The sequence below is a fragment of the Melanaphis sacchari genome, unplaced genomic scaffold, assembly GCF_002803265.2.
Source record: "Melanaphis sacchari strain LSU unplaced genomic scaffold, SCAv2.0 Contig76_pilon_pilon, whole genome shotgun sequence".
Classification (NCBI taxonomy): domain Eukaryota; kingdom Metazoa; phylum Arthropoda; class Insecta; order Hemiptera; family Aphididae; genus Melanaphis; species Melanaphis sacchari.
Window position 1 is genome coordinate 913,602 of NW_020271544.1, and position 60,713 is coordinate 974,314.

The window sequence follows — 60,713 nt, forward strand, 5'->3', positions numbered from 1 at the left end:
AAAAGTTATATGGTTACCACTTACTTATATTATTGTTAAAGTTAAAAAGACACTATACACTGCAGTTTTCAACAGTGCAATTCGTCTGTGTATGAAAATTAATAATAATTAAATATCAGAACATTAAAATTAATCAACAAGATGTATTAATTTGGTTTAGTTATTACTTTTGTTGTAATTTATATTGTATACCTACGTTATATATATTTAATTGTAATGTTTGTCATGTTGTGAATTTTTAAGATCATTACAAGTTATAACTTACTAAAAATAAACCAAGATGACTTATAAAGTAATAATTTATTATAATATAAATTATAATTATTTTATTCTGTAAATAACGGTACTGTCGATTATATATTGTTCTTTTATACCTGGCGGTATAGGTGGGTAAAACACGATTGCGTAGGTATACGTTCGTTGTCGGTCATCCTTTTTAAGGTACACGCGCGATTGCAAACGATTTTACCTGATTTATTACATTATTGTGTACAAAATATTAAGCTTTATTAATAATTTATTGATGATTTTTATATTTAATAATTATTTTACTATTATTTAGTTATATTCTCATTATACTCATTAAGTATATTTTGTAATTTTATAATGACTGTTATAGAAGTGTACATATTTTACTAGATATTTATTAAATGTATGGTAAAATTAATAAATTTGACAAAATTTGACATCTCATCCATAAACATACGCAATCGTGTTTTACCTATATATAATAGGTATACTGTGAATTTTAAACAATTTATTATTGTTACATATACCTAGGTCCTAGGTATATACCATATAGGAAATAACAAAAGTTGGAACATTCTACTTTTAACCTACTTTTAAGTCTCAAAGTAGTGAGTACTATTACATTTTAGGCTCAATTTGCTAAATATATAACTACACATACCGCAGGCACAAATATTAAAGATTAATTATTGCATTTATTCTGCTACCCTATAATAATATTATCATATAATTATTATTATAACATATTGTAAAATCAATATATAATCTACCTATATATATATATAGGTATATTAATTTCCTAGGTCCGCAGAATTTAATATTATATATAGATATAAATAACGTACAATATTAATTTTATCATTATAAAGTAACCCAACCTAATATTATATATCTATATGTAACATAATTTATAAATATATAAGTTTCCACTGGTAAATAATAATATGTACTTTAAGTATATAAAGTATATTCAGGTATTTCATTATGACATATGTAATAACATCAATTTTCATGTTGAATTTGTATTTAAGTGTGATGTCCCTCATGCATTGCAGGCATAGTTAGAATTTTTGAATGGGGGAAGGGGGGTTAATGTTTAGGTATGTACTAGGGATGGGCAACTAAAAATTACAGGGTCAAAAAGTGCACTTTTTAGAAAATTAAGATCTAGCGGGCCAGAACATAAAAAGCAAAAAAAAAAAGTTATTCAAAATATGTATATTTTAATTAGAATTATTTTGTTTAGGTATAATGAAAAAGTATTTGAACTTCATTACATTAACCATAGTCTCCTTGATGTGATCATTAATTTACTGAATAATTAAAAATATTAAAATAATTAAATAAAAACTTAAATTTGTAAACGCGTGAGGTTTTATTTTTTTATTACCTATTCCATTGAAAACTCTAAATTCAACACTTTACAATTATTATCCTTAACTTATTTGTATATATACTTATATCAATATAAACAAGAACAATTAAAAAATATTATACAGAAAATATAGTTAATACACCTCTCTGCTATAAATTAGATATCAAGTTTCAAGTGGGTCATTGTAATGGATAATGCAGTTATTGAAGTAATTTATGGTATGACGATAAAATTTGAAAGTAGATATTAATGAATTATGTATAAATGTATAATGTATTTATTTTACACATATATGATGGCATGCGTGTGAATGTGTAATTAATTATAATTTTATATTCGAAGACAATTTTTCTAGTCCCTACTTATAGAAAAAAAAGTATTATTAACAAGTGTGAGCAATATAATAGCTATTAATATTATACAAGATAAAATAATAATAAATAGATTATGAACTATAATATATATATATTATTAGTTTCAGGTTTAGCATCTCAATATCCTAAATAATTTGTCATTAATTATTTTTAATTTTCCATTCTATTTTTTATCATACAAATGTGTAATTATGGGCTATATGGCCCTCATTAATTAACATGATTTTTTTTTTTTTTTTTTTATTGATCTAAAACACATCGACAGCTAGGCCATTAGTACAAGAATTTTTTTGATTACATTGTTGGTATTTTAAGTATTTACATTTTTACATTAAATTAAATTATACAATTCAGTTTTTTTTAAAAATAAAATTAAGTTTTTAATGTCCTGTGGGTTTGGTCCAAGTGCTTGACAGATTTGTTCGGAGATGTGGAATTGGTTTCGATATTGGTTGTATTTGTGACATTCGGTGATGATGTGGTTGACGGTTAAAGGAACGCTGCATGAGTCGCATAGTGGAGGATCATCTTTACTCATCAAGTAGCTGTGTGTTAAGTGTGTGTGTCCAATTCGGAGGCGGTTTATTATGGTTTCTTCTTTTCTATTGAGGCCGGGATTTTTCCATAGGTTTATATTATTTTTTATTTTGTTGAGTTTTGTGTTAAGTTTTCGCCAGTGAGAGTACCATTTTAACATGATTTAATATGAATTATATACATACATATAAATTGTATAATATATAGTTTAATTCGCTCGCCATAATATTAATTATAGATACTTAATAACTTTGAAACTATTTATTTCAATATGAAAATTATTTAAATGACATTAATTAATCAATAAAATTTATAAAATACCTACATCAAAGAAGAACATTTTCAATAGAATAATAGATATATATATAGGTATAGTAAATGGAAATGTAAAACATTTTATACACAATATATATATATAACTTCCTTTTTAATTATTTTCTCAAAACTTAATAACTTATAACTATTATATATTATTATATAGGTGTATACTTGATGCAATATATGAAATAAAACACCATTATTTCTTCTCAACTATTATTAAAATTACCGATAATAACACACACATATTTATACCTATGTATATAATTTGTAAAACAATTATATTTTACCATTTTATATAATATCGTATTTTATAATAAATATTCTTGAAGAAATAGATTTAATATAAGAATATATATATATTATTATATATAATAAAGATTGTTCACTTATAGCCTATACCTATATAGGTCTCCGCTTATAACACGCGCTATTATTGTTTAATCCTATAAAAAAAATTGTTAGATTTTATATTTGTAAAACAGTATAATTCTGAATTAACTATATATATATACCTAATTAACCGCATACTATATTCATTTAAAATATTGGTACATGCTATATTTATTCTTTGTATTTATACATATACATATATGTATATATATATTCTCAGATTTCTGATATTTTTGTATCAGATAAGAAATTATTAGATTTAAATGATTTTTAACTAGAGGCTCAGTATTAATTTCATCATTATAATATGTTATAAAACAACATAACTATCTATATAGGTTTATTAATAAATATGATTAAATGTATATGAATATAATTTTACATGATTATAGGTACTTTTTAAAAATTGTTGTTACATTTATTTAAATAATAAGTTTAATGAGCCCAACCGGTTCATTATTTGTTTTCAAGTTTTATGTGCTTACCAATTAACTAAATTTCATGTAAATTTACGTATATATTATGTAAATTAAAGCGGATAAATTATTAATAAATTCATTGATAATTTATACATAATATAGTCAGCTAATATTTTGTTAAATATATACTATAAACATATATTTTTATGCTTTTTTCCATCATCACGCGTATATATATTATTATTATTATTTGTATCTATTAGTACAATCTTTGAAAATATTTAAATTAAGTTTGAAATTATTACCTATTTATACAATGAATCTATATATATATACACATGTCTCACACCGTTATATTTACGAATATATATAAATTAAATTTAAATAAATAATAATATATTATACATTAATATATGTTACCTATTATTGTTTTAACGCTATCACGTATAAAATGTATAATACTTTAAAAATTAGTTCAATAAACCGTGTATAAACCTATTAACAGCAATTGCGCTAATAGAAAAATAAATTGGGTATTATAATATAATATATTATATATAGGTAGTAAGACTTACTATATATAGTTACTACTTAGTAGTAACGTACTAAAATAAATATTGTGTAAAATATTCTTATAAGAAATAGATATTATATAGCTGGCCCACCGTCTCCATTCAAAATTGTTTATCGTTTAATTTATTATTATTATATTATTAAATATATACTACAATGATTATTAACAATATTAACATTTAATTCAAACTATAATAAATATAATATAATATTATATCATCTGTATTAGTGACCTAAACTCTGCAATGATATTATGATGGATGCGGGTTCTCTTGAAACCATATATATTGTACATTATTTTTATGATAATCATATGAGCACATACGGATAGTTATAAGAGTTATATACAGATTACAGGTGTAAATTAGGTATAAAAGATCATATTCTGGACTATACAGATCGTTAAAGATTAATATATATATTTATTATTTATCGATATATTAAACTGCTGCAGTTATCAAGAAATGCATAGCATCATACGTTATTATAATTTATTGTAGGAACTAGATATGTATATAAAATAATTTATATATATAATTTAATTTTTAAACCTATAAGTATTTGTATTTTATATTTGATAAAAAAAAATTTATTAACCTATTTATATATATATTGTAGTAGTCGCTTAAATTATAAATAAATATAATAGATAATTATAACTATTTTTATATTTACATTGCGTAATATTTTTTTTTTTTTTTAATTATTTTAGTAAATCATTTTTTGACTGTATAAACTTTGCTAAAAAGCTATAAAATTATACCTAACTTACCTAGGTATATCTTAATTAATATTAGTACCCTGCAAACCCTGTACCAATAATACATATTTATACACTCATATAATGGACAATGGTTCATATATTTACCTATATATATTATATAATAATGAAATTAAATATATTTATGAAATAATAATAGCAGTTATATTATAATTTTAGGCATTAATTGATATTGCAGTTGACTATAATTTACACGTAAATTTACTTGATCTTATATGATTTAAAATAAGTTGTATAATTACCTAGTTATATACGAAATACAAATAAAAATTATGTATATAACGCATAAACTATATATATATATATATATATTTTACAGAGAATAATAATTGCATAGCTTCGTTACCTGCACTACACATATGATTTATAAAAAAATTATCTCACTGTAACTAAAAAAATAGATAATAATATTTATCGTATTGCTTTCACAAAAAATAGTAACACAGTTACATAATAATATTAGGTATAGGTATATATAAACATAGGTACATAAATCCAATGCCATGGCTATGGCATTTAAATATGGCGATGTGCCAAGTATTCCTAAAAACCGTAGGTATCATCCAGGTCTTTCAGTGAATCTCTCTTCACCAAGTTAACTGCACCTGCGCCAATGCGCCATAATACATCTCAAACTTCTCATTAAACAAAGACCTAAAAATTTAAATAGTCTCTATTACAGCTTATAATTAATTTAAAAAAATACACACCTAATCAACTATAGTTATAACCTATAGGTTAGACCTATACTTACATAAATTCACTGCAGTAGTAGGTATCTAACTTAACAGATGATTTCATCCCAGATAAACCCGCCCACGTCAATTAAAAAAATCCTGCGATAATTGAGATCTCTATTAAATCCCGATTCGTATTGATTAACTAAAAAATACTTCTCATCTTCCCAAGTTAGAGGGTTTCCATACTGCAGGTGAGCCTCCCTCCTCAGTCCTCGCGTTATTCATATTGTTGATTTATTTTGTAACCAAATTTACTTATTGCATATATATATATATATATTTTACAAATTATAAATAGGTATTATTTTGTTTAAATAAAATTAAAAAAAGAAGGTCAAAAAATTGAACATTTAATACAAGGAATATTCCTGACAAGTTGTTAAATTGTGCATAATATAATGTATACATTAGTTATAAAATATACATAGTATTAAAGCTTACCTTTAAGTTTGATTATAATTTATAGGTCAATTCAATTTAATATATTGAAGCTAACAGCACAATTGCTAAAATTCGATTTTACTGAACACAAATTTGTAAATGTTAATGTTATGAATAGAAAACTATTAACTAATAACTTTATCAATGGTTTTTTGTTCTGTGTATATAGCCATATAGGTACACCTATCTGACTACGGTAATCAAATCTGATGAATGAACTCTGGACATCGAATCTTAAGAGAAGTTTTAAATAACATTAAAGTTTCTCTGAACTATTTATAGCCATATTCCTATACCTATAGGTTATACTTATAGGTAAGTGCACATTTGAGATCGTACTAAGTATTTTCAATTTTGCTCAAGCTTCAATTTATCATTAATGTTGAAGATATATTTAACCATATACCACAATAGGGTTGTCGACCTTGGTATAAGAATAAAAAGTTTTGCTAATTTTGTCCTTAATTATTGGCACTAACATATGATCTGAGCGATAAACTGATAAACGAATATAATAAGAACCACAGACACTCGCACTAGTGTCTAGACTCTAATTAGGTACGGATATTTTATTATTCTGTATTTTTTTAGTTGTAACTTATCATTAATGTTGTCCGATAATAAAAACATTAGCTAAATCATAAATCGTAGATGTAGGTGTCATGATCGAACGATGTTAAATATCTTAAATATATAGGTATACACTGTACAGCCATATGCTCATATAGGTAAATAGCATAAATAATATAATATTAAACCGTGTTATTATGTTACCATCATTATCACGACCGTGCCTAGCTCATATTGTCATACTACTTACACAGCTGTTGTTGTTTATATAATGTTATCTAAACTATTTGCGTTAAGAGCGGCCGAAGTGGTATAGATAACGCGATAATAAGTAATAAGTGATAATGCACCTAACTCAACAAAATAATATAATACTATATACAGTAGAGTAAAAAGTTGTACTAGACTATTTAATAGTTCTACCAAATTACAAAATGTAAATAGGTATTGAACAATCACCAAAATTAGTCCCACGGAATAGAAGACGTCGTAATATAAAATTCTGTTCTATGGTCCATTAAAACCGTTTCGTTTCCAATGGCAAACGATACGGAAATTCTTCACTATTTATGGAATGGAAAGTTACCTGTATGTTTTCAACTAGATGAACAAGAAATTCATGGTATACAAAATCCAGAGCCATTTTACTTGATGGTACCTCGAATGAGTTACTTTCCGTTGGTCTGTGATAAAGTAAGTTAGCAAAAAATATCAATATGATTTATAAGAATCAATTGATTACTATTGTCATGATAGTCAGTCAATGGTGTATTATTTTTGAGATGACCGTGGTAATGTTATAGTTTAATAACCAATAAAGTAATATACCTAGCTATCATACTTGTAGGGTGGTTAATTTTTTTGGGGAGCTCTAGCCCTCCTAGAGATAGACATGTACTAACTCATGAAGGGCTTTGTCTGCATTATGGGAGGGTTATTTTCCAATTGAAAGAGGAACTAAGCCCCCCAAGTCTCCTTAATTACGTCTATGCTAGTTATATAATTGATTTAAAACCATTCAGTGATTATTCTGAAAAATAATATTATTGATTTCTCGTGGTAGTTTTAAAATATAGTTTATACCACTTATTGACTGTTTCTGGGTTTAGATTTCTGTTCAAAATCTTAACTTATTTTCATTTCGTTAGTTGAAAATTGCTTGAAATGAGGTAAAAACAACCAACTTACTACCTATGTAATTTTGTAAATTATTATTAGAAATACATTTAAGGTTAATATAAATATAAATTTAAGTTTCTGTTAAATTTACTTATACTTGATCTGAACAAGTTTAATATTTTAAGGTAGGATAGCGAGAAAATAAATAGAACCTTATCTTATTAATCATCTTGGTTTAAGACAATAGCTTAGTAGCTTTTTCATTTAAAAACAAAGCTAGTTTTTTTTATACGGGTCTAGAGATATTAAATTAGCACTATTTTACTAGCCTAGCATTAAATACTAGCCTTAGGTAATAGACTTTATACAAGAAAACTATTAACTAATATAATAAATGTATTTTATTAATATCTAAACTATATTTCCTAAGGCAAAAAAACATTTTGTGAAGCATGTGGATCCTGAAAAACAAGAAATGGAAATGTGGTTAGAATTTAAGAATATTCCATTAAAATGGTAAGTTATTGTGTTAATACTAATTTAAATAGTTATTTCAATTTCCTTACTAATGATTATACTTCATCATCATTAAGATTCAAATTAACTTGAGTTAGAACATTAGATATGCCTGTCTTACCCCAAAACCAGCTAACCAAGTGAAATTAATTAAAACTTTTTTTATAAACAATGTTATTATTGTAAAATATAATAACTTGTGAGTAATTATTCAAATTTTTTGAACCAAATCATTTTAACAATTAAAATGTTCAAATTTTACACTGTGGCATTATATCTTGATTGTTTAAATTGATCCATTATACTTTTAGTATTATTATTTAACATTTTACTAAATTATTTTGTTTTATTACTATTATAGTGGTGATTAAAATATTGAATGACAATTTATAACCCATCAAGGATAAACAGTTGTTTTATCTTAGTCTTATTTCACCTATTAGATACTTAATGTAATTTTTTTTCTCGTGTTGGAAATGTTACTGACCTAATTCAAATATTTTTATTTTTTACAACAGGTTATCTATAATATGAATCAATTACCATTATAATTTCATATAAAAAATTAACATTTGTATAAGATTTAGTTTATAATTAAATAATAAATATTGAAATCAATAGAAAATATATTGTAATAGTTTTTCATTTATACAGGAATATACCAATTGGTGTTCTTTATGATCTCTTTACAATTGATGATAAACAAGTTGATTTACCATGGCAAATAACTGTTCACTTTGATAATTTTCCTGAAGATCAAATACTGCGATGCTCATGCCGGTAAAAAACTATTAATCAATTTATTCTAAGAATAAAAAATAATTTATGTTTTTTGTAGAGAAACTGTAGAATCTAATTTTATGTCAGCAATGAAAGAAGCCGATATGCTAAAGCACAGAAGTCAAGTATTTTCAACTATGCAGCGACATCAACATAATCAATTATGGACTGGACTACTTAATGGTGAATAGATTTTTTCTTAAATATTTTTTGTAAAATAATAAAATATTATGTTTCCAGATAAATTTGATCAGTTTTGGTCAGAGAATAAAAAACTAATGGAACCATCTGATGGCAGTTATTTTAAACACATACCTGTACATTTTTATCGATCGGGATCATCAGTTATGACACAAACACTAGTTAAGCCAGTTTCAGAAGATGGAAATCATATGACATTAGGAGAATTAATAAAACTTAATTATCCATCAGTGGATAATCGTATGTTTGTCTATAAAATTTTCATGTTTGTTTTAATATTAAAAAAATATTATTTGTTTTCAGCTAAAATTTTTACTCATGGCATATGCATACCTCTTGAAACACCAGTTCAATGGATGAGTGAACACATGAGTTACCTGGATAATTTTTTACATTTAGTTGTTATCTAATACATATGTATAACAATTAATATATATTTATTACATATTTGTGTATAAAAAAAAAAACTTGTGAAATATTATTGATAATTTTATAATTTCTAATAAGATCGCCAATTTTTTTATACTTATAAACATTTTTTATTAATTTATGCCGGGTACAAACCGGCCTTTTTTTATAGCTTTCTTTTTTATTTTTTCCTTTTTTTCTTGTTTCTTTTTCAATAAATTATTTGTACGTTTATCTTGCTTTTCTTTCTTGGTCTTTTCTAGAGTATTTTTCCTTTCTTCCCATTTTGTTGCACTAACCTTTTTTTGTCTTTCTTTCCTAGCAATGGTTTTTTTTAATAAATCCACATTGTCTTTAACTTTTACCCCTTCAGCTTTAGCCAAGACATTATTCCAAGCATCCCGTTGTTTCAATTCTTTAGCTTTATCGCTTTCACCAGACTTTTCCAGTTCATTATACATTTGTTGCTTAGTTTTAATTTCATCTAAAGCCACCTTTGCATTTGTACTTGTTGGAGGTGCAGTGATTTCGGTTTGTTCTCCTAAGAAATTTATTCTATTGAATACTAATTTAGCCTTGCTATTAGTACCATTTACTTTAGAAGATTTTTCATTTGTTTTTTCAACAGTATCATTAGGTTTCTTTTCACCTTTAGTTTTTTCATGTATCTTTTTTTTTCTTTTAATCTTATTTTGAAGTTTGTTTTTAATTATTTTTCCTCGGTATGTATATTTCTTTTCTAAATAAAAATGAAAAAAGAGTTTATTTAATAATTATAATACTATGTATTTGACATATTATTTGTAATATAATAAAATAATTGGATTTAAGTCGTAACAGTAGTGTTAGTCAAAACTAGTTATTTTACTTATCACTGGCTATTACTAAACATTAAATATTATAATATATGACCCTGACAAATAATATATATATTTAAAAAGTTATTTTAAACAGTAAATACATTTGTAGATACTACTATAGAAAATATTTCACCATCAGAACCATTCTAAAATAGCCACAATTTTAACTTTACTTATATGGTCTGATGATACTGTATATTTGAATCAAAATGCCATTATTATAAGTAACTCAAATAACATTCTAGAAGAATATTTTCATTGATGAAAAAGCAAGTTTAATTGTTGGGGTTGCATATTTTTTACAGTTAGAGGCCAGGAAATAACACACAGAATGTATTGTACTAACTTACATTTTAAATCAAAATAATCGTTTTTTAAAATACAAAGATATATTTTTCTAGCATATTAAATAAAGTTCTAGGGTTAAAAATAATATTCATTACCTCTTATTGCAGCAAGTCTTGTGTGTAGTTCATCTAAACTTTGGGCTCTATTTATTTCGTCGCTTGCAAGTATTGGTTCTAAACAAAATCAAACTGTCAAAAATATAGTTAAAATATGCAAGTAAAATAACAAATTAAAGCTTACTTCTGACTTTTTTATCACTATCGCTTTCTTCTGAATCTGAAAGAGTATACAAAGAAATAAATTATACATCATGTGATTTACAAAAATGACATTCAAACTTATTAACTATTACATTGGTTTAAATAGCTTATAGTGTGTATAAACACAAAACATACACTAAAAAAAAATTATAATTAACTTATAATATAATATAATTTCACACAAAAAAGTAGATTTTACTTATGACTAATGTCACTCGACATTTGAAACTAATAAGTCTTCAATAATTATTTTGTGTATAAGTATAGCAATATTTTTTTGAAATGAAAATGCACATGTTTATACAATTTACCTGAGTCTTCTACGCGCTCCGGAAATTTCACCTGATTTAGAACGGCACTAACGAAATCAAATTCTTTATTGAAGAGGTTCTTCACACTGTCTTGGTTTAACGGCAACATTATTAGTAATTTTGATTTTGTCTTAAATTATAAAGTTTAATTATATTGTCAGTAATTGTTAAACTTAGTTATTTCAAAAGAATAACACATTTTTTAATGGACTAAATCCTATTATCATTTGTTTTTATCACCACTGTCGACAACGTTAATTTATCAAGTATTTAATATAATACCATTTTCGCTTAGTAGACAGAAACACTGTTCACTTTAACAACTCACGCGGCCGCTACATAATATAAACACAGAATATGGGTATATTTATATTAGCCAATGCCCATTAGGTACATTACCTACTATTTTCTAATATAATTTTCAATTTAATAAATTTAAGGATTTCGCTTTTACTCCAGGTTTCAGGAAGTGACTATATAATGTTCTCATCACGAATCTGAATAATATTTGAGATTCTGAGGGAGCGATAATTGAAAATGATAATTGATAATGATTACACATAATATTTGGGAAACATTTTTAAATGTTTATTATTTTTTTTTTTTTAATACAACCAAATATTCAAAATTGTTTGAAGAGAAATAGTTGTACACTTTTATAAGTATTATATATTAGATATATTAATTTGGCTTTTAAGCAGAATTTGTATTATATATGTTGAAAAATTTGAGAAGAACATTATATAATAATATATAATATACATATATATAAAAACTTAGGTCCCAAAAATAAGAATTTTAATGAATTTTTAACTGTGAAATAATTTGTACATTTTTGAGATTTTGACAAAATTGTAAATTTAGAAGCTTATAAAAAAATATTGAAAAAGATTTATGAAATTTTTAATCGAAAATTAAACAACTTATGAGGAGCTTAGTATTAATTTTTTTAGGAGTCCTACCAAATGAATTTTATACACAGAATAATTTTTTATCGACATTTGTAGAAAAAAATTTAAAAAAATTCGAAAATTTCACATGTATATAAATAATTTAAAAAGAATCAAAATATTTTTAAAATAACACTATATAAAAAAATGAAAATGTTACATTTGGTTCATTTTTTAAGTTTTTAAGGTTATTTGTTCTTGATGAGTTTCACCAAAAAACTAAATTAATTTTGATAATTGTATTTACGTACAAATTCCTATATTTTCATTATTTTTTTTTTTCATTTTTCTTTGATTATAAAAAGAAGTACTGAGAATTTTCACCTTTTTTAAGTACAAACTGGATCCAATTTGCTATCAAAACCCATTCTTAGAATTAAAAAATAAAGAATTTTAGAATAACTTATAACCCCTCTTTAGTTCATCTATCTATTAGTTACCTACAGTAGGTATAGTTACATATAAATTTATGATTATGTTAATTTAATGAACAATGTACATAATATTAGTACATTAAACTAAAATTGTAAAATTATATCATTAATATAAATATTTTAATAGTATTATAAAACAGTTCTACTAGTAAATTCATACTAGCCAATACTAAAGATATTAAAATAACAGGAAGAAGACATACACACATTTTTTGGACACTCCTTGTTCAATGTATATTAGTTATCAGAAATAAATTTAAATTCATAAAAACAATAGAAAATCCAGACAAAATTTATTTTACACACAAAACCACAAACAATTAAATTTTTTTAGCAGAGTAAATTATTATTTACAAAACAATAATTTAAACTAGGTAAATTAGTGGAAAAAAAAAATCAGTCATATATTAATAAATACATGTTAAGTACAAGGAAAACTTAAAAATTTACTCTGACTCACAGCCTTTGTTTTTTTTTTATTTTTTTTTTAATGTACAATAATAAAAATATGTAATAAGTTTAATAATTGTAATTGTATCTTATAGTAATTTAGTATAACACTTTAACGTTTAGCTTGCCACAGGCATAGATAATTTATCATAATGAATAATGATATAATATCAACAACAATTGTTAATGTAGCATGAATAAATACCAACACTACAAATTTAGTATCATAATTAAAATAAACTAGATGATAATAAACTAAAGCAATCAAGATTCAATAGTTAAATATGTAATCTAAGTAGCTATGATCAATTCAATCCAACTATGAAAAAATGATGGCTCAAAGTTTAAACATACTTCTAAAATCAATATTGGAATGAATTGAACTCAGCATTAAATTCTGAAATTGAAGTTAGTTACATTTATAAAAAACATAAAATTACAATAAATTAGTATAATTAATACTCATAGAAAAAAAAAAAAAACATAAATATTACTCAATGATTAATAATTAAGTGATGAATTTGCAAGCAAAAAATACAAACGTTTAAATAATCAGGAACTCACTATTTTTTTTTTTTAATAATATTTAATTTTTATAAAGTCAAATCAACATAATATACAATTTAGATTAGGATTAGAAATATATAAGTACTTAATAAATGACTTATACTTGGAGTGTATAATTAAATGCTAATAAATAATGAGTAACAATAGTAAACAATACAAAAGCCTTACAGATTTCAACTATTAATATTTAATGACTAGCAAAAGTTTAATAAGCCTTCTTATGATTGTACTTTACAACTTACATAAATTATAATAGTTTATGATTTTTCTATTGCATTGACACAATACTGACCAACAAAACAAATGAACTTTAATAACAAGTGTTATGTATAATGCTAGTATATTCAGTATTTAAAAATTATCATATAACAAGTGTATAGGTTGATCAGCTATATTCTAATACACATCACACAGAATTAATTTCAGATGTTATATTGCACGCACCAATTAATTAACATTAAGTTATGATTTAAAATATACACTTAATTAATTTACTAAATAGGATTTGGTAAACAGACTAGAGAAAAACAGTACTAAGCTAAGTCATAATTATTAATAATATTTAAATTATAGCACATTTCAAGTCTTATGGGTATAATATTAGCTGCAATTTTTTAAAATTATAGACATTTAACAATAATAACATTAAAATAAAACAATATTTTAGATATTAAAATATTATTATAAAAAGAATCAATTTACAATAAAGAATAATAAATGATGATCAGTCCGAAAATATCTAGCATTATCATCACAATCAATTAAGTTAAAATAATTGTTTCAATTATGTAAAAACATAAAAGATTTTGACAAATACTTATAAAATAAAACAGTTTTAGATAGATTTTCATTGATATCCAAACTTTTTTTTCATACTGTAAATAATTTATGTTATTATTTATTTTACATTATTTTAACTGTCATTAATACTGATATAAATTAATACCATTCAACAAATGTAGCTACAATATATACAAATAAATGTAAAATATTATAAAAATGCCAATTAATATATTAAAATAAATAATACATTTTGTACTTCATATGAGTTCAGTATGGAAAGCACCTTGTTCTTGGTCAAATTGAACAACTGAATGAGAAACTCGAAAATGTGGCTGTCGTGGGTTACGTAAAAAACGGGATCTAGAATTTGAGCAAGGTTTTGGTGAATTGCGTATTCGTGCTCGTTCCCATTCCATTAATAACGCATGTGTACGATGAATTTTTTCCAAACGTTGTTCTTCAATAGTTTGCGTATAATCTGCGCCCTAAAGTAAAATTTATATTGTATTAATAGAAAATAATAATGATAATTATTTTTTTCAAAATGAGAATATAGTAGATTGATCATCACTTACCATTTCTATTTTTTCATCTAACATTCTAAAGAAATTGAGTTGACTAGAAGATAATTGTCTATACATAGAATTATGTATAAGTACTCTATTATAATTATTAATGATGAATAAAGAAATAGTTGCTTACGGATTGACAAATAACGAAGTGGAAGACTGTGGACTTGACATACGTTGATGTAGTGGACTTGAATCATCCATTTCAGACATGTCACATAAATTGTTTACAGACGGTGTACTTGTCAGCTGTATTGGTTCCTCAACATGATTTTCATAAACACTGCCTTCACTTTTTTCATCATCTAAAAAAACAATTGGTTATTAATAAGACATTTTGATTGTTGTATAATAGTAAATAAATTTGAACATTGATTAAAATAAATTATTTTAATTTTATAGTACTATATATTCTTGATTCTTGAATATCATAGTATTTTTATATATTTACTCTACTGGGTATACTAAAGCCATTTTATCTGAAAAAATAATTAAGTTGAACTACTTTATCTATAATATACTGAATTGTGTGAAAAAAATTATCCAGTACAAAAATATCTAATGAATTTAAAGTAAATAATTTTATCGACATTGTACAGTGTGCCTATAATAATAAATATTAAAGGGTCAACTAGAAAATGCATAGAACATATTAACCCTTTTAAAAAATAATTTATACTCTTGGAAATTCAATTCTGTATTTTAGTCCAATGTTGAAATTAAAATAAAGCAAACTCCTTAATATATGTTTATATAAATAAATTAAATAAATATATCCCCTAACTTAAGATTACTCACATGTATATAGTATTACATGTATAGTAAAGTAAAACATCAACAAGTTTTCAGAATTCAAATTGCACACTACCCTATAGAAATATAATGATTAAATACATGTACGTGTTTGTTTAAGGACTGTAAAATGTGAAATACAGAACACTATAAGATAAATATTAGTATATAATATATATTACCAGATTCTTTGTGCTTGTTTTTTTTCTTCTTGGTCTTTCTGGAATATGAGATTCCAAAATGACTAGGACCACAGCCCATATTAAGAAAAAAAAAACAGCAATATCGTATCTCCCACTTCACGGTCTATACTGGTTAGTTTTACCATCCAACGAAGGCATGTTGTGTAACTGTTTGTTAAAAATATGGCTATATATTATATAAAAAAGCATCTTGCCAGTTGTGATGAAGTAGCTACAGTCACTGTAGTTACATTTGAGGTTTGTTAAAAACTATAATTATAATACATTTAGAATGGTTAACGGCGGTGGTAATTTAATACAATTTACTTTAACATTTTTTTATTGTATACAAATTAGATGATCGAACAGTTGAATAGAATACTTTGATCAGGTAATTAAGGAACAAGATGACGAGAATACAGTGAGTAAATAATAGTTATATTATATTATTTAATATTTACATCATATATTCGGTAGACATTAGCAAATAGTAATTTTATACAGTATTGTTAAATATTAGTATTAGAATTTTTAATATCTCAAATCTCAATCGTGTTATGGTGATTGTATTGATAATTTGATTTTGATAGCAAAAACTACATATCTGGAAACAGTAAAACAATATTAGACGACAAAGTATCGTTATCGTAAACGGTCACACTGTGTAAATCGTGAGATTTCAACTTTCAAGTGACTATAGGTATCTAAAAATGTTAACTAAAAATATTAGAATATATCATAGATATATATCATGTTAAATCGTAAGTAGGTACTGCACTACTGCGTACTGACTACTGGCTAGTAATTCGAAGACAATAAAGTCAATAAACAATAAAAAATATTAAATATATTGCATATTATAAATATACAGTAGAATCACTAGAATCTCGGTAATCCGACACATATCATAACCTAACGCTACTGCCGGATTAACAAAAATGCCGGACTAGTGGGGAGTTAAAAAAAAAGACGCATTTTTACTTATTGAATTTTACATTTTTACAATTCTATTCGTATTAAAAAATGATTTAAAAATATTTTAGGTTGAGAGCAGTTTTCTTTTTGTTTATTAGGATTTAATCTGTTATTACTTAGTTTTATTTAAGTAACGGTTTATTGTTTACGATGGTAAATTTATATAAATACATATTGGTACATAAAGGTTAATACTGCCGGATTACTGGACGTATCGGATTATCGAACGGCCGGATTACCGAGATTCTACTGTAATTAGTGTAATTAATAATAAAATTATACTTATATACCTATTCTACGATCTTGCACAATTGTATAAATCTCTAAGAAAAAAATTGGAAAGTCACTTTGTTGTACGTAGGTTCCTAGCGTATCTCATAAATCATAATTGAGTACCTACTTGAGTCACCATAATGGACGTGCACGTATTAAATCTGGAATTTTGAATTCAGCGATAAATTATTGCACATGAAAAACGATTAGATCAAACAGTCTATATTAAGAATTAAGCCATAACATTTTTTTATATACTATACCGTAATTGTTAATTAGTAAACACCTAATTTATTATTCTCTTGGTATAGAAAACCTCATCTATCAGACACCTCTAAATAAAGGCTGTTTTTGTGAATACATAACCCTTAGAATGGTATGTCCCTTCAAATAGCTGAAAACATTTTAACAAACGATGAATGTCAAGTATTTAGAGGTTTTACTGTTACATCGATATGGTAGGTTGAAATGTTGAATATTTTTTTTTAAAACGCAAGACATTTATCTCATTAATTTTTATTAAATTTTGAGGAAAAGTCAAATTGTAAACAGTTTGCTAACAGGTTTATGGTTTAAATAGATAGGTATAAAATTAATTAAATTAATATTATTATAAAAATTTAATAGGTAAAATATGACTTACTTAATATTTTTGAATTTCAACAAAATAACTAAGTAATATTTTTTATTTTTGTTAAGTACCAAATGTTATAAAATTTGAATGTAATATGTACCTATTTTTGATATTTTTAGATTTTTTCAAGAAACGGTTTATGAGTATAATATAGTTTAATTCAGTGGTTCCCAACCTTATTTATTCAACGCCCCCGTTGTAGATTTTCAAAAATCTTGCTCCCCCCCCCCCCCACCTATAAATTGAAAAAATTATAATTTTTTTGTTTACTTTAGATTTTACAAATAAACTATATAATATTCGGAAAGACTACTTTTTTATTGATGATAGTAATTATAAAATATAAATAATTGTAAATAATATAGTATTATATTGGAATTTTAAATATAATAAAATTTGATAAATAAAAATTTTACTTTGTGATGACTGCTTGTGCCTCTCCAGCGATGTGTATACGCCTCCCAGGTTGGGAACCACTGGTTTAATTAAATGTTCATGAGTTTAAGACTTAGTAAAAAATTTTTTTAAGTTAAATCAATTTTTAAACGCAAAATGATTTAAAAATATCAAATATTTATAATTTTAAAAACATAGAAAAATAACTGTACTTACGTATTTTTGAAAAATTTTAATTTTTTTTTATAAAAACATATGCGAGATCTTTTATTAATTGTTTTATGATTGACTATACATATTTTAATTAACATAAATCAAAAAAAAAAAAAAACTTAAAACACTTAAAAATCTTGTACATTACTTAAAAATTTGTCAAAATATTTTGAAAATTTAACTGAGAATAGGAGGTAAATAATTATTATTTGATTAATACATAGTGTAATGCTTCAAATTTTTGTTAAGTATTTACCAAAGAATTAGAAACTGCATAAATGATAAATCATTATTTATTTTATTCTCTTATGTATTAGATGTATATTATTACATTAAATACTTAAGAATTTGATTTTAAAATGGCCATAAAAATTAAGTATGGGTTATGGCTAAATATTTTTTTTTAAATGTATAAAGAAAAACTTAATATTTTTGAGGTACAATATAAAAATTGATAAAATTTTTAACAAAATTGTCATATATAAATAATTGAAAAAAAAAAATTTAAAAGTGAAAATTTTCATTCTATAATCTATATCTATAAATATAAAAAAGAGATATAGTATTTTGAAAACTATATCATGTCTAGAAAATGCTAGTATAAGATTTTGATAAAAATTCGAGTCTGCAGATAATTCTTGAATTTCAAAAAAAAAAAAATAAAAAAAATATTCTAGTCAAAAGCTGGGTTTGTGTATAAATTACCATTTAACTAGATCTAATTTGCAATCAAAAATTACTTTTTTAACTAAGAACATGTCATAAACTAATGCATTAATCTTTTTGCTAAAGAAGTAATTTTAAATATGGTAGTTGGGTCTAGTTTTTGGATTAACATTTTTTCTAATTGAAATCTCAAATATCTAGCATATAATAATTACTTTGAGAATTTAACAAATAATAACCAACATTTTATTTAAATGTTTTCTTGGTTTGGTGCATTTGATTTACATAAATAATTATTGTAATAATTATAATTGCACACGTAGAAATCAACTTAAGCTAAGAAATAATTCAAATTCTACAATAATAAAAACATTATTTTATTTTTTATTATAAGATTTTATGTTATAGTACTTATATTTGATTAAAAAATAACATTACAATTATCAGTATAATATAAAACTTTTGTTAACTGCAGAGTACATAAGTTATTAATACAAATTACGAATAGAAAATCATTTATAAAAACAGTTAATACTAATGTATAATATAATTATATTATATTGCACTATTTTAGTAAAAGATATTATCTACTTGAATAATGTTGATGTAAACTCAAAACTCTTGTTAGGTACATTTAGAATATAAATAATTTTTTTTGTATTAGTAGTTAGAAAATATTGAACTATATATTTAATGCAGTATTTCTAGTAGTATGTACTTAAAAAACTATATTATCATAAGTAATAAATTATACAAGTAAAAAAAATAAAAAATAGTTAAAACAAACAAGTTAATATAAAAAAATATTAACCAAATTAATTTAATACTTAAAACAACGATGTATTTTAATTTTAAAAAATAGCAACTTTAAAAATCTCCTCTAATAAAGGAATTAATTAGATTACCTACGTTTTTATCAAAGCCAATAATAAATAACGTATTTTCTCGACCTAAGTTTATTTGTTCATGATGCTTTCCATTTAGACAAAATATAATAACTCTGAAAAAATAAAAATTGTTTTTAAATTAATTTATAATTATAATAAGTACAATTAAATTGTAAAAAGGTTATAAATTGGTTTGTGAATAACCAAACAAAACTTTGATTTTTTTTTATATTTGCCAACACAGAATTTGTTACTAATTACTATTAAAATATATCTTTGAAAAGAATTGAAAAAATTGTTCACCACAAACCTAAAAAAATTAAATTAAGTGTGTAAAATCTAAACCAAAATATCAAACTTAAAAAAATTTATAAAAAGTATTCTTTATTTAAATCCTTTACTTTGATATTTTTTAAAACTGAATAATCTTTTTACTATAATGAGACCAAAAAAGTTAAAATAATATTTTACAGTAAAAGTTTTATTCTTTAAATTATAGTGACAATTCAGTTTTAAAATGTATTAATTTCATAACCATGTGCTTTTATTTTTGTGTCTGAAGAAATCTTCTAAAAAAATAAATGTTTTGATCATCAAATTTAAGTGAGGTTTTTGTTAAAAAATTGAACTTAGTAGGTATTTTTGAGAAATCAAAACTGAAAATTTTCATACTTTTCAAATTAATTGATTACTTATAAGTTAAATTATTTTCACTATGTTTTTTATTTTATACAATGATTTATTTATGTATACAAATTTAAAACATTCAATGATGTAGTATAATGGACACCTGTTGTACAGCTAAAAAGATACCCACTCAATGACTTAAAACATCTATGATTTAGACCACATCAGTTTTTTTTCCACAAAAATTTGTTTTTTAATTTTTTTTTGTATAATTTTGTAATTATTGATGGTATTGATGTAAGATTATTTATAAATTATTTTGTGTAATTAAACACATTTAAAATTTAAAATTATTTTAAAATTGACTGTATCAAACCACTTAAATAAAAGTGTGGCATAATTTTGATAAACAAATTAAATAAATATTAATTAATAAAATCATGCTTCAAAATTATAGTAATACATACTTTACTGGGTTTTTAAAAAATTCTTGATATCCTTTTATAATTTTTTTAAGAGGTCTTAAATTCATATTGTTAGTTCCCATAAATACAAAAACATCAAATTTTTTATTATTTTCTCTAGCCCACTTTAATGCTAAATGAGGATGAACTTGAGAAATCATTTTATGATCAGAACCTACCAAATTTGAACGATTCTCAGGTCTCTAGAAAAATCATTTAAAATTAATAAAGCAGGATTAATTTTAAAATAAACGTTTAACTTAAAAAAATTACCTTAAACAATATGGATTCTAAATAGGCAAAAGTCAAAGGTTGGTTATAATCAATTTCAATCTCTTTAGATGTAGATGAATTTGAATTTAAACCATATACAGTTGGTTTATTTTCTAATTTTTCAGGGTAAATTAAAGACAATGTAATTAATGTAATAGCTTCATGTACACTGAGCATTTGTAAACACGCACACATTTTTTGCTTCATACACAATCGATTGTCATATACTATCATTATACGAACACCGAAAGGATTTAAGATCTAAAAAAATAACATTATAATTAAATATTTTTAATTTCTAAAACTGAAATATTTATAAATAAATACTTCGCAAGTTTTTCTTAAAAGATCTTCAGTTAGAAATTTGTTTAACTTGTCTACTATTTTTGGAAGTGGTTTTATTAAGAAAAAAGTATTAAATTGATTTTGGTTGACATCATTATCTTTTGACTGATTCACATCCTCTATTGTTTCTTCAGTTGATCCAGCATTATTTTGTTGACTGTTGAAATTTAAAATTGATAAGTGATGGGTAATGTCAGCTGATTGGTTTTGTTTTTCTTTCTGATTTTCTTTACATGATGTTTCAGCTAATGGTTTTTGATTTTTTGTGTTTTCTGAACTTGAACTACATTTTTGATCATTCTGGTTTTGATTTTGTGTTTTTTCACTAAATGATTCACTTTCATTGTCTACAGTTGATTGAATAATTATTTCTTCTTTATCTGGTGTTTTTTGTAACTTAACTAATACTTTTAACTTATCATCAATTAATTCAGTTACAGAATTTTCTTTCTTTTTCATAATATTATTTTGCAATTTCAAGATATTCCTGAAATTATTTTGTTTTAAATATATCTTAATTTATATAATAAAAGAAAATTGTTACTTACAAGGCTGTTCTAGAATATTTTGCATATTCTATGTATGGTTCAATTGGATGTATTTTTGATTTTTTTAATAAATTTGTATTGTTAAAACGTAAAATATATTCCCAAAGTCCTACATCGGATGATGAATTGCAAAATAATCTGTTTTTAGCAAAAAAGAATGTGTTATCCAAAATGGTTTTCAAGGGCAAATGCATAATAAGTGAAGTTAAAATCTGAAAAAAATATTAATTTAAATTAAGATAAAACTCATTACATAATTTTAAACTAGGGTTATTTAAGTTACAGTTGGATTTCTTAGCATTTCTCGTGGTATAACTTCAGGTTCATGGCCCCATCTATTTAATTCGATTTCATAGCGTAATGAACAATCATCCATTTGTTTTATATTTTCTACTTGATTTAAAAAATTGTAAATAAATTTCATTTGCTTATTTTCGAATATTTCATCACTATCTTCAATACAGACGTCTTTCATTTTAGATCCAAATAATCTTTCAACTTTTTCAATACCACTCAAAGTGTAAACGATATACATAATACGGCCTAAAATTTATTTGAATCAATAATAATTAAAATACTTACACATAATAATTAATTTAAAATTGAATTACATGGTTCATCAGTTTTAAGATGAATTAGTTTCATCACATCTCTGTGAGTCCAACCACAATAACGTTTATTCCTTACTATATGTTCTATAGTTAGTAATGGATCTCTATTTAAATACCATCTAGTCATAGCTTTGATGAAACCACGGCCATGACTATTAGACTTACTAGTTAAAAAACCTAAACAAAAAAAATGTAAAGTATTACACTCATGGGTTTAACATTTTCAAAAATATTTACCTTGATCAAAAAGGATATTATTAGCTACTGAGCAGAATTTAACAAACATCAATAGTTTTAATCCATCCGTGCATATTGTTGAGACTGCTGCATAAGCATCAGTAACCATTTTTATGCATTGTTTTAAATTAAATTTAGCACAAACAGCTAATGTAAAAATCAGAAGTCGATCATCAAGAAGTTTATCTTCTTTTTTAATCTATAGTTAATAATAGTAAATAGTAATAACAACAATTATTTAAAAATATAACTCTATACTTGATGTTAACTAACCTTTAAAATGATTGGAACTATTGAATTAATCTCTTCAGTTTTATTTTTTTTAACAATTTTTCCAATTATCCGTACACCAGTAACATCATCATGATGTTTTGGATTCCAAAATGAAGTTCGAATTGCAGGAGGGACATATATACAATAGTCATGTCCCAAGTAAAAGTATCGTCGTAATTTAAGCTCAATTAAAGAATACGCAGGCATTTTGACAAGTTTTTTAAAAACTATTTTAGCTAAAATAATAAATAAAACGTCTAATGTAAATATGTATATGTATATAATTTTATAGTTATATATTGTATTTATAATTTCAAAATAACAACAGTGAGTAGTATAATAATTATTTATAAAGCATTAAGACTAAAGCCACAACTAGATGAGGGAAAATTTGTCGCTAACATTTAATTACATTATTAATTATGATAAGAAAGGTATCAGAAACATTGTCTATATAACATTATATGTATTAAATTAGACAAACTGGACTAAGAGAGTAGATCAAATTTTTTCATCTTCAACTTAGAATATATAGGTCGTTTAGTATAGAATAAACAATAATTCATAATAATACAATGATTGTAAACAAACAGTCGTGCAATCATATACATGCGAGGCGAAGAAGACAAATACAGTTTATTCAGGTACCTATAGAGTTCTTAGACAACAAATCAATTAAGGCAGAGTAATGTGGACTTACTTTTGAAATTTACAATCGAATTTAATAAACTTCAGTGTTCATAGAGATAAAAAAAACATTTCCAAATACATTTAACTATAGGTACAATGAATAATAAATTATTTAAAATAATAATATAATTCATAAATTCATAATCACTAGAAAGTAAAAAAAAAATATTTTTACTAGTTGATGGATACTATAGACACATAAAAAATATAGAGTATAGACATATACCTCATAATATAATTTACTCGTGTTGAATATTTAATACTAAATTGTGAATTATGATTTGTGATACACTGATAGTTTAAAGTTAAAACCTTAGAATTTAGATCATATTATGATCCAAGATGAGACTGATACACACCGTATGACCAATTATTAATCAAAATCATAAATTTTCCAAAATACTTTACGCACGTTCTGGCAACACTGGACTATAGTCATAAGTATTATATTATATACATCCGTGCTTAAATTACTATAGTTAGGTCTACAGAGTATTGACATAATAATATTATGTAGTTTCGATTATAATATATTTTTATAAATGTTTAAAGCACGAATTTGGATATTATTTAGGTATATAAGTGGCTTAGGGAAAAAATTTTGAAGAAATCATCAAGATCACGAAAATTTGGAAATTATTTTGAATTTAAACATTCTTACAATTTTATATATTCATAACTTAGGTTTGAAAACTTAATACAAAGGTTAGACATCATACATATTGTCATGAGCGTCTGAATTTTAAATATTGATAAATAAGGATGGATAAGTAGTATTTTTGTTATAGAGAAATGTTTTTCAGGACCAACCTGCTAACTAAAAAACAAGTGCTCTCTTCGCTGGCAATAATTTAAACAGAACGTTTCATTACACAGTTAATATAAAACTACTTCTATAATTAGTTCAAAATAAAATATCATAATTATTAAAATAATAAAAATCATAATTATTAAAATAATAAAAATCATATTTGTTTAATAATTTACTCTTAGAATGGAGTCAATTTTGATCAGTAGATATTCAACCCTTTTTCGATAGATACGAGCATAAAACTTTCTAAAAGACTTTGTGACAAAGTACTCCTCAAGTAGGTATAATAAATATTCTTTTTTTGAAACGGATTTATATTTATATTTGCGTTTGTTATTCATTAATTTAGGGCATACGATTTATAACTCTCAAAAGTCATCAAGTATACACTTTGATATCCAAAATATGCGTTTTAAAACAAATATTTTTAATTTTTTTTATATTATTGTAATATATTTATTTTATTTAGTTATAACTTACAATTTTACAGCGGCCGAGCTCCGAATATTGATTATAATTTGTGTAGTAATTTATCTATATAAAAAATTAATAAACAGGAGATTAATGTGATTGGCGCTAAAATTCCTGAATTTTTACATATTTCATGTTTTTTCCGATTATTTAAAAACAAATAATACTGAGAATTCACAATTTTAATCTCTCTAAAATACCAACTAGATAAAATGTATTATCAGAAACTAACCTCAATGAATTGAAAATCAAATCATTTTTCTTTAAAATTTATTCATACAAACAAAAAAATAAAAGACGGACAAGTGGGTACCGTTCTGTATACATTAAGTGTTAACTGTTAAGTGAGCCATTGTAATGGATGTATTAAATTTTAACTCAATGATATATTATCGTATACGAAAAATAATTTTGAACAAACACGGTCTGTTAGTCTATACCAGTGGTTTTCAATCGGTGTGTCGTGGCACACTGGTTTGCCGCGAGTACCTTTGAAGTGTGCAGCGATAAATCTATTGATGGAGTTAATTTTGTATATATATATATATATAACATATGCTTCACGTATTATATGAATTGGTGTGCCGCAAAAATTTTGTAGAAGTGTGCTACATTGTTAAAAAGGTTGAAAACCACTGTCCACTGGTCTATACAGAGTGTTTCACGGTGAACTGACAATTGCAATAAATTTTGTTCTATTGAACATTTTCAACATTTTTTTTTTTTTTTAACTATCAATTTTCATCTGCGTTACATTTAAATTAATTTTTCGATTTTTTTTTTTTAAATTTTGTATGTAAAATTAAGAAATTAAAAAATTTTCTATTTGACATTTAAAAAATCAAAATTGCCATTTAGTTGATATGATTTTTAAAACATTCGAAAAAAAATAAAAAATGTCCAGCTGTTTATTTTCTACGATTTTTTGAAGTTTGTTCAATTTTATATTATTTCAAATAGATTTTTTGGATAATTCATAATCGCTGTAACACTGATAAACAAAAAATAATTTTGAATTTAAGCAGACTTTAAAAATTAACTAAAAAATTAATGACTCAACTTTAGTAAAAGCTTTTAACACCAACATTTTTCTAAAAATCGGATTTGCAAAATGGCTATCTTGATTTTTTTAAATATCAAATAGAAATTTTTTAATTTTTTAATTTTGCATACAAAATGTTAAAAAAAAATTAATTGTAGCGCAGATGACAATTGACAATTAAACAAAAAAAAGTTTAAAATGTTCTATAGAACAAAAATTATTGAAATTGTCAGTTCACCGTAAAACATTCTGTATATACGCGTATATAGACCGAGTATATTTTACAATTATACGAAATGTAATTCGAATATTTTTTAATAAAAAAAATCATCAACTTATGAAGAGCTATGTATTCAATTTTCAATCATTTCAACACAGTGCATAATTTTTAATCAAAATTTCTTAAAAAAAAAATTAAAAATGTCTCAATTGAAAAGCTTATAACAATTTGATTTTTTTTATTGTTTCTCAAAATGAATATATTTTATCCGAATAAAATTACAAATTCAAATTAATAACACAATTCCAGATGCTTAGTTATACTCTATTAAAAATATCGTTGGAAACACCGCGAATAAACTTGGATTAATAAAAAAGTATTATTACTCAAAATCATTGATGATGCACAGCTGAATTATAATATAATATAGTGATTTGTTTGGTGATTTAATGATAAACAACCTATTATTTTGAGTGTTCAAATTTGAATTTTTCTTTTAAAATTATTCCTAAGTTTCGTACATATTTTGATATCATAAATTATTAAAAAATTAAATACACCAGTCGAGTATACCTAGGTTATTAATATTTTATTTTTAATGATGATAATGAAAACATTGATCAATTTTATTATAATTTTAGACTTTGTATGAGACGCGAGTCAAAAGTGGTCATCGTTTATCATGAATATATAGTTTTAAATACAGTCACGTTAGTATAATATTGCAGTTATGTAATAGGTATGTTTTTGAAATAATGATTGATTGGCGAATTGTACGTACTACGTAGGTAAGTATACGAATATACATTCGAAATTCTTATTTATCAGTTAATAGAACAACAAGATCAATACAAGTTATAAATAAGTCTTCTCGTGCAGAATAAGTACATTTCGCGGGAATTTAATAGATTGGATTGAGATAAAGGCGAGTCGTTGGACGACTTCTTCAAATGAATGTACGTCGCAATGTTTGGTTGTCCGGCGTATCCACGGCAACACAATTAGCATGCAAGTCGTCTAATGGTCAGAACCGGCTGTGGCTACGTCTTTCCATTTATATTAGCACCGTCGAATCCTCGGGAACAATAATACCATATAATATTGTTGTCGCACAGGTCAGTTATGTATCCATTCATGTAATTAACACAAAAAGTAAAACAGTAATAAGATAGTCATTTTTCTTAAAACAGTAATAAAATGTTATTTGGCCTTTGATTAATTTATTTTTAAATCATTTTACCGCCACGTCAAATGCCAGGTGTTCATTTTCAAACCATGCGTATACAGTAAGTTTATTTAAAGTTAAACTTTTAACACCAGACTTGCTTCGCGTTGTACTTTTTTTTCTTCGATAAAAATCATTATCACCCAAAGTTTAGTAAGTAGTTATTATTATATCATAGCACGAATTTCACTTTATTTCGTGGTTACTCTCTTCTAGTTTTGGTGTCGATTTATGTTTTTTTAGTTGACTGTAATTTGTATACCATAATTATATGCGTAGCTATGAATTTTGAGTTGACTATAGTGCGCGTTATTAGGCTAATATGTGATAATATTTTATTTTCATAATTGTGACAGTACCTAATCGAAGATCACGATTTTTTTGTAATATAATTGCGTAAATCCATAGTATTTTAACTCTTTATTCATATACTATATTTTATTTTAAAAACTGTATCGAACAGTTTATGAATATTATTACGTAACAAGTATAAATAGCGAACATATTTTGAAAATTTAAATATGTTTTGACTAATTGGCTAGATGACTAGAGTTTGGTGTTATTTTTTATCAAAATCTTATTTTCATTTTTGTAAAGTTTTAATATAGATACATTATCGGTGATCAGAGGTTAAAGATATATTTTATAAAAAAGTAAATAATGTTTGTAGGTAATCATATCTTATGAATCTAAATAATTATAGAATCATATAATATCGAATTTAAGATGCACGATATACTTATTAATTACATCAGTATAGACATCAGTTGATAAGTTTATCTTAGACAATTTAATAATTTACATAATAATAATTTATGAAATAGGTACACATACACATACATCATTCGTATTTCGTAGTATACTAAAACATGGGGTACCTTCTTTACATAAAATATAATACGATTATCGCTAGCTTTACGTTTTGTTTATTTTACAAGTATTTATTTGCTCTTAATGTATATTTTAAAAACTATGTTTACTATAGGCAGTATATAAAATATAAAATAAGAATATTACTCACTGTTAGATAGGTCTGACTTCATCAGCAGTCTGCGTGCAAATGAATCGTAAGATAAAATTAGATTAAAAATGTGATTTGTATAAGTGTTATTCATATTTTTATCATTTGTTTTCATTATTATGAGATTGTTTTTATAATAAGTTCTTATTATAGTTTCGTTAGCAATTAATTATATTTTGATCATGGTAATTATAAAATTGTAAAATATCATTCAAATGGAATATCTAAGGAGTTTACATTATTAAGAGTGACTGATAATAAAATGTAATTCTTCGACAAAGTTGTTAGTGCTTAAACGCAATTCAAATAGTAACCTAAAATTAAAGTACATATTATTTTTAACTCTAAAAATTAGTTATGTGAATTGTTATTTCCAAAATTTAATAAACATTTCACGAAAACCTTATTGAAATATGTTAGAAACATATCAAAAAAAAAAATGTTGATATTTTTTGATAATATAATGCTATTTATACCTATTATCTCACCGATAGTTGGCGAACTTGATTTGAAATGTAATTTGTACAGAGAATCATTAAATATTACGATTTTAAAGTAATTAAAACACGTAAAAGTGTATATTTAATGTATTATATTTTTTATACGATAATTCATCAAAAGTACAAATACTACAATAATTAAATCTGTTCATTAAATTACGCATGAAATAAAATAGAAAAAGCATTTACAGTTTAAGTATAAATTGTGTAAATTGTATAACAATAATTTGTGGTGATTTCTAGAATTTGGAATTATGGTTTAATATTATTTTTTAGCTATATACGATCATTCCAAAATTCCATAAGCTAATATAACGTAGGAATTCGGAATGTGTGTAAGTATAAAAAATAAAAACTGTATTTTAATATTGTAACGTTAAAAAATAAAATAAAAATTGAATTTTATCGATTTGTTTTTACTTGAGCTCTAATGAGTATGCTAATTTAATTTTGTACGCGTATTCGCAAGTAGGAGGTACGTGCGTACATAACGTCATGTTCACATAACATCGGTCGTAACATACCTAATAACATTTTCGGGTCAAATCGCCAAGAACGCAATGCATTTTTGCCGGACCCGTCTGTAAGGTAACTGACCACTATAATATAGTACAATACATATTTAACTACCCTTTTTCCTCGCCGTGTCAGTTGACTGACACTGTCTAGAAAATTGCGTTTAGCACGATTTTTTCGGTAGCATTGAAAGTAAAATAAAAATCGCAAGTTATAAGAAAATAAATGAATAGCCTCACAAATACATAGACGGAAATATTTATTTATAACAGCGAAGTGGTAACGGTGTTTTATTGAGCAAATTTGTATACTTGACTACTTAACGTGTAAAAATATTATTAAGTTATATATGTAAATATGCGCATAAAACAAAAAAAAAAAAACCGAAAATCCGTCTCAGACCTTCTTATATTTAGTGTTTTAAAAGAGCGCCGAAGGGCTAACGACCGGTAGTCACGTGAAATTGGATTTTCGTTTTATTCGTTTTATTACTGAATGGACACGGGTCAAAGGCTCCGGCTATTCCGTGACCTCGTTTACCTCCACCGTCCGTTCGTATTAGACTGTCACATTTGCATTTATCGAACCGAGAGTGTTTCCACACACGCATGCACATACGCACACAAACACACACCCACACCCACACTCATTAAGAAATCGACGGTTATAAACGACCCGAGAATAAAAATATAATATAATAATAATAATAATATAACCGCAAAATCGAGGCTCGACTATAGAGTTTATAATACGTATATACACAACACTGCATGAGTATCTATTTCGTGGGCGCGTTCAATGAATGGATACTGTAAGAACTTTGCTAAAACTCGTCGGTTATGTGTACTCGTAATATTATTCATTTCATTCAATTATAATATAGTAAAATATTCTGCAGGTTTAAAGATCAAGAGTTATCTGATATCAAGTCGGGGCGATCTCTGTACCTGTATTATGACTAGGTACATATGTATATCGTGTATACATAATAATAAACGTGAGAAGACGGTTAAAACTAAATGTGCCCACACACGGAATTATAATAATTGTATTATAATTTATTATAATTACAGTTTAAAATTGAATTTAGAAGAAAAAAATTCATAACTCGAGTTACATACTGCAGGAACCTACATGATTATTTGAATGATATCGAAACGAACGCTGCCGCGCGCGTTTATAATAATGTAATATAAATATAATAATACATAATTTGGTGTATTATATTGAACACATCATCGCCCCAATGATAATACATTTTGATAAATAAACCACGATTAATTGTGATTTGTGAAAAAATGCTTTATCGTGTTTAGGTGTGATTATGAGGCATGGCGAGTACGCTCTAGCAGCTGCAGATGAGCGTCTGGACCACGTTTCTGGCGATGGCCGCCGTTGCGGTCGTCACAGTCGCCGGTAATTACCCAACGTTCGAAGGCGCCGTTGAGTTTAGGGACAACTTGATGGTGCCAGCCGGTGCACCCGTCGGGTCACTCATCTATCGATTAAGGGCTTCCGATCACGACAAGGATTATCCACTGTATTTCCAAGCCACCGGTAAAATCGATATATTATAAAATATTTTATTATTAATCATTTACGCATTATGAAATGTGTGATAAATAGGAGGAAGGTACATCAATACTCTACGTTTCTACACACGCAATTTATTATTTCATCCTCCTCAGATAATATTAGTGTGCATAATATATAGAGTGAGACGCATGTAAAACGTCTTTGAAACTTTCTACATTTTATCGATTTGTAACATATATTAGGTGGAATTTTTATCAATATGTTTTTTTCTTGGACATTCAATTAGCAGAATTGCGGGTAACATTTCTCGATAAAATAATTTTATTTAATAATATTAAACAATATTATTTACACTTTACTTTTTTCAACTTGTATACATTGGCTTACAACTTCAATTATTCTCCTTTGTATATTTGATTGCTCAAATTTTTTCTTTTAGTTCCTTAAAAGTTTTAACTCTTGCTTCAATTTTAATTTGCCATATATAGAAGTTACAAGAATTTTCTGAAGGTGTTTTCCTTCAATAATTTTTTTTTAAATATTAAGATTTTACTTTTTAACAAATAATTTTTGCTTACCCTCCGAAATGTACGAAATTATATGTCTAACCAAATTTTAGGAATTATATTTTATGTTCATCAAGCTACTTTCATTTATAAAATTTAATAATTTAAACATAGAAAATTTGCCAATTAATAGTAAATTATTACTTATTAGTAATACCCAAAGCCTATTATAAATTATCAAATGTTTAAAAAACACAATTTATAAAATCTTTTTACAATTGACTTTTAATTTGTTCCTAAATCTTAAACTGCGTGTATAGTGAAATGATAAAAACTATAATCTAACATTTTAATACAACTACAGTCATTAAGTAACTGATAGATTAATGGTTTAATTATTTTAAAATTATATTTTAGATTTTGGCAGTTATGTGATAAGAATTGAAAATCTTCCGTGTCCCCCAAACACCACGATCGGTTGTCAGGCAGATGTGTATTTGGATCGAGTTCTGATTCCAGGTCAGACATTTCAATTCAGGATAACGGTGCGGGATACTAGAGGAGATACCACTACAGTGCCAGTTCGATTGGTGGCCACCGAAGCTCGGAGTGACGTCGAAACGATATTTCCTCACATTCCTGCAATCATTATCGTGCCCGAGGTACGAATTAGTAAAATGAGTTTGTTTATCATTAATTTTTGACATTTTTAAAAAATGTTTTATTTGAATTTATTTTGTCTTTTGTTTGCAAACCAATGTCATACTAACAGGATGTCAAAGTCAACACTGAATTAGAATACGTGATCGTCAAGAAAAATATGGAATCGCGGAAGTCGGCCAGTATTGAGCTAAGGGTAAAAAATGTTAATACCTATCACTTATTCTTATATAATTACTGTTATAACGTTGTATACTGTACTTATTATTCATAATAAATTAGTAAATTAAAATAAATGCATATTTGGTTAACAGTAATTATATTTTCAAAGTAAATATTTACCAAAGGGTTCAATTAATTACTTTTCAAATTTGCTTATGTAATTCTATACTTGCTTAGTTTTTTAAAAGTAAGTATTTAAGTATAATATTTAATTATAGTGAGTATAAATATTTTTCTATTTACCAGCTATTACACTTATGGTAATAATACAACTTTCTAAAAACACTTGGCAAAGTTAAACTTAAATAAATACGTATTTACATATTTTAGTGATGTTAAATTCATTTAAAATATTTGTATATTATTTATATATCTTACCGCGTTTATATTTTTGACATCGTGGCTTTCGAAAAAACGTTATTTTCAATAACTGCATATACTATAGCTTAATGCAGTAATAGCTATAACTATTATATTGATGACATGTTGACAGTAAAATTTTATCTTAATTTTTGAAGGGAAGTCATGATGAGCGAAATCTGTAGATACATAGTTAAAATGTATTTTATATAACGTAATTTTTTTGATATTATATTCGTATTGGCGTACTAAATAAATAAACCTAATATTCACTGACTACAATTAAAGGCAGCTTTAAAATATTTTTTATAATAAAAGCTTATCCAGCTTAAAACATAATGTACATATTATTAATGTACAATTTAAATAAAAATTAAATTAAAAATATCTTCGTATAAAGTCCATTATATTCCTTTTCTATAGTTAAAGCTCGTGGTGAAGAGGGAATTTTAAAATTTTAAAAATGATAACGTAATTAAAATTATCAGAAGACTGTTATGTTATCCAATAAAAATATAAATATTAATGATAACAAAAATATTCAATCAATACTTAAAAATATATATACATATATAATGAGTATGAATAGTAAAAAGTTAATTGATTGAAACGACGATTTGTTCTATTCACCAAGACATTAAATAATATATTTAATTTAATTTTTTTTTTTTTTCAATTGTTGCACTTAAAAAGATACACACCGAGTTTTATATTCACGGAGTCAGAGATTAAGAGAGCATATGCGAGTCAGGGTTTTTGATAATATTTATTTATACTCATTTTTTTACCGATTTGTACAGTTATACTTTTATATAATATTTTGTTTTATACTACTATTACCGTGCATTTTTTAATATTTTTTTTTTTCATCATTTTCTCTGTACAAATAAATAAACCACAATGTAAAAAAAAAATAAGCTTTTCTCACGCGCGTTACATGTTATATGCTGAAACGTGTGTTTTAGGGATCTTCGGAATTGACCATAGGTCGGTTGCGTATGAACAAGGACACGACCACCGGTACGATATCGGTGTCCCGGCCGTTGGACTTCGAGACCAGGAACATGTACCGATTGCAAGTGGTCGCGTTGGACATGTACGTGGAGATCGGCAAAGATTCCAGAAACGCGGCGGCGTTCGAGGTCATCGTGGTCGTGGAAGACGTGCAAGACACGCCGCCGATATTCACCCGACTCGAAACAATAGTGCATCTGCATAACAACATGTCCATTGTGAGGCCACTACCATTCGTTTATACACACACGCGCAAAAATACACACATAATATTATATTGTATATTAACCACAACGAATAGTAACAATAATAAAATAATGATGATAAAAGTAATAGCAATCATAAAATATTTAATAATAATAATGGTATCGAGAAGAAATCGACTTTGATTTCGATATTATGCACTATATTATATAGTCTATATATGTGTAATGTGTGCGTACATTTTAAACAAATACCCATTAACATGTTAATGCACCAAGAGAATATCCAGGTAAATATGCGGAGAAGGATTGGATATAATGCCATAAAGTGTCTAGAGGCGCGTAATGAATTTATTATCGTAATTCTCTTCAGACTAAACAAGATTATAGTTAGTTCACAAGAAGAATCCCCACACGTGACTTTATTTTAGTCTTCGTCTGTTTTTGTTGAAAGGGTTTTTTCGTATTAGCATTATTATAATCACAAATATTTAAGATTTAAAAATGTCCATAAATCGCTTCAAAATTAAAACACTGAATAAATATGTATAAAAATAATCCCCCAATTACCTGTAACTTTTACGTTTGATAATATACGTATTTTCGTATTCACCTATATAGGTATGCTATAATAATATTATAGCATAATAATATTATTAAAACTAATAAAACATGTACTGTACATTTACTGTGTTACATACGAAGACCATTTTTGTACATTTATGTGGCGTTCTCGTAAGGAATAAGCCGGTAGATTCTTATGGAAGTTTTCTATGAGCATAATGAAAAATAATGACCGAATACTGCACATTGGAACGTTAAAATAGCTTTAATAAAATTACAAATATTGATTTATTCTATGGAACTTTGATCGCGTGTACAATGATACGAAACAAAATCGTTGCAGCTTTTAATTATTGCGATGGTTATCAATTATTTCATTAGTTAAGTTGTTTATTTGGTCGTTGTTTAAATTTTTACTCGCTACTCATATATATATAAATATGAAATTAAGTGAAAATACCATTTTAATAAATCTTAAAATATTCGTAACACATATTATATAGAAATTAAATAAAAAGTAAAAACATTTTTGTTTAAATAGAGGTACCTACTATACTTTGTAGTTTGTTATCAGTAAAATTTATTTAATCAAGGTAGAACATAAGAAAAAAACCCGTGTAAAAAATCAAAGTGAGAATAGCGCGTAATGATTATAAGTTGGTCAATATACAATGGATGAAGAATGACTAGGAATCACAAAAATGACTAGCGTGTTTGAGAATAAGAGGTGAATGCAAATGCGTCAAAGACATCAGTGTATAAAACAATTAATTTTTTTAATCGAGTTGTGAAAGTAATTTTTGTTTATTGTTAAGCACTATAAAATGAACGAGGACAATGAAGTCGGGCTTTGTATAAATTTAAAAATTATTTTGTATTTGTCGAAGTGAGCAAATGTATGGATTTGTTTTTAATGTTTGTTCCATTGCTCAATGACATATAATATTATTAATTTAAAAACTCAAATTTTATAAAAATAATGTTTAAGTTATTAAGTTTTTCAACCGTGTAACTACACTTTTTAGAATTTGGTACTTTAGTACAAAGAAATTATATAAAAATTGAAAACATAAGAGCCTAACACAAAACTTACATTAGAGATATCAACCCTTGATCAGAGATTCTATATCAGAAGTTTCATTAACAGTGTCAAAGCCACCGCTAATTGAACAAAATGTGAACTACGTCTATTTTATTTTATGATTTAACAGGGAGACGTTGTGACAAAAGTAGAGGCAATCGACGGCGATAGGGGTCGACCTCGGCGAATTAAATACGGTTTGGTGTCGGAAAATAGGCCTTTCACCGTGTTGTTCGAAATAGGTCTATTCACAGGTTGATAACCATTTGTTGGACATTGTTTGGTATAGAAATACATTTTATTTTGTTGTAGGCGAGGTAAAATTGAAGAGATCTATGTCAGAGCTGACTAAAATAAGCGGTGGGAAACAGCCAGCCATATTGACCGTGATAGCCGATGAAGAAGTGACTGAGATCGGAGAGCCTGCAGCCATGTCCACCCTGGCCGACATAGTGATTATGCTTGAAGACAAGGTCGATCGTCCACCGTACTTCCACAATGCAAAGTACACATATTGCTTATGTTTATACAATCATAGATAGTGTTTGATCGTATTGTCCTCGTAAAAAATTGTACTCTTCCTGGGTATTCTCATTTAGCCGTCGCATATCTAAACTTTAAAACGTAGGTACATTATTATATTTTGAACATTGATAGAATTTAGTAATTTAATAATTTTAAATACATAGTTTGAAACTTCATGTAAATCCTATATTATTATAATAGGCGAACAATTTTATTATTTTTGTGTTTTGAGTCCAGGCGAACAAAAATGTTATGCACTTCAAATTTTGATAACTATGAATGTCTTATAAAATAAAAATGTTTTAAAATAATATTTAAAAAATATTAAATTCATAAAAAAATTATTTACGTGGACAATAACGATGATATAACATGTATAAAACAAATTCGAAATACTATATAATATCCATATATAATCGCATATCCTGAAGTCCTGCATATTCAGCCCCATTATATATGTATATCTATTACTTAAAACAAATTAATATAAAAAAAATATAAACGATATTATGTTGCGTATACAGTTACGCTTGTCGCTTGAACGAGAATAGCGGTCAGGGAACGACATTGGCGTTCACAGAAGGCTATGTGTTGCAAGTGCACGATGACAGTACGGTATGTATATGTAGCATATACGTACGTATTTACAATCGCGGGCTGTTTAGTGATGAATAGGGCTAGTGACTTCATGTTCTAAAAAACCCTTGAAATATGCATGCATTTATGCCTTTAAAAATATGCAAAAATGTTAAAATAAGTTTTTAAATTTTAATAATATTTTATTTTTCATTAAAAACCAAAAATTACAAATTTATTTATTACTTAAATAAGAAATTTTTAATTTAAGTTTCACAGTACAAAAACTGTACCTAGTCTAGAGTATTACTATATACTAATTATATTAATGCCAGACGAAAACATATACGATACTAACAGACGAATTGACATCAACTGACTGTATTCGGCGTATAGGATAAAGATATCGGCCGGACTTCATGTTTTTCACAACACACAAATGATCGAGAAAACACACAGTAGATAGATTATTTAATTATTTATAATTAATCATTTTAATCTATTTTTTTCAATTTCTAGAAAATGAATATTAAATATTGTTAGTACGTATAAAATATTATTCTTTATATGACATATTGTTTTAAATTATTTTTTTTTAAAAAATATATGAAATATATATTTAAAATACAAATATAACAAAATATCCACTTCAAAGGAAAAAAGAGCTGAACATACAAAATATGCAAACCAAAAATGATTGTTTTAAAGTTTAAACTTCTAGAGACTATACGTAGTACTTACTATAAAACAAATTTCTATATTCACTAGAGTCTTTATCAAAGTTCTACTTTTTTTTTTTAAATGTATAATACTTAAATAATAGTTAACTCAAAAACAAAATTGTTATATCGTGATCTATATTTTGCTCATCCTTAGCAAGCGTTTGTAGATTTAGTATTCGAGTGTTATTATTGTATTGATTTTTATCTCTATAACATACTCTTTTATATGTATGTAAATATAGGGCAAGGAGTCTGTATACGCGTTGACTTTGGAAAATAATAACGGAACTTTTGAAGTGACGCCCGCCGTGATTGACAGTCGTGGCCGGTTCACTTTTATGGTGCGCAACAATCATCTGCTGGACTTCGAAAGTACCCGGTCGGTCCGTTTTGAGGTTAAGTATAGTCGTGTTTAGCGTACATTACATCTATGCCAAGAGTACAACAAGAATTTTATAGTTTTAGGTTAAATTTTTGTCATTGAAAAATATCTAATTTAAAATTTATATATAATCTGCACACTCGGCACTGTCGACGTGGTGAAGTGTTCATATAGGTTCAACTATTTTTAAGAAAACTAAAAGTATAGGAACTGTGTCCGGTTACAAACCCCCTTATGATGTGCGTATTCCGATGAAATCCGAATTCCAAACGGCTCATCGCGAAAACGACGACGGTTATCAATCGCAATAACTAACGTCCGCGTGATTTCGATGGGTTACAGGTGTTGGCGTCCGAGCTGTCCGTGCACGGCGATCACACGAACCGCACTCGGACTTCAGCCAAGGCGTCTGTGGTTGTGTACTTGGACGACGTCAACGACAACGTCCCGCGATTCACCGGTGCTGCATACGACGTCCAACTGCCCGAGAACGCCACGGCCGGTGTCCGCGTGACTACCGTCGAGGCCGTGGATCCGGACACAGGACCGTTTGGCAGCATCCGGTACACGGCCGTGTTGGGTTTCAAGAACTCGTCGTTGGTGCTCGATCCGATCACTGGCGTTATCGTAGTGTCTAACGACAATCACGGGTTCGACCGAGAAGAATCCGCGGGTAAGCAGCTGCAACAACATGTGTAATGTATTCGGTCAAAACGTGCCCTATGGCGAATGATAATGCGCCGATGACGCGATAACGAACGATTTATTTGTTTGTCTGAACACCCGTCGTAATGAGCTCGACAGTACACGATATTTAAGTAATTAAGTGTACAATACAATACAATAATATAAAAATGAGTAGGTATACACGTTCAAATACTCATGAGCAGTCATGACTTATGCGAATATGCATGATAAATACAATTTAAGAACTTTAATTTATATTTTCATATTTAAAATGAGAATAAGATAACGTTTCGAAATGCTTTGTTTGAAATAGGTACTGCTTAACTGTTCTATAACTAAATAAAATAATAATTTTAGATGAAATAAATTTTATTTTTATTTTTTTTTATAAATAAATCCGTGAAATTATATAAAAGTTTAGGGTTTAATTAGAGTTTTAAATTCTTGTAAATAAAGCTCACGCAAAATCTTGTAAAAAAATTTTAAACCTAAATTAAAATCAAAATTTTGTACGTTTTTAGTTAAAAATAATTCATAAATTTCCACGATTTTGACGAAATACAACGAAATTTGAAATTCAAACACTTATAAAAAAAAATTGTGACTACGTATTTTTCTTATTTTTTAATTGCCGTTAACACATGTAAAACATTTTATTGCATTTTTAAGCGTTTTTACTTTTAATATACGAAGTTGTTATAAATAAATTTAAAAAAAAAACTATAGGTATAAAAAAATGAAAATTTCAAATGTCTTTGTGTATAGCTTGCATAAAAATAGCCAAAATATTATAGTTAAGAGGGTAGATTTTACATTAATTTTAAAATATTTTTTTATCATCCATGTATTTAAATGTGTTATTGGTTTTAACTTACAAAATTGTAAAATCATTTTTAAATTATACTACTCTGACTTCAGAAATTCAGAATAACTACTCAAAAACTCGTCTTATGTATTGTTTATTATTCATAGTAGATATATCATTATCGTATTGTAAGACAGTTTACAATTTTAGTTTTAGTACTACAAATAGTTGAACAACTACAGCGTACACTTACCGAAAAACTAACTCTTTAATTATAGAGTACAGATTAACTGTGGAAGCTCGTGACATGGATGGAAGTGGTTTGGCTACAACCGTGCCGCTCAATATACACGTATTGGACATAAACGATGAAACGCCAGTTTTCCAGGATACACCGATCCAATTTGTTTTGACACAAGATATGCGTAACTTCACAGAACGAGCTTTTATCAAGGTTAACGGCTTTTCATATCTCTAATGACTATTCATATATATTACAATATTTTGTATAATATTATAATCAAATACACAATTATATTAAATTAAATTGTGCATTATATTTAATCATATGATGACTATAATAGCACAGCATAAAAACCATCACAATAAAAATTAATAACTATACCGCCCATACATAAAGCTAGTTTTACAATTAAAATCTCGAAAAATTGTACTACGTATAATATAATTTTAATTACTCCATCTTATTTTATTTCATATTCTACAACCTAAATACCATACTATAAGACACGTCTCGTAATATTAATTTATTAATACTTTTGTTCTTCTCTTGTTCTTAGGCTATTGACAAAGACGCAGAAGCCCCGAACAACGTAGTGCGTTACGAGATAATAAACGGCAACTACAACAATCGCTTCACCCTGAATCCAGAAACCGGTAAGGCTCATAGATATACACATGCACGACTCGTACAAGCAGGCGAGCGCGTAGACGTTATATTATGTTTTTCGATGAAATATTATCTTATTATTATTTTTGTGATTATGTGTGTATGTGTGTGATATACTCACAATTTACGACTCTTTTGTGTCCGAGCGGCGTACATATTGTCGTGTCGTGCTGGTATATTATTCTATAGTATAATAGTGACCACCTAAAACTCCCAAACTAAAATTTTATCCTTTCTCTGGCAATTAATCAAGCTTGATATTTATTTTTTTTATAACTCACTCTAAAACGTTTCAGGTGAACTGTTCATATCCAGCGATTTGTACGATACAAGTCGAACTAGAAGAGACTCGGCAAACAGCGCGTTCAATGTACTCACAGTCAGGGCTTATGATTTAGGTGAGACTATAATTGTTCGGATCTGACAGCAAGTTTTTCGCGACAAAACTTATGCCAATCCTAATCACCTAGTTATTTATAATGCATTTTGTTCTATATTACAGGCGTCCCCCATCGGTGGTCTACGACACAAGTGAGAATTTATCCACCGTCGTCTGGTGCTAGACAAATGACGTTTCTTATCCCTGCTTCGATGGATTTTGCGGCCATGCACAATTTGTTAGAACGCCTGACGGGCGGTAAAGTGACCATTAATTCGATAAAGCCCAACTATGAACACGCCCAACGACCAACTGCCAATGCAGACAAGTATGTAATATATAATATATGTGCGCCTCATAATAGTATTTCTGTCTTTAAACTAACAATCAATCTAACGAGGTTATATCGTATTTTTATTGTATGTGTTCAGAAATATTGTGACCGCCACCGTTGCATACAATACGAATACTGTAATCGACGTCGATGAATTCCGCAAACACTTAGTTCAATGTAGCAATGAAGTACAAATGGCCCAAGTAATATAATTATTATTAAAATTATAATTCGATAGAGTATGCAATTGTATTGTAATAAAATGGGTCTCTGCATTGTTCTGTATTTAAAAAAGTTAAATAAACTATATCGATTAAAAAAATAAGTTCAAAATTTCCTAACAACAAATCAAATAAAAAAAAAATAACCAGTCTATTAAGACTCATAATTGAGTAACGTTAATTATTTTTAAATAGTCCATGATCTATATATACTGTATAATTTGTGTTTTGTTTTAATAATTTATTTCACTATAAATTAGTTTTTGTGAACTATGTCATAGTCCATATGTATAAACTAAACATAGGTAGGTAATTAAAATAATCTAACAAATTTTTTAAATCTTTATTTGAAACTAAAATTAATAAATATCCATTTTTTATGATAAACGAGTCATCAAACAGTAGTGTATTCAGCATACATTTTTTGATTTCGATCTATAAAAATTAAACATACTTGTAGTATTTTTTTTTTATTTTTTTTTTTTTTTTTGTTAAAATAGAAGTCTGCTGTAGTGCGTGTACTGTGTAGTAGTGTAATTTAATGACGTGAACTGTTACTTTCTAACTCGTTAAGAATAATTAAATTATAGTATTAAAGATTGGTAAGATTATTAACTAAAATTATATGGGGACAATTAATTTTACAAAAAGATCTTAACTTAATACTCTATTACTCTAATAATTAAAAGTTGACTAATGTATAAGATTAAAAATAAGTAATAATTGGTTACTATTTTTAGAAAAAAAAAAATGTACATAAATTAAGTATTCATAGGTTTTTTGTTGGGTGGGCTTCTGTTTCATTAACTGGACTGAAGAACAAGGATATTTGTTATGACTGCTAAAGTATTTTACGCCTAATGCTTCTACGAGTATTATACAGTTAATCATATGAATAAATTACTGATTTGTGTTTAAAATGGACAATAAATATTAATTTGACTAGTATCTTAGCCATTAGATTAACTGTTCTAGATGTCTATCACAAACAACAAAAAAATATCGTTACCAAATGTTTTATTATTATTATTATTAATTAAGTAATTAAACTTAGAAAATGTTTAATTTCAGGTAGATTACCGCAACGATAAAAATCTGTCTTTCTGGTTGAATTTATTATTATTGTTAGCCATATTGTTGGCGGCCTTATCATTGTTGTTTTGTTGTTGTTATCAACAATATCTTCGATTTATTCACAAGTGAGTATTAAACATAATTCATTTTCAATAGTCAGTTATTAGAAAAGTGGAAAATATTAAATATATATTATAGATATATCGATAGATACTATTTTATTTAAGTATACATTATACGAAAATAGTAGACATGATAAAAGATTTTAAAAATAAATAATATTAAATTATAAAATAATAAAATTGCAAATTTGTAGTATTTTTTGGTATTAACGAAAAAATATAAACCTATCAATATATAATACAGCCTAATCTAGTACTTATTTGATTAAAATTTAAAATCGGATAAATTTATAATAGGATAATATTTTATTTTGATAGTAATGTATATGACAATAAGAACAAAACTTAACCTAACCTTTAGTGTTTAATATTGAATTATGTTTTGAACATAACAATTATTTAAGGCGTATGATTTTAGTTTAAATAAATATTATTTGAACAAAAACGGAAATAAATATTTTTAATGCAATTATATAGTATAAATTAAGTAACTCAAACAAACATTTTAAATTTAAAACTATCATACATTTTATATAAAAATAAAAATAAAAAATTGACTATTATGCAGATGAGTATATAGTATAAAAAAATACTATAAAACATAAAATACATAATATTTAAAGTATATTAGTATGTATACAGAGTACAGATCATTAGTGAACGGAATATTTTTATTAGTCGATTATTTAAAATTTATATAGTTGAAATTATTTATTTTAACTTACTTATTTTGATATTTCTTATAGTCCCTACGTATTTGCACCAAGTGTTTCATACTGTTGCAGTATATAGTAAATTGATGGTAAAAAAAAAATTACATAATATACGATTATGAGATTTCCCAGGTGTTCATTTTAAAACTAAGTTTCCAAATGAAACAAATCGATAGCGATTATCGTTGAATAATGGTTGTTATAAATCATATTTGATGTTTTTAAGTTTATCACGACTAATAACGAATGACATAACTACATATAACGTTATAACAACACCTATAAGTAGTGCATCATAAGTATTAAGTTATGATCATTATTCACGTATACTCCATAGGTCGTTTGAACGTGACGAAATGGTAAAGTTAGTTAGCTGAAATATTTTCGTTTTATTGTATGTCATATAATTATAGTAAAATATAATTTTTCAGTAAGTTACACCACGTCGACTGTATAAAAAACAAAGGTATCCAAGCGCCTTCTCCGAGTTATAGTAAATCGGCCGAAAACGATCCTCAACATAAGGTGTATATTTTGAGCGAAAAACCGGTAACTCCTATCCGAATAGCAAAAAGAACAAGGACAATGGTGATACCAAATATGATTAGGAAAAAAGCGAGCGCAGAGTCATTGCTCTTAGAGGACGTTGAAGGCAACGAATATAGGATCATAGACAAACGGAGGTCTTGGTCCGACGAGACAACCGACCAGAGACAAGAAATGTTTTTCAAACAAGGCAACGCAGAAATTTTACGTATAATGTCTAATGATTCTTTGGAAGTAATGGACTCAGCATCCAATATGGGCGGATTTAATGCGTTTGACGAATTAGCCGGTAAAAAAGTAATTATGAACAAGTTTTTGAATAGTCAGCCGGACGAGATCGAGGTTAAAGATCAACATAATGAAATCGTCAAAGGAAATGTAGAGAAAACGCAACTCGAAGAAGTAAAAAAAGAAGATATTGAAGAAGAACAAAAGAAAATGACTGCATTTCAAAGGGACGTGTTATTAACCAAGTGAGGATAATAATTTATTTTGCATGGTAATATTATCGTATCAGTAGTGTTGATTTTAGCAGAGGTGCAGTAGAGAGTGCAATGCACCGGAGTCTCGAGATTGAGGTTGTGTTTAGAAAAAACTCAGGTTGCAGATGTCTTAAATTTTCTAACTGTAAAAGGGAATAAATTATTAACAACTACATTATATAATGTTCCAGAAAAAAATTAAATCTAAAGAAATCATCTGCGTTTGTTTATTCTAGATAGGTAGTCATGTGGATTCGGTTTTATTCCTACTTCTCGTGATTTGATCTAATGTATAGCACACGTATCAATTCTAGATGTCTCTAGTTGAAATGTTTTCGTTTTTTAATTCGTCATCATTTTTAACAAACGCTGAAATATATATATTATGTATATACGATTAATGCATGTATGTATATAGATTTGGTTCCCATCCTCCCGTGATTTAAACCCTGCACTGCGTATTTGAGTGTTGAAATGTTCGTTGTGACATACTTTTCGCAGGTTTTTGGCGGAGGAACAACAAAAGTTAATGACAAAACTGGAGACGAGGAGTTTGCCGGGAGCTAATATGGCCACGCAGACGGAGATGCACGCGGGAACACAGACGACTAGATCGTGTTTGCGGGTCAGCGGTGGTAACCGCAGATGGAGTTACGACGAACGTGAGTGTTCTGAGTTCCGCTGCCGCATCGTCATCCAGCATGCCTCGCGAAAGTGGTATTCAGACAGTCCGATCATAGAGGGATGGCAGCAGTTCGGGCGCCAGCAGCGGCTTGCGGTCATCGTTGGCCGGACGCGGAGCCGGGTCGGGATCGGTAGCAGGTGGATCGGGATCGGTGGCTGGAGGGTCTGGTGCGGGAGCGGGAACGGGGCCGGCGCGGCGGCGACTGTTCGCCACGTCTTCGGCGTCGTCTGCGTTGTCTGCGGACGTGGCGGACGCGGAAAAGCGCAAGTCCCGGTCCTATTCCAGTATTCGGGAACTTGACCTGGACAGGCAGTTGCAGTACATGACGCCATCACTCAGGTCCCGGGCCTTGGCCCGACGACGGTTGTCTACGTCGTTGCCGCCGCACGGCTACAGGGCACCGTGCAGGTCCATGCAAATGTTGGAGAAGAAAAGCGTGTTCACCATAGCGTACGGCGACGTGGCCACGCAAAAGATCAACTGTAGCGCCGACTCGTCCTCCAACAATTGGGAATGATTTTGACTTTCCCGCTCCGATCGCCGTTTATAAGCTGTAGATATTATATGTCACTGTGACGACGCTAAAATATTATACAATCGCGACCAAAAATCAGTATATAATAAATTATAACTGTTATTTTATATCATTATTCGAATCTCATAGACATATATATTTACACATATATTACTCATTTATTTATTTTAGCAGAATTTTATTTTATTTTGTTATAATATCTATAATTATATATTTTGACGTTTACTTATTTTTGTTTAAATATATGATACAAAATGATTTCAATGGAAAACATCAATTATCTTATTTTAACCTTTATCACGTCACATGACATTTTAGAAATCTTTCGGGAAAATAAAATCTATAGTAGCTTAGAAATATTAGTAAAAATGACATTTCATAACATAACATATTACTTAATACCAATAATGAACACATTATGTTAAGAGCAAGTATAACATATATGGTATATACGTATACGTTTAAAATTGTGTATTAATTAAGTATATGTTTAGTTGGGTTACGGGAAAGTCACATTTGATATTTACTAAGATTAAAAAATATAATTTTTAAGATATAAGATATTCTAAAGAAATTTATTTTATTTCATCCATCATAATTTATAAAAATTAATTTTATATTTTAATTTGGGGTTTTGTATGTTGTTAAGATTTTCAAAAAAAAATAATAAATAATAAGGAATAATATAAAATTATAATACCAATTATACATCATAATCATAAATTTTCATCTGACTTCAAACTATTTCAAAATATGTTTTGACGCGACGCTTAGTAATTTGAAATGAATCCATAAACGTTAGATGACATATTACGAAATTATCAATAGAATATTTATTAGTACAAGTGCGACGTGAAATCGCATCGTTCTTCCCGCCCCTACGTCTCCCAACTTCTGAAAGTGCTATGTGTCATTTGTGACTTAAGTAGGGATGACTGTTCATCATAAGTAAGATTATGGTAGTTTTGAAAAAATCTGATTTTTGTTTGAAGACTTAAATCGGTACAACCGCGTTTAGAACAAGTTTCTACATTACATACTCGTGCAGTCGTGTCTGCAAACGTAATATTCGCGTAAAATTACAATAATATTGTTATTATTTACTAAAAAAAATTCACTACTATTACGTATGCCCTACTAACAAATACCATACGTTTTAATTATTATTTTACATAACATTCTTAATTATACCTATCTCAGTTGGTGGAGTTTTCTCAGAAACAATGGCACTTCGTTTTGATGTTTATGATTTACCAGAATCGCGTAATTTTTTTTTCTCGTTTGAACTCCGTTCTGCATATATATAAGTATATATTAATGGACCGTTTACGAGTTTTATTAAGTAGTTTTTCGTCACTTTGAGAAAGTTTAACAGACATTTCCACTAGTCACTACTCACTACTCTCTAGGTAAACGAAAAAAAAAAACCACTATCACGATATATTTATAATATTATTGACGCGATGCACGGCGTAACAATAAGATTATAATGAGATAGGTATCGTAAGAATACATGATAGAATCGTCACGTGTCACGATGTTCCACGAATCAAAACATTCACAACGCTAAACCTAAATTATTAAGCCATTTAGCCAGTGTAATAGGAAATAATAACATTTCAACACGATTGATATCATTAAATTGTACCCGTGTCACGATATTCCACTGAAAAACGCAACATTGCCGAAATTGGCGCTTGTCCCGTTGTTCGGCTGAGCGCTTCAATTATTGAGCTAACATATATTTAATATATTGTGTGCTTGTGTAGAATTGTATTTTTATACATTATATACCTACTGTACGGTTTATTGATCATATATAAAAACAATATTTCACCCAATCGCGGATTACAATCGCCTCTATATTTTAAAACTAAATCCTAAAACCGTGTTCAGTTTAATACACGAAAATCCAATTTCAAATAAATGTCATTTAATGTGGTACATAATTAATAATTTGAGGTTTGAAAACCCGAAGCGTGGGTAACGCAATGCGCGATTAAGTGGAAAGGTAGATGTTTGTATGATACAATATGTAATACCTACCTACATTTTTCCACACATCACTCATCGTCCACTCGGCATTCACCCGACTAGACTTAAAAGTTTGAGGAGGTCATTAGAGAACGTGATGGACACATACGAATTGTTTCCGTTTTATAAACGTGTGAATGTATACGCAACATAACAAATGATAATATGCGTTCAGCGAAAACCATTTCGTGTTTTTAGTTTAAATATAACCTACAGTAAATCGACACGTCGCATCTAATTTAAAAGTAAGAATAGAATATTATCTGTGTGTTTTCACTTCTCCCATCGGATTTTTAATATTTTTACTTTAAAGCGAGTAGTAAGCATTAATCCGTGATTATTACTATTTTACATGCTTATAACTCAGAGCTTACGTCTTCCTTAAACGATTGCTACCAATAAACTATTTGACAAAAACATTAGATAGATACTAACTCTTAATACCACCAAAAGCACACGTACTTAATCGGTTGATTTTCTAACGTACAAGTTGTTTTTAACTGGGCTATAAATTATGATACACACTTATGTAAGTCGTAGGTATAAATGTATAATATACATAAAATATAATGTTTACGACATAATTAAATAGAATTACAGTACATTTGGTCGTATAATACAATGTTTTATACTCACTAACACGACGGATTTGAGTTGTATAAATAGGTAGGACACTGCGCTGCCGTTCGGTTTTAAAAAGAGAAAAAATACGAATACGATCAGAATAATGAATTGAACGTACTAAAAAACTGATAAATATACATTCAAAATTAGTAGAATATAAAATAAAACCGACAGCGTATGTTAAAACATGAATGTTATTTTGAAGTAAAATAAATAGTTAATGTCATGGGCTTAGAACTTAAGGGTTATGGATCATTTTTTTAAAACTCCTCTACTTTTACATACCTTTAAGACTTAAGTTTTGTTATTAAGTTTAAAATTCACAAATGCTCCATTTATAAGTAGAAAAGTTTTAAGGAATTAATATGACATCGATGACACTATATTATAATAAACGTGATCAATGATTAAATTGAGCGGGACTTACTTTGATATTAAGACTCCGCTGTTTACAGTACTATCGACAGTCACATTCACGTACAATAATATAAAGTATAGAATACAATTAATCCAAAAACTGTGAATACTAAATAGTATCATTTTATTTTAACACACTATAATTTATACTAACATACTTAAATTAATATAGACTAATAAGTAATAACTGTGGTTATTCATTTATGCATGGATGTTAAAGTTTTATAATAATAATAATAATAATATGCCTTTGACCCGTTTTTTATGTCGTCGATATATGTATTGAATCGAACTTATATTTGTCGTTACTGTTATTGTGTACGTGTGAGTATTACGTTTCTATTATTATTTTATATGAAAAATGTTATTATTTCATAATATTATAATAATGTAAACAGGTGTTGTACAATTGTGTACTTATGTCGTGCTCGATAAAAAGACGATATACGCGTAAGCAAATAAGTACACATATTATAATAGCATCTCGCCATTATTTTGAACTCAGAGATTAGGTTAGGCTTTTTTCGATATATATTTTTAAATTTAATTTTGAACGTTTTTATTCTTTTGAGTATTACCACGAAAAGTATTATAAACCTGCACGATTATATGATATAATGGTTCACTCAAGTTCGATATAAAAAAATTAAAACAAATGGCTAATTTGTGAATAACGTATAGCGTACAATAATCATACATGAATATTTTAAAAGTCAATTTAGTATAATTTGTCATAAGTTTTAATAACGGTATACTATAGTTGGAGGTATAAATTTTAAACTTTAGGCAAGTCTGTTGCGTATTATATTTATATAGTGGATCATCAAACGGGTACAACAGGTCTTGCTTATATATTTAGAACATAGGTACTGTTTAAAAATACCTTTATGTACATCAGTAAATTTCTAAAAGTTGTGTAATACTTTTATAGTCTTTGACTTAAAGTGCCAACAAAATTGTACGTGTTTATGTATAATCTATTTGGTTTATCACTTTTTAACTACAAGTAAATAATAATCTGTAAGTATAGTAACATGTAATAAGTTTAAATTACTTTCATTAATTTTACAGGTGAAAATTTTGCTCCTAATTCTTAACCCCCCCCCTCTTCCATTTTTATGCCGTGGACCCAATGACAGCGAATAAATGCAACGAAGACGAACAAGACGGACAACCTGTAATCTGATTGTTATATATATATATATATATTTATGTAATATACGTGTAACATATTATAATATAATATAATAATTTATAATAGAGTACCTATTGTGATTATCATATTATTTCTTTCTTTACGAATATATTATAACAGTATAATATAATATACACTCGGAGAGATTTTTGCACACAATGCTATGCGTTTTTTGTGTTTGCGTTTTTTCCCTGTCGCGCCGCCGAATACTAATCAACCTGGCGGGAACGATGGGTTCCCCCGGAGGCGGCGGTGCAGTCTCTTTGCCGCCGCGGATAAAAACAATAAAGAAATACGACTATATATATATACGAGACAAACGCCGTCCCCCCCGCCACGAACGCGCGAAAACAAAAGGCAACACGGAGGATAAGAGACGAGAATCGCTATATAGTTATTATAATATCCTAGACAGGTATTATACTATTATAGGTACCTATATTATTGTCTTAGGATCTAATAAAACAAACGGCGAACACACGCGACGTAGGTATACAGTATACAATACGTTGATTATTCAATTATTAGGATGAGAAGAGCTGCAAGCCGACGTCTAGACAAGGGTGGTTTTGCCGTTGTACATTCAAATGTTACGCAAGTTTTTTCAACGACGCACTGTTTTCCTATTTTCCAAACGTAACCGACATGATGTTTGGCACTCTGATCCGTCGAGGCGGCGGTAATTTTTAAAATGATTATTATTTATATATATATATATATTGGTATGTCATCTCGATGATGCGATTATACAAAGCACCTAAAATAATAATCAAAGTAAGTAAAAAAATCAATGGTAATAATATGTTATTGTTAATTTTTGAACAAAAGGTCATTTAACTAATAATTATAATATAACCTAACCTAAGTAGCGCGACAACGCACACGCGGCGAATAAGCACGTGATCAAATGATTTGACGATTGTCTTTCCTTTTTTTTTTACAAACGTTTTATTTTGAAAAATGTCCATACATTTATAGTAAACTGTTTAATTGTGTATATGAATTAAAAATATTTAAATAAATGTACATTATGTACATTATATCCCCGAAGTTTCTAAAACCACTGAATTTGCTAATAATAATAATTTTTTTACGCGGTGGTATTTGATTTTGTATGTTATTAGTACATGGATAATGCATTTTTATGTACCCAATGTTTAAACGTTTAATATTTATTTTGGATACGAAATTCGAGTTATTTTGGTTTAGCGTAATAGGTACGTTAACGTGTAGGATGTATATTTTCGACGAATATCGTCCTCGAAAAATTATTACACAGGTGCGTATTATGTACGCACGCAGCACGTTTACAACGTTTATTTTTTATTTGACTTTCTATAGAGAATAAATAACATGAATATTAGTAATGATTATATTATTACTTGCATAAAATTGAGCACGTTCAAAATATATTTCTCATATATTTATGCAGCATTACTATTGTTTATTGCAGATTTATAGTTTATTTTATAATTTTTTTTCAAGTTGCGAGTTTTAAGTCGTCACCATTTGTGTAATGAGATCTTCGATATTCTTCCTCTCATACCAATGAAGTTCTTAAGTTTGATATGGTTCTACAGGCGTTTTAATTCAGTTTAGATTCGAATAAGTAGTCACGAGTAGTCAGCAGATATCAACTAAACTTTTAAACTTTGGCATTTTAATAAAGTAAAATAATTATCATATCGTACAAGTGCAGTTGAAAATGACCCTCACAATACACTTCGAGATGCAACAGTTTACCTAGAATCAACACTTTTTATCAATAATTTAATACCTACATAATCAACTATTAACAATTCGAATTACAGTTTATACTATTAATTATAATATAAATTACAATTTTGTATGTATTTCTTTTATTATACTTGTATATTAATTATGGAAATTGTAATATTTTGTAATGCAATTCTCAAACATTCTTATTTTATGTTAATATTATGTAAATTTAATTTAGTTATGATAATTCAATCATGTAACTATATCTATATAGTTTTTATTTTTAATTATTTTTTAATCCATAACCAACTTCTATCTTGATTTCAGTCATTATTATACAATTATGTACAAAAAATACAAAATATAGGTAATTACTCAGTAATTGTTTGTATGCATTCAATAATAAATATTGTGTAAAAATAATGTTTTCATAATTTCTTTTATTTCTTAAACGAAAGACATTGCAGAATTTATAAAGTGATATCATTGAACTACTTTTACATGACATGTTTGTGTAGGTATAGTACCTTTGTAAATAACCGTGTCGCAATTAAAACTCTTCAGGATGCTATAATTATGTAAGATATAACATTGTAAGTCGTAACGTTTATAAAGTCATGGCTATAGCTTGTGAGGAGCTTTGCCAACTAAAAATAACTAATATTAAGTTAATATTTATTTTTGTAACTTTAAATTTATTATTTATTAATTAATTTAATAATCTGCATCTAATTAAGTATAAATTATACTATTTAATCTAACCATTCACATTCAACAAAACATTATCATTATTAAATTACGTATATATCTTTCGATATTCATGAACTTGCATATTTCTATGTCATATATCCCCCATAAAACGATTTAGAAATAATTAATTTTATAAATTGTATAATAGAATAATCATACAAATAGAAAGACATAATCATATTGCTTGTTATTTTCTAAGTTCCTATTGTGGGTAATGGGTATACACTTAAAATATAGTCCAATAATTAAAAAAAATTTTCATGATAAGTAATAAATCGCAAAACCATAATAAGGCTGAGACAGACTGGCCCAATTAGCTACTGTTAGCTAAAGTCACGGTCGGGTGGGTCTATAAATTATATTTTTGTTATAGTTTTTACCAGAAATATAATCAGCTGCGAGGGGAGCGAATGGTATACACATTACGTTAGGGGAGTTGGTGTAAATCTGACCCAGCTGGTTATAAAGATTTTGAATGATTTTGGATAGCTGTCAAAATATTTTCATAAAGATATACTTGTGACATAATTCATTGTCTTAATTAACAATTATGTGTTTGTTTTTATACTTCTTCGCAAATCACACTGTAACTTAATAGAATATAATAAATTAATAAACAATAATTTTAAATAATCAGTCGACAGTCAAACTGGAAAGAAAATTTTAAACATTTGAATTCCACACAAGCTTATTTGTCTATAAATATAACCACAATTTACACGTTGTAATATTGTATGACTATACGCATTTGAGTTTGGATAGTTATCTATGTACATTTGTCACGTTACTTCAACAAGTAAACATATCGTTGCGGTGCAATGTGGCGGAGAATCGGAACGAATGTAAAAATCTTGTGTAATAATAGAGAATACCTTTAAACCTGCATATAATATCATGTAGCATACAAAGTTATTGTTTCGATTAAAAACAAAAAACAGATACGAAATCGGTTGCACATCGAATGTTGAACAGTTCGCGGCTGGCGTGATCGTCCTGCACAAGTTGACGGTGAGAGTGATGCCCTTTTCCTCTTGAAAAACACGTCCCACATAATATACTATGCTATATTATGCGTGCATAGTATATTATACGCACAGTTATGCTCAAATCCGTGCCAGGAATAATAATAATAATATTATAAAAAATTATAAACGTATAATAATAATAGTGGTAATATTAATAATGTTTTATCGTATATTATAATATAATATATTTATATACATGTGTGTGTGTGTGTGCGTGTGATGTATCGTGTGTAATGTGTATGTATATACATGTAAACAGTAACCGCCCAAAAATATTTGGCTCGGATGACGTTACTCATTATTCGACGTGAAATTACGTGACACGTAAAATTGCACAAACAACCGTCCGCCTTGGTATGTTCAGAAATCGAAATTATATATAACTACCATTTCGTAGCTCAGGTCACAAAAGGATATGCGAAAGGGTTCGGATATACTAGCTGTAAACGGTGTTTCAGGAAGTTCATTACAATAAAGGTGGTCGGTAATTGGGCCACTTTTTATTTACGTCAAAAAATAAATAATATTTGTTAACCTTTTACTACCCAGAGATTATTGGGCCATAAATGTATAATACAGGAATATACGAGTTTAACGTTTATTAACTATTTTTTTCCTAGTGCATAAAAATACAATTTTTTTTAAATAATATGACACAGATTTTACAAATTCAAATCTCGTATTTTCTCCTGTTTTGTATTTTTTAATTTCATCGAGAATATAATTTTTTCGGATTAAAGTTCGTTTTCTGACTTCTACTGTTCTCACGCTTTTAAATTTAATATAAACTTCTGATTGAACTCCCGATATAACACATTAAAAAAATTATAAATAATTGAATGTGGCATATAAAAATCATTTTTGAAATGCGAATGAAAAGCTCCGACAGTATTTGTAGTTCGAATTCCAGTTATAGATTTAGACTGTAACGCCCATATATGCGAAAGGATATACAAATATAGGTGTCAAAAATATAATCTGAAAATGTTGTTAATTAACTGTATTGTATTGTAATACTAAATGTAAATAGTATATGAGTATAGTTTGCATATTTTGCAATCGACTAAACGATCGCGACGTTTTATAAATTTATAATATAATCTTTGTAAATTACGCTTTTGACTATTTTTATCCATTTTATTAGGTAGCGGCCTCTACTAATTCTATATCATTTAATATAAGATAATCTATTACCTTTTGATAATGCTCGCGGTCACTCCGAATAAAGCTTCGTGTGCATTGAAGTTTTAAGTAATATTATAACAATTATTAATATATGTGACGTATTATATTAAATATTATACTTTATTAAAATTTAAAATTTAATGGTGGTCCTGCAATGTCCAATTATCGGATAGGTACAATAATAAAAATTGTTGTAAATAGTGGCCCAATCACCAGGTTTACATATTACAAATGTAAAACAGAAGTGACCCAATTACCGTATACCTTTTTGAAAAAAGATTAAATTGTGGGCCGATTCCCGGGTGCCCTATTACAATATACAATAAAATCCATAATCTAATATTGAACCGTCTATTAAACACATACATACAATTTACACTGCAGTCCGCGAGTACATTACAGCAGTTTATTTAACGTGCACCTATATGGTTTATTAATTATTGTAAACAGGATGATTCACCGACCATGCCCGTCTCCATTTTTTAATTCAATAAAGAATTCATTCAAATTATGATTTTTGAATAACTTTATTATCGAAGAGGGAAAAAGTGGTGATCTTGCTTGACAAATCACCCTAAATAGTGATATGTATTTCAAGGAAATATCGTATCAAATAATGAACTGATGCAGGACGTAACTCGTACTATATTATGTATAATAAAATGATAATTTATTATTTTCCGCCGCACGCGGTCGGTTTGTCTTTTATGCACGCACTTTCGACATTATCCGAGTCTCATTTCAAAACGCACGTCGAAGACTGGATTAAGCCAAGCCGCCAAGGGAGATTTAAATCCTCCTTGTAGGTAACGACTACATATATAGGTGTAGTTAATTCCCTGTAGTCTATATAATCATTTGTTCAAAAGACGCTTAACCGCAAAATCAACCGGTATGGTACGCCGTCTAATACCTAAGGTAATCGGGTTGGCGCTGCAGGTACAATATATAGTCTTAGTTTTTCTATACGTTTTTCAATACTCGTACGGCAATATAATATGATGTTGTCCCACGGGTTGCGCAATATCCGTGTACAGCCTATTATGCGTATTACTATACAGTCGTGTGTGTACAAAGGCGGACCCGTATCTACACGGCGTGCATGACAGTAGCTTCGTCAAAAGAACCCGTAAAACTACGGCGACGTCCCTTCGAGCACACGCACGCACATGTGTACTTAGAAAACAATAAAATCGTAACCGTGTAATCGAAAAGGAGAGATAAAATAACTGACTATAATAGGTACCTACTATTGAAGCTACGTTCGAATGTGTAACACATTTTTATGAATCCCCGAGGTTTACGCAATATATTGATTTATGACCGTTTTTAACAGTTACGTCTTTGAGAGATGAATACACGCCGCCTCCGTCGCCGCCGACTTTTATGACAACAGATTATACACAATATACAAGTAGACTTAACGTCGGGTTTTCTCTTAATTTTTTTTTTTTTTTTTTTTTTTTTCGGTAAATATCGGTGCTCGTCTATACTACGACGACGGTTCAATACATATAACGTGTACACGTATATACGATCCTGTTACAGATATATACAGGATGGCGACGATGGTGTCTTATTGTGTAATTCGTTTCTGCGTCGATAATTATTTCTCTGTTTTAATGTTAAATTAAATTCAGTAAATTTATTTCTTAGTCAGCGATCTGCAGTAGTTACTAAAATTCAAAATAAATTAAATCGGTGTTTTAATAAATGGGTAGATAGTTATTATAAAGATTATTACAGCTATAGCCAATTGTGGATAGAGTTGATTTTTAATTTAGAGTAAATACTTTAATAGGTAGTGATGAACTGATGAATTATTTTTTTTTTTTCCATAAAATAAATTCGTGCAACTATGTACATTTCTTATAGACTGATGAGCGGGTGTGTACGAAGACAGGCACCCTGTATACATAAACATATATTATATACTTGTACACAAATTCAACGTGTTTTAACTTTTAAGACACACACTCAAACTGTACTACGACCGTTCGTTTATATATATAGAGATTACTGCAGGTACAGTATTACTGCTCTCACATACGTACATTATTATATATTATAATGTATATTACGCCGAGTGTATATACGTATATATATATATGATGTTATAAATTATAATGTATTACTATTATATAGAAAACCTGTACTTAGGATTATTTTTTTTTCGTCGGTTTCCTGCTATATAATATGCCACCGTCACGTATACTTACTGTGAAATGGTTTTTTTCTCAAAATCGTATGTCATAAAAATTGTTGATTTTATAGTTTATACACATTTTCACTGTCAACGATAGTTTAAGCGTACGAAATTCAAAGATTGCGGCTAATCAACGATTACGACAAATACGTTTACTATAAATTATAACGCACCAGCATGTTCCTATTGGACACGATTAATGATAATTTAAATATCATTATGCGTTATAATAAAACATATTACAGTATTAAAATGTAAAATGCGAAAGAAGACGAGTTTCCGTTTTTTTGTGTAGGTGCCTACCCGTACGATAAATTTTCACTGCGAATCGTCTCTGACGTGAGTAATACGCGGTTCCGCATAATTATTATATATTACTGTAACTAACCTGTAGGTATCTAAGCCTTAATGCTTTATACAAACGGTTTTCGTTATTCGTATAAACAATCCTGATATTTCCTATTGTTTGTAATACATAATGTAGGTATACATAAACGACAGACGTACAGTAGTAAGAATGTATATTGTATTTATTATATGTTTGTATGTTTAAAACATGCGAAGAACACAGAGTTTAATGCCGTGTGACTGACTTCTGTATGGTGTTTTTACTAGAGTATTAATTCTATAATTAATTTTAAACCGGGTCGGGTATAACGGCATAACTACATTGACCGCCGCGGTCTGAGTTCATTTATAGGTAGGTACAGATACTTTTTATAACCTTCTTACCGACGTTAATTATTTTATATAGAAGAAAAAATACTTATTATGTAGTTTTATTATACATTTTTTTATATATATATATATATAAATTAATTGGAAAAGTATGAGTACAAGTGATTTATAAAGGTGCAATTGCGACGATAATGGATAAGTTTAAAAAAAAAAACTTTCTTTATAATTGTCTATAAAAAAATTATTCACTATTAGTCACAATTCTTAAAAATATAATAAAGGTTCCTCATAAGTAGCTCATATTGAAACCATAAGTTCTAAAAAATATATGAAAAGAATTATTTTTTAAAGACATTTAAGCTCAAATTTGATTGAAATTACTTACTTAAACGATAAATAACGATATATTTCGTAATTATTTTGTTATAATTTAAAAACATTATTTGTGGAAACTTAAATTTTTACGTATATTCAAGTACCTATTATGAATTTTTTTTATGTATAATAACATTTTTGATTTATTTTAAGATATTATCTATTTAAATAATAAACTTATTATTTCTGTTTAATGGTTTTTACATAAATATTATGTTTATAATTTATAAATATTGAGTTAATTAAATTGATATGATAATTATAAGTACTAATAATATAATAAACACAATATTTTTGGAAACAATTACAAGTATATCCACTTGTCATAATACTTAAAGTAAAATAAATTACTTTTGTGGCAATATCATGAAATACTTATAGTGTCATAGTGCTTGGACTTGAAAAAATTGCGCATACCTCAATTCAAACGCATTGGTATTGCTCAGAATCATTTTTAGTACATATTTTGATAAATCATTGAATTCAAATTTAACACGCCTATAATTTATTAACAGAGCAGTACCCACTTGCCTTTCTTTTATGATAATGATTTTTCTGTTTATAATGAAGGGCTCATATATAATCATACAAATACGAGGACTTCACTGGCTCACTGGCTTTTGCTTTTATTATTCCATAGCATTGACTAATCTGACCCTAATGTACACAGATGCTTGGTTAAACACTTACGTTTTTTGTACTTACACATTCTTACGCGAATAATTTAAAGTGCTAATCCATACAGGTTATAGATAGGTCCTCAGTCTAAATGAGAAATAAAACATTAAAGGTTCGCTACAATTTTCATTCCCAAAAACGGCAAAAACTAGTTTAAGATCAAATTTTCTAGTCATGCCATTTCAGTAGGTTTAATGTCTTAGTAAACGAGTTTTATCATAAAAAACTTAATTGAAATTAAATTTTTATTATTTTAATTATAATTACTATGGTAAATACTAAATAGTAAGCTTCTCTAGTTATTACTGTGTAGGTAATATTAATATTTATTAAAACATATTAGTAAGTACATGTATTATGTATGTCTACTGTACAAAATTATGGCTGTATGTAAATTGCGGCAAAATTTACCTTTTTCAAAAAGTCGATATGTAAACTGCGGCAAAAAAAAAAAATTAAGATTATATAATCTGCCACAAAATCGATAAGATACATCGTACAAACTGCGGTAATTTAATTAGATACCTATTGTATTATATTTATTTATTTTTGATTATACGATTTTTAAATAATTTTAATATAATAATAATATTTTAATTTAAATGGTTTGATTATACACATCATTACGATCTAATTTTTAATAAAATATATCAATTTTAAATTGGTTTTCTTTATTTTACACCTATATACTCTAAGAGATACTAATAGTCTGTCATAACACGTAATATGTTACTAATTAAACAATAAACATGTAAAGTATATAAAATGAATTGCCGCAGTTTGTATGATGTATCTTATCAGTTTGTCATAGTTATAATCTTAATTATTTTTGCCACGATTTACATATCGACTTTTAGAAAAGGAAATTTTCGTATTTACCATCTCCCAAAATTATAACTGTTAAAAATATTGCATTTAGGTTATTATCACTATTGTCAATATTCTAAGATAAATTATTTATAGCAAAACAAAATATATAATTAAACATTTTGGATAAATAATAATAAAAAAAATATAATATCATAATTTTTTCGATGAATATAAATAACACGACTCAAGTTTATTTATTTCCAGCTCATATTTCTCAATGTACAATAAAACGAATACTGCTAATATACATTCAAGAATATATTAAGTACCTGTGTTATAACATATATTTTACAAAATAGTCGCATTAAAGATTTAATCATAATATTTTAAATTTATTATTTATATTATAATGTGTACTCGATTTTCCTATATAAAAATCAAAATATTTTAAAAACTTAAATAACGAAACATGCACGAAAACCTATTAAATTTAATTCTTTTGAAAACGTATTTGTTAATTACATATAATAATGTTATGCTGTATTTTCTTCATATCGATATTATAAATCAAATGGAAAAATGTATGAATTCGCTGTCCTTCAAATTAACGATAAATTGTTGATATAAATATACAAATAAGTTGTAATATTCAAAATAATAACCATAAAATTACTAGAAAATCTTGTTATATAAAAATTATTAATAGTAAGTGGACGGTCTTTTCTTGCTTATAACATAGTAGCGCAGGAATATTAGCTAAGGGTTTCAGGAGATTTTTATCTTTTAGTCAGGAATTTTCTAAGGTTCATTAAATTAGCATACTGAATTGATCTTGTTATTAGAACCATACAATTTTCGAATAAGATCGAAGTAACAATTATTACTAGGTTGCATTGTCGCAATTAATAATCTATCGTTATTAAATTATTAATTATAATAATGACTTATAAATTAT

The 60,713-nt window shown here is 27.1% G+C and overlaps 5 protein-coding genes and 1 long non-coding RNA gene across 10 annotated transcripts; 2 read left to right on the top strand and 4 right to left on the bottom strand.

Annotated features, from left to right (window-relative positions):
* Positions 1-5,445: 5,445 nt before the first annotated feature.
* Positions 5,446-6,036, bottom strand: LOC112601261. The gene is made up of 3 exons (XR_003115042.1): positions 5,913-6,036; positions 5,774-5,855; positions 5,446-5,673 (listed from the first exon to the last, which is right to left on the bottom strand). It is a non-coding gene; the product is annotated as an uncharacterized LOC112601261 (long non-coding RNA).
* A 1,062-nt stretch (positions 6,037-7,098) lies between these two features.
* Positions 7,099-9,841, top strand: LOC112601247 (autophagy protein 5). Its single transcript, XM_025348740.1, has 6 exons — positions 7,099-7,463; positions 8,320-8,405; positions 9,060-9,185; positions 9,244-9,368; positions 9,426-9,626; positions 9,690-9,841. Exons 1-6 carry the CDS (start codon positions 7,308-7,310, stop codon positions 9,794-9,796), a joined length of 801 nt encoding a protein of 266 aa, XP_025204525.1. The 5' UTR covers positions 7,099-7,307; the 3' UTR covers positions 9,797-9,841.
* A 21-nt stretch (positions 9,842-9,862) lies between these two features.
* On the bottom strand, positions 9,863-11,792 carry LOC112601248 (surfeit locus protein 6 homolog). Its single transcript, XM_025348741.1, has 4 exons — positions 11,574-11,792; positions 11,243-11,278; positions 11,098-11,175; positions 9,863-10,533 (listed from the first exon to the last, which is right to left on the bottom strand). Exons 1-4 carry the CDS (start codon positions 11,680-11,682, stop codon positions 9,929-9,931), a joined length of 828 nt encoding a protein of 275 aa, XP_025204526.1. The 5' UTR covers positions 11,683-11,792; the 3' UTR covers positions 9,863-9,928.
* A 3,146-nt stretch (positions 11,793-14,938) lies between these two features.
* On the bottom strand, positions 14,939-16,820 carry LOC112601233. Of its 2 annotated transcripts, XM_025348720.1 has the most exons (5): positions 16,628-16,820; positions 16,301-16,570; positions 15,460-15,631; positions 15,333-15,390; positions 14,939-15,242 (listed from the first exon to the last, which is right to left on the bottom strand). In XM_025348720.1, exons 2-5 carry the CDS (start codon positions 16,377-16,379, stop codon positions 15,015-15,017), a joined length of 537 nt encoding a protein of 178 aa, XP_025204505.1. In that variant the 5' UTR covers positions 16,380-16,570; positions 16,628-16,820; the 3' UTR covers positions 14,939-15,014. The 2 variants fall into 2 exon arrangements, with proteins under 2 accessions (XP_025204505.1, XP_025204504.1); XM_025348719.1 differs by having other exon boundaries at positions 16,301-16,820.
* A 3,452-nt stretch (positions 16,821-20,272) lies between these two features.
* LOC112601202 lies at positions 20,273-25,839 on the bottom strand. 4 transcript variants are annotated; one of them, XM_025348678.1, is made up of 10 exons: positions 25,704-25,839; positions 23,723-23,958; positions 23,450-23,648; positions 23,213-23,389; positions 22,885-23,144; positions 22,602-22,813; positions 22,036-22,540; positions 21,709-21,969; positions 21,439-21,638; positions 20,325-20,457 (listed from the first exon to the last, which is right to left on the bottom strand). In XM_025348678.1, exons 2-10 carry the CDS (start codon positions 23,927-23,929, stop codon positions 20,325-20,327), a joined length of 2,154 nt encoding a protein of 717 aa, XP_025204463.1. In that variant the 5' UTR covers positions 23,930-23,958; positions 25,704-25,839. The 4 variants fall into 4 exon arrangements, with proteins under 4 accessions (XP_025204466.1, XP_025204463.1, XP_025204465.1 ...); XM_025348680.1 differs by lacking the exon at positions 25,704-25,839 and adding an exon at positions 24,639-24,739; XM_025348679.1 differs by lacking the exon at positions 25,704-25,839 and adding an exon at positions 24,423-24,462.
* A 2,190-nt stretch (positions 25,840-28,029) lies between these two features.
* Positions 28,030-46,182, top strand: LOC112601246 (cadherin-86C-like). Its single transcript, XM_025348739.1, is given in 19 exon segments — positions 28,030-28,242; positions 31,535-31,775; positions 32,678-32,922; positions 33,033-33,116; positions 34,468-34,734; positions 36,495-36,618; positions 36,677-36,869; positions 37,414-37,504; positions 38,430-38,582; positions 38,912-39,242; positions 40,340-40,515; positions 40,862-40,958; positions 41,268-41,369; positions 41,474-41,678; positions 41,782-41,887; positions 42,977-43,104; positions 44,246-44,833; positions 45,344-45,583; positions 45,585-46,182. Coding segments are annotated over 18 exon segments (3,789 nt in total). The 5' UTR covers positions 28,030-28,242; positions 31,535-31,576; the 3' UTR covers positions 46,045-46,182.
* Positions 46,183-60,713: the final 14,531 nt, after the last annotated feature.

Excerpts from the sequence above, each read along its gene's own strand:
- LOC112601233 (XM_025348720.1), bottom strand. The coding sequence starts at position 16,379 with ATGGGCTGTGGTCCTAGTCATTTTGGAATCTCATATTCCAGAAAGACC. Across the intron at positions 15,391-15,459 it reads ACTTCGTTATTTGTCAATCC|ACAATTATCTTCTAGTCAAC; the intron begins GTAAGCAACTAT and ends TTCTATGTATAG. Across the intron at positions 15,243-15,332 it reads TAGATGAAAAAATAGAAATG|GGCGCAGATTATACGCAAAC; the intron begins GTAAGTGATGAT and ends ATTTTACTTTAG.
- LOC112601247 (XM_025348740.1), top strand. The coding sequence starts at position 7,308 with ATGGCAAACGATACGGAAATTCTTCACTATTTATGGAATGGAAAGTTA. Across the intron at positions 9,186-9,243 it reads ATACTGCGATGCTCATGCCG|AGAAACTGTAGAATCTAATT; the intron begins GTAAAAAACTAT and ends TGTTTTTTGTAG. Across the intron at positions 9,627-9,689 it reads TTATCCATCAGTGGATAATC|CTAAAATTTTTACTCATGGC; the intron begins GTATGTTTGTCT and ends ATTTGTTTTCAG.
- LOC112601248 (XM_025348741.1), bottom strand. The coding sequence starts at position 11,682 with ATGTTGCCGTTAAACCAAGACAGTGTGAAGAACCTCTTCAATAAAGAA. Across the intron at positions 11,279-11,573 it reads GGAGCGCGTAGAAGACTCAG|ATTCAGAAGAAAGCGATAGT; the intron begins GTAAATTGTATA and ends ATACTCTTTCAG. Across the intron at positions 10,534-11,097 it reads AAGACTTGCTGCAATAAGAG|AAAAGAAATATACATACCGA; the intron begins GTAATGAATATT and ends ATTTTTATTTAG.
- LOC112601202 (XM_025348681.1), bottom strand. The coding sequence starts at position 23,929 with ATGCCTGCGTATTCTTTAATTGAGCTTAAATTACGACGATACTTTTAC. Across the intron at positions 22,814-22,884 it reads AAATGCTAAGAAATCCAACT|ATTTTAACTTCACTTATTAT; the intron begins GTAACTTAAATA and ends TATTTTTTTCAG. Across the intron at positions 20,458-21,438 it reads TTTTTTAAAAACCCAGTAAA|AGTTATTATATTTTGTCTAA; the intron begins GTATGTATTACT and ends TTATTTTTTCAG.